Genomic DNA, 72,089 nt, shown 5'->3' with positions numbered 1-72,089 from the left:
GGAATCAACTCTCTCACTCGCCATCTTAATGAAGAATTCTATCATGTTATGGTCGCTCTTCCCCAAGGGACCCTGCACAACAAGATTGTTAACCAATCCTTTCTCATTACACAATACCCAGTCTAGGATGGCCTGTTCTCTAGTTGGTTCCTCAACGTATTGGTCCAAAAAACCATCATGTACGCATTCCAGCAATTCCTCCTCTACAGTATTATTGCTAATTTGGTTTGCCCAATCTATATGTAGATTAAATCACCCACATTTACAGTTGCACCCTTATTGCATGTATCTCTAATTTCCTGTTTAATGCTATCCTTTACATCATCACTGCTGTTTGGGGGTCTATATACAAACCCCTTGGTGTTTCTCAGCTCCACCCATACAGATTCCACATCAGGATTCTCTGAGCTAATATCCTTCCTCACTATTGTATTGCTTTCCTCTTTTACTAACAACGCTACTCCACCTCCTTTCCCTTTTTGCCTGTCCTTCCTAAATATTGAATACCCCTGGATGTTCAGTTCCCATCCTTGGTCACCTTGCAGCCATGTCTCCGTAATCACAACTATATCATCTTAGCATTATTTCGCTCTATGACCCTGTTTGTTTCTTGACCTTGATTTCTACGCCTTCCACTTTTGCCTTTTGTTTCCTGTCTTTCGTTTCTATCCTTGTTTCCTGCTCCTCAGTCTCCCCGCTCAAGTTCCCATCCCCCTGCCATTCTAGTTTAAATCCTCTCCAACAGCACTCGCAAACGCCCCTGCAAGGACATCGGTTCCGGTCCTGCCTGGGTGTAACCCGTCTCGCTTGTACAGGTCCCACCTTCCCCAGAGCCGGTCTCGATGTCCCAGGAATCTAAATCCCTCCCTCCTGCACCATTTCTCCAGCCACGCATTCATCTGGTCTATTCTCCTGTTCCTACACTCACTAACACGTGGCACAGGAAGTAATCCTGAGATTACTACCTTTGAGGTCCTGCTTTTTAATTTAGCTCCTAACTCCTTAAATTCATCTTGCACAACCTCATCCTTTTTTCTGCCTATGTCGTTGGTACCGACATGCACCACGACCACTGGCTGTTCACCCTCCCCCTTCAGAATGTCCTGCAGCCTCTCCGGGACATCCTTGACCCTAGCACCAGGGAGGCAACATACCATCCTGGAGTCTCGTTTGCGGCCACAGAAATGCCTGTCTATTCCCCTTCCAATTGAATCTCCTATCACTATGGCTCTCCCAGTCTTTTTCCTTCCCTGCTGTGCAGCAGAGCCATCCGTGGTGCCACGAACTTGGCTGTTGCTGCTTTCCCCTGGGAGGCCATCCCCCCAACAGTATCCAAAGCGGTATATCTGTTTGAGAGGGGGACTCCCACAGGAGACTCCTGCACTATTTGCCTGCACCTACTATTCTGCCGAGTGGTCACCCGTCCCTTTTCTGCCTGTGCAGCCATTACCTGTGCTGTGATCACCTCACTAAATGTGCTATCCACGATGATCTCAGCATCGCGGATGCTCCACAGTGAATCCACCCGCAGCTCCAGCTCCGTAATTCAGGTAGCCAGTAGCTGCAGATGGATACACTTCCTGCCCACATGGTCATCAGGGACACTGGAAGCGTCCCTGATTTCCCACATAGCACAGGAGGAGCATATCACGGGGCTGAGCTCTCCTGCCATGACTTACCTTTAGATTAATTAGTTGCGCCCTTTATATAATACTAATTACAGTAGGGGCCTTGTTCTACTCCAAAAAAATACCCATTACAATCTTAAGTCCTTAATAAATTACACTAATTTAAAAAAATCTTTAGTAGTACTCACCTTATCACTTGAGGTTTTTTTTTCAAAAGAAAAATTCCCTTTTTTAAAGCTATTTAAATGCACTAACAGCTGTTACTTACCCAACCAATCACCTTGCAGATTTCCCCTGATGTCACTAAGTTTTTTTTCCCCCCTTTCGAATCTCAGCACAAGCCGGAACAGAGAGAGAGAGCCTGCCACATCAAGTTCAAGATCGGCGCAGGCTTTGAGGGCCGAATGCCCTGTTCCTGTGCTGTACTGTTCTTTGTTCTTTGTAAGTAACAGAATAAATAACAGAAACAGCTCCTGGATCCAGTCTTCACTTTCTTCAGCTTGTCTGCAGTCCACCCCTGTGTGATCTGAGCTTGAATGGCTCTGTGTTCTTTAATCTGATTCCAACCAGTTTCTGGCTCCCCAGAAACCTGAAGTCTCAGTTTCAGAATCACAGAATTGTTAAAGCACCGAAGGATGCTATTCAGCCCATCCTGCCTGCACCGTCTGAGTGAGCAATTCACTTAGTGCCATTTCTCTGCCTTCTCCCCATAAACCTGTACATTCTTCCTTTTCAGATAACTATTTAATTTCCTTTGGAATGCCTCGATTGAACCTGCCTGCACTGCAGTCTCTGGCAGTGCATTCCAGATCCTAACCACTCGCTGCATGAAAAAGTTTTTCCTCAGGTCACCATTGATTCTTTTGCCTATTACCTTAAATCTGTGCCCTCTCCTTCTCGATCCTTTCATGAGTGGTAAAAGTTTCTCGCTATCTACTCTGTCCAAACCCCTCATGATTTTGAATATCTCTATCAAATCTCCTCTCAGCCTTCTCTTCTCCAAGGAATACAGAACCAACTTCTCCAATATATCTTCGTAAATGTAGTTCCTCATCCCTGGAATCATTCTCCTGAATCTTTTCTGCACTCTCTCCAATGCCTTCACAGCTTTCCTTAAATGTGATGCCCAGAACTGGAAATGATGCTCCAGCTGAGGCCGAACTAGTGTCTTTTACAATTTCACCATAACCTCCTTGCTCTCGTACTCTATGTACCTATTAATAAAGCCCAGGATACTGTATGCTTTATTAACCGCTCTCTCAACCTGACCTGCCATCTTCAATACACCCAGCTCCCTCTGCTTCAGCACTCTCTTTAGAGTTATATACTTTATTTTACGTTGTCTCTCCATGTTCTTCCCACCAAAATGTATCACCTCACATTTCTCATGTTGAACTTCATCTGCCACTTGTCTGCCCATTCCACCGACTTGTCTATGTCCTTTTGAAATTCTATACTATCCTCCTCACAGTAATGCTTCTAAGTTTCATATCATCCACAAATTTTGAAATTATTCCCAATACAACAAAGTTTAAGTTATTGAGTCTTTGAATATTTTTAAGGCAGAGGTAGATAGATTCTTGATAAGCAAGTGGGGGTGGAAGGTTATCGGGGGTAGGTGGAAATGTGGAGTAATCAGTTCAGCCATGAACTTATTGAATGGCGGAGCAGGCTCGAGGGGCCGAGTGGCCTACTCCTGCTCCTAATTTGTATTTTTATATGTTCGTATTAATATATATCAGGAAGAGCAATGGTCCCAACACTGATCCCTGGGGACCTCCATTACAAACCTTCCGCCAGCCCAAAAAACATCCATTAACCACTACTCTCTGTTTCCTGTCACTCAGCCAATTTCGTATCCACAGAATCTGTGGAGAGAGAAGCAGAGTTAACGTTTCAGGTCTGTGACCTTTCATCAGAACTGGCAACGGTCTGATGAAGGGTCACAGACCTGAAACGTTAACTCTGCTTCTCTCTCCACAGATGCTGCCTGACCTGTTGAGTATTTCCAGCATTTCTTGTTTTTATTTCAGATTTCCAGCATCTGCAGTATTTTGCTTTCAATTTCGTTTCCATGTTGCTACTTTTCCTTTTATTCCATAAGCTATAGATTTGCTCACAAGTCTGTTGTGGGGCACTGTATTAAACGCCTTTTGGAAGTCCATGTACACCACACCAACAGCATTGCCCTCATCACCCTCTCTGTTACCTTTTTTCTTCTTTATTCATTCATGGGATGTGGGTGTCGCTGTCTTGCCCAACATTTATTGCCCATCCCTAATTGCCCTTGAGAAGGTGGCGGTGAGCTGCGTTCTTGAACCCCTGCAGTCCATGTGAGGTAGGTATACCCACAGTGCTGTTAGGAAGGGAGTTCCAGGATTTTGACCCAGTGACAGTGAAGGAACGGCAATATAGTTCCAAGTCAGGATGGTGTGTGACTTGGAGGGAAACTTGCAGGTGGTGGTGTTCCCATGCATTTGCTGCCCTTGTCCTTCGAGGCGGGAGAGGTCGTGGGTTTGGAAGGTGCTGTCTAAGGATCCTTGGTGCATTGCTGCAGTGCATCTTGTAGATGGTACACACTGCTGCCACTGTGCGACAACGGTGGAGAAGGGAGTGAATGTTTGTGAATGGGGTGACAATCAAGTGGGCTGCTTTGTCCTGGATGGTGTTGAGCTTCTTGAGTGTTGTTGGAGCTGCACCCATCCAGGCAAGTGGAGAGTATTCCATCACATCCTGACTTGGGCTTTGCAGATGGTGGACAGGCTTTGGGGAGTCAGAAGGTGAGGTACATGCCTCAGGATTCCTAGCCTCTGACCTGCTCTTGTAGCCACGGTATTTATATGGCTACTCCAGTTCAGTTTCTGGTTAATGGTAGCCCCTAGGATGTTGATAGTGGAGGATTCAGCGATGGTAATGCCATTGAATGTCAAGGGGAGAAGGTTAGATTCTCTCTTGTTGGAAATGGTCATTGCCTGGCACTTGTGTGGCACGAATGTTACTTGTCACTTATCAGCCCAAGCCTGGATATTGTCCAGGTCTTGCTGCATTTATACACGGACTGCTTCAGTATCTGAGGAGTCGCGAATGGTGCTGAACATTGTGCAATCATCAGCGAACATCCCCAGTTCTGACCTAATGATTGAAGGAAGGTCAATGATGAAGCAGCTGAAGATGGTTGGGCCTAGGATGCTACCCTGAGGAACTCCTGCAGTGATGTCCTGGAGCTGAGATGATTGACCTCTAACAACCACAACCATCTTCCTTTGCATTAGGTATGACTCCAGCCAGCGGAGGGTTTTTCCCCTGATTCCCATTGACCTCAGTTTTGCTAGGGCTCCTTGATGCCATACTCGATCAAATGCTGCCTTGATGTCAAGGGCAGTCACTTTCACCTCACCTCTTGAGTTCAGCTCTTTTGTCCATGTTTGAACCAAGGCTGTAATGAGGTCAGGAGCTGAGTGGCCCTGGCGGAACCCAAACTGAGCGTCACTGAGCAGGTTATTGCTAAGCAAGTGCCACTTGATGGCACTGTTGATGACACCTTCCATCACTTTACTGATGATTGAGTTTCCTCTTTGTACTAAGCCATTAACCGTAGCCGGGGGATTAGTTGGAGGGTGGCTCTCCTGTAACCCGATATCCCAAACACCCAGCCTGAGCCTGAATTAAGAGGACTTAGTCCCACGTGACGGCCAGGATCAAGTGAGTGAAGGGAATAAAGGGGCCAAGGGGGAGTTGACTCCGCGCCACGGTTTACAACATATGGGGCAGCAATTGGCCGGGTTGAATTTGTCCTGCTTTTTGTGTACAGGACATACCCTGGGCAATTTTCCACATTGCAGGGTAGATGCCAGTGTTGTAACTGTACTGGAACAGCTTGGCTAGGGGCGCAGCAAGTTCTGGAGCACAGGTCTTCAGTACTATTGCCGGAATATTGTCAGGGCCCATAGCTTTTGCAGTATCCAGTGCCTTCAGTCATTTCTTGATATCACACGGTGTGAATCGAATTTGCTGAAGTCTGGCATTTGTGATGCTGGGAACCTCAGGAGGAGGCCGAGATGGATGATCAACTCGGCACTTCTGGCTGAAGATTGTTGCAAATGCTTCAGCCTTATCTTTCACACTGATGCGGTGGGCTCTCCCGTCATTGAGGATGGGGATATTTATGGAGCCACCTCCTCCAGTTAGTTGTTTAGTTGTCCACCAGCATTCATGGCTGGATGTGGTAGTACTGCAGAGCTTAGATCTGATCCGTTGGTTATGGGATTGCTTAATTCTGGCTATCGCATGCTGCTTACACAGTTTGGCATGCAGATAGTCCTCTGTTGTAGCTTCACCAGGTTGTCACCTCATTTTGAGGTATGCCTGTTGTTGCTCCTGGCATGCCCTCCTGCACTCTTCATTGAACCAGGGTTGGTCTTCTGGCTTGATGGTAATGGTAGAGTGGGGGATATGCCGGGCCATGAGGTTACAGATAGTGGTTGAGTACAATTCTGCTGCTGCTGATGGCCCACAGCGCCTCATGGATGCCCAGTTTTGCATTGCTAGATCTATTCGAAATCTATCCCATTTAGCACGGTGTTAGTGCCACACAACACGATGGAGGGTATCCTCAATGTGAAGGCGGGACCTCATCTCCACAAGGACTGTGCGGTGGTCACTCCTACCAATACTGTCATGGACAGATGCATCTGCAGCAGGCAGACTGGTGAGGACAAGGTCAAGTATGTTTTTCCCTCATGTTGCCTCCCTCACCACCTGCCGCAGACCCAGTCTAGCAGCTATATCCTTCAGGAATCAGCCAGCTCGGTCAGTAGTAGTGCTACCGAGCCACTCTTGGTGATGGACATTGAAGTCCCCCACCCAGGGTACATTCTGTGTCCGTGCCACTCTCAGTGCTTCCTCCAAGTGGTGTTCAATATGGAGGAGTACTGACTCATCAGCTGAGGGAGGGCGGTAGGTGGTAATCAGCAGGAGGTTTCTTTGTCCATGTTTGACCCGATGCCATGAGACTTATATAAAATTATGAGAGGCATAGATAGGGTAGATAGCCAGAGTGTGTTTCCCATGGTAGGGGTGACTAAAACTAGAGAGCATAGATTTAAGGTGAGAGGGAGGAGGTTTAAAGGGGATCAAAGGGGTAAATTTTTCACACAAAGAATAGTGGGTATCTGGAATGAGCTGCCTGAGGAGGTGGTGGAGGCAGGAACAGTAGCAACATTTAAGAGGCATCTGGACAGGTACTTGAGTGAGCAAGACATAGAGGGATATGGAATTAATGCAGGCAGGTGGGGTTAGTATAGATAGGCATTATGGTCGGCATGGACACGGTGGGCCGAAGGGCCTGTTTTTATGCTGTGCGACTCTATGACTCTATGACTCCATGGGGTCTGGAGTCGATGTTGAGGACTCCCAGGGCAACTCCCTCCCTACTGTATACCACTGTGCCACCACCTTTGCTGGGTCTGTCCTGCCGGTGGGACAGGACATACCCGGGGATGGTGATGGCAGTGTCTGGGACATTGTTTGTAAGGTATGATTCCGTGAGTATGACTATGTCAGGCTGTTGTTTGACTAGTCTGTGGGACAGCTCTCCCAACTTTGACACAAGCCCTCAGATGTTCGTAAGGAGGAATTTGCAGGGTCGACAGGGCTGGGTTTGCTGTTGTCATTTCCGGTGCCTAGGTCAATGCTGGCTGGTCCGTCCAGTTTCATTCCTTTTTATTGACTGCGTAGAGGTAAGATACAACGGAATGGCTTGCTAGGCCATTTCAGAGGGCATGTCAGTGTCTTGTAGCAGGTATTGGAGCAGAGAAGGCTGAGGGGGGACAAGATTGAGGTGTACAAGATTATGAGGGGCATTAATAGGTTAGAAAGGAAGAGACTATTTTCCTTAGTGGAGGGGTCAATAACCAGGGGGCATAGTTTTAAGATAAGAGGTCGGAGGTTTAGAGGGGATTTGAGGAAAAATCTTTTCACCTAGAGGGTGGTTGGAATCTGGAATGCACTGCCTGAAGGGTTGGTTGAGGCAGGAACCCTCACAACATTTAAGAAGTATTTAGATGAGCACTTGAAACGCCATAGCATACAAGGCTATGGGCCAAGTGCTGGAAAATGGGACGAGAATAGTTAGGTGCTTGATGGTCGGCACAGACACGATGGGCCGAAGGGCCTGTTTCTGTGCTGTATAACTCTATGACTCTATCTGTTCAGACAACAGCTCGAACATGCTGCCCCACTGGTAACGCAAAACCGTGGATTCCATCACACTATTCAAACGGAGGGAGCAGAGAGCAGTTAGTCTAATGTCCGTCACTGGGAAGATGTTGGAATCCAATAAGGAAGTAGCAGCAGAACATTTAGAGAATCATAATACAATCTAGTAGAGTTAACATGGTTTTATGAAAGGAAATCATGTTTGAGAAATTTATTAGAGTTCTTTGAAGATGTAACAAGCAGGGTGGATAAAGGGGAACCAGCTGTTGTAGTATATTTGGATTTCCAAAAGACATTTGATAAGGTGCCACGTAAAAGGTTACTGCACATGAAAAGAGCTCATGGTGTTGTGGGTAATATATTAGCATGGATAGAGGATTGGCTAACTAATGAAACAGAGAATCAGGATAAATGGGTCATTTTCAGGTTGGCAAACAGTAACTAGTGGGATACCACAGGGATCAGTGCTGGGACCTCAATATCTACAATCTATATTAATGACTTGGAGAAAGGGACAGACTGTATTATAACCACATTTGCTGACGATATGAAGATAGGTGGGAAAGCAAGTTGTGAAGACACAGAATCTGCAAAGGGATATGGATAGGTTAAGTGAATGGGCAAAAATTTGGCAGATGGGCTTTACTGAGAGCAAATATAAGATTATCCACTTTGGTAGGAAGTAGAGAAAAGCAAAATATTATTCAAGTGGAGAGAGACTGCAGAATGCTTTGTTACAGAGCGGTCTGGGTGTCCTCGTATGTGAATCACTAAATGTTTGTATGCAGGTATAGCAAGTAATTAGGAAGCCAAATGGAATGTTGGCCTTTATTGCAAGGAGGATGGAGTATAAAAGTAGGGATGTCTTGCTACAACTGTACAGGGCATTGGCGAAACCACACCTAGAATACTTGGTCTCCTTATTTAAGGAGGGATATACTTGGATTAGAGGCAGTTCAGAGAAAGTTCACTTGGTTTATAAAAGCAAAATACTGCGGATGCTGGAAATCTGAAATAAAAACAAGAAATGCTGGAACCACTCAGCAGGTCTGGCAGCATCTGTGGAAAGAGAAGCAGAGTTAACGTTTCGGGTCAGTGACCCTTCATCGGAACTTGGTTTATTCCTGGGATGAAAGGATTGTCTTCATGAGGAAAGGAGTTTAGAAGAACGAGAAGTGATCTCATTAAAAATTATAAGATTGGGAGGGGGTTTGACAGGGTAGATGCTGAGAGGATGTTTCCCTTTGTGGGGGAATCTAGAACTAGAGGACACAGTTTCAAAATAATGAGTCACCCATTTAAGGTGGAGATGAGGAGGAATTTCCTCTCTCAGAGGGTGGTTAGTGTTTGGAATTCTCTAGCCCAGAGAGCAGTGGAGGCTGGGTCATTGATTATATTCAAGGCTGAGTTAGATTTTTGATCTACAGGGAGTCACGGGCTTTGGGAAGCAGGCAGGAAAGTGGAGTTGAGGTGAAGATCAGATCAGCCATGATCTTATTGAATGGCAGGATAGACTCGAGTGGCCATATGGCCTACTCCTGTTCTTATGTTTTTAAACATGGATGAAAGAGCTGAATTCTTAGGGTGAGGCGAGAGCAACTGCCCTTGCCATCAGGAAAGCATTTGTTTGAGCATCAAGAAGCCCGAGCAAAACTGGAGTCAATGAGGAATCAGGGGAAAACTCTTCACTGGTTGGAGTCACACTGAGCACAAAGGAGGTCAATCATCTGAGCTCCAGGACATCACTGCAGGCGTTCCTCAAGGTAGTGTCCTAGGCCCAACCATCTTCAGCTGCTTCATCAATGACCTTCCTTCAATCGTAAGGTCAGAAGTGGGGATGTTCGCTGATGATTGTATGATATTCAGTATTATTTGCAATCTAATACTGAAGCAGTCCATGCCCATATATAGCAAACCTGGCCAACATCCAGACTTGGGCTGATAAATGGCAATTAATATTTATGCCACACAAGTGCCAGGCAATGACCATCTCCAACAAGAGAGAATCTAACCATCTCCCCTTGACATTCAACGGATTTACCATCACTGAATCCCCCAACATCAAAATTGACCAGATATTTAACTGGACAAGCCACATAAATACTCTGACTACAAGAGCAGGTCAGAGTCTGGAAATTCTGCGGTGAGTAACTCACCATCTGACTCCCCAAAGCCTGTCCACCATCTACAAGGCACAAGACAGAAGTGTGATGGAATACTCTCCACTTGCCTGGATGGGTGCAGCTCCAACAATCTGGAAGCTCGACACCATCCAGAACAAAGCAGCCTGCTTGATCAGCACCACATCCACCACCTTCAACATTCACTCCCTTCACCACAATGGCAGCAGTGTGTACCATCTACAAAAGACACTGCAGCAACTCACACAGACTCCTTCGACAACACCTTCCAAACTCGCGACCTCTACCACCTAGAAGGACAAGGGCAGCAGATGCATGGGAACCCCACTACCTGCAAGTTCCCCTCCAAGTCACACACCATCCTGACTTGGATCTATGGCTGGAATTTTATGTTGCAGTAGAGGCCCCGCCCATTAGTTGAAATATTGGTGGTGAGTCCGCCTCCACTGGGCCTGGAAACAATGCAGATATTTTATGTGGCCCAGGTCCTTAATTGTCCTCAGACAGGACTTGTGCCAGCCAATCAGAGGGCTGGCAGCTCCTCCTCCCAGCAGCACCACCGGGAGCGGCGGATTCTGCTGGGTCTGCACCCAGCCAGGACCATCAACAATGGAAGAGGCCCCGGAAAAGGTAAGTGGGGATCGGGCCTCGCTGGGCCCTGGTGAGGCGTGTGGGGGGGAGGGGTGGGGGGTGGTCGATCAAGACAGCAGGGGAAGCTATTCCATTGGGGGCAGCATGTGCTGCTGGGGGGGCCGTCCTTGGGGAACAGGGTGCCTGGTCAGGAGGGCTACCACTCGCCCGTTAAAGAGGCCGACAGGTATTACTCAGGTGCTGAAGTGGCTGGAGGAGGCCTTAAGTGGCAATTAATTGGCTACTGAAGGGGCTCAATTGGCCTGCGGTAGGCGAGCCATTTGCTACCTCCCCTGCCGCTGGTAAAATAGCAGCAGGGGCAAGCCGGCGACGGGAATGACAACACCCCCTCCTTCCGCGAACCCCGCTTCCGAGCCGTAACATTCTGGCCGATATCATTGTTCCTTCACTGTCGCTGGGTCAGAATCCTGGAACTCCCTCCCTAATAGCACTGTGGGTGTACCTACCCCACATGGACTGCAGTGGTTCAAGAAGGCAACTCACCACCACCTTCTCAAGGGCAATTAGGGATGGGCAATAAATGCTGGTCTTGCCAGCGAGGCCCACATCTGATGAATGAATGAAAAGAAAACTCCCTCATTATTTCTCCTCCGACAGTGCGGCGCTCAGAGTCCAAAAACAATTGTGATCCTGGTTTAACTGCCAGGATCCTGGCCCTGGGATTTTCCCACATTCCTTTAGGTAATCCCCATGTACAAACATTTTATGTGAAAGATCTCTGGCAGGGAGATCTCCTCACACTGCCTGTGCTCCTGTTTAGTCAACTTCACAGTGACACTGGCAGAGTGTTGGGAAAAGTCACTCCCTGGTTCAGCCAGGGCTCAGGAAGCCCCTAGAGTGGAAAATAATGGGAATGTTAGTGGGATAATGGAACTGCTTACACACTGAGAAGATCGAGATCCCCAATCTGTGCTCAACCACTGGGAATCATGTCAGGTGGGAGTGAGAAGGGAAACTCTGCCCATGTCCCCACTCCCACTCATTATCCCTGACACTCCTGGTCGCTCAACCTGAGGATGGGTCAGCTCCACCGACTGTGCTGGCTTTGCCTGTGCCTCTCTCGCTGACTCTGCCTGTGCCTCTCCTGCTGGCTCTGCCTGTGCCTCTCCCGCTGGCTCTGCCTGTGCCTCTCCCGCTTGCTCTGCCTGTGCCTCTCCCGCTGGCTCTACCTGTGCCTCTCCCGCTGGCTCTGCCTGTGCCTCTCCCACTGGCTCTACCTGTGCCTCTCCCGCTTGCTCTGCCTGTGCCTCTCCCGTTTGCTCTGCCTGTGCCTCTCCCACTGGCTCTACCTGTGCCTCTCGCGCTGGCTCTACCTGTGCCTCTCCCGCTTGCTCTACCTGTGCCTCTCCCGCTTGCTCTGCCTGTGCCTCTCCCGCTTTCTCTGCCTGTGCCTCTCCCGCTGGCTCTGCCTGTGCCTCACCCGCTGGCTCTGCCTGTGCCTCTCCCACTGGCTCTGCCTGTGCTTCTCCCACTGGCTCTGCCTGTGCCTCTCCCAATGACTCTGCCTGTGCCTCTCCCACTGGCTCTGCCTGTGTCTCTCCTGCTTAATAATATGAGACCCATTTTAAAGTGACTGAAAGCTTATTGTAACTGGTTCAGTCTGAACACAGCAGGAGTTGCTGATCCACTTGATTACAAGTTATGTTTTGAAACACTTTCTCCCTTGTTCCTGCTCCAGGTTTTCAGAAATCCTGACAGTTTCCCGAAACCAAAGAGCACCAGATTGCAGATTTGGATTTCCCATCTCCGGTTAGGACAGTTGGAAGGGTGTTGTCATGGCGACAAACGTGACCTCCCGAATGTCCACTCAGCGCCATGAGATTGACCAGATCCTCAAATCGTTCAAACTGAGTGAGCAGCAGCTGTTGATGGTCATGTTCTGGATGAGGAAGGAAATGGAGATGGGGCTGAGGAAAGACACAAACCAGGAAGCTACTGTTCCCATGCTGCCGACATTTGTCCGTTCTCTGCCTAATGGGAAAGGTGAGCTGGAGCAGACTTGAGGAACTGGTGAGGGTGACCAGGGGTGGTGGGCACGGGGACGGGGGGCGGGGTGGCCGGGGGTGAGGGTGACCAGGGGTGGTGGGCACGGGGACGGGGGGCGGGGTGGCCGGGGGTGAGGGTGACCAGGGGTGGTGGGGACGGGGGGGGCGGGGTGGCCGGGGGTGAGGGTGACCAGGGGTGGTGGGCACGGGGACGAGGGCGTTAGCAGTGGTGGGAGTAGTGAGACGGGGGTGTCTGTGGGCTGGATCATGACCATGGAGACTATTTAAGGGAGTGGGTGCGTGTCGGGGGAGAGTGGGTGCGTGTCGGGGGGAGAGTGGGTGCGTGTCGGGGGGAGAGTGGGGGCGTGTCGGGGGAGAGTGTGTGCGTGTCGGGGGAGAGTGTGTGCGTGTCGGGGGAGAGTGGGTGCGTGTCGGGGGAGAGTGGGTGAGTGTCGGGAGTGAGTGTGTGCGTGTCGGGGGAGAGTGGGTGCGTGTCGGGGGGAGAGTGTGTGCGTGTCGGGGGGAGAGTGTGTGCGTGTCGGGGGGAGAGTGTGTGCGTGTCGGGGGGAGAGTGGGTGCGTGTCGGGGGGAGAGTGGGTGCGTGTCGGGGGGAGAGTGGGTGCGTGTCGGGGGGAGAGTGGGTGCGTGTCGCGGGGAGAGTGGGTGCGTGTCGCGGGGAGAGTGGGTGCGTGTCGGGGGAAAGTGGGTGCGTGTCGGGCGGAGAGTGGGTGGGTGTCGGGCGGAGAGTGGGTGGGTGTCGGGAAGAGTGGGTGCGTGTCGGGGGAGAGTGTGTGCGTGTCGGGGGTGAGTGGGTGCGTGTCGCGGGGAGAGTGGGTGCGTGTCGGGGGTAGAGTGTGTGCGTGTCGGGGGGAGAGTGTGTGCGTGTCGGGGGGAGAGTGGGTGCGTGTCGGGGGGAGAGTGGGTGCGTGTCGGGGGGAGAGTGGGTGCGTGTCGCGGGGAGAGTGGGTGCGTGTCGCGGGGAGAGTGGGTGCGTGTCGCGGGGAGAGTGGGTGGGTGTCCGGCGGAGAGTGGGTGGGTGTCGGGCGGAGAGTGGGTGGGTGTCGGGGGGAGAGTGGGTGGGTGTCGGGGGTGAGTGGGTGCGTGTCGGGGGTGAGTGGGTGCGTGTCGCGGGGAGAGTGGGTGCGTGTCGCGGGGAGAGTGGGTGCGTGTTGGGGGTAGAGTGGGTGCGTGTCGGGGGAGAGTGTGTGCGTGTCGGGCGGAGAGTGGGTGGGTGTCGGGCGGAGAGTGGGTGGGTGTCGGGCGGAGAGTGGGTGGGTGTCGGGCGGAGAGTGGGTGGGTGACGGGGGGAGAGTGGGTGCGTGTCGGGGGGAGAGTGGGTGCGTGTCGGGGAGAGTGGGTGCGTGTCGGGGGGGAGAGTGGGTGCGTGTCGGGGGGGAGAGTGGGTGTGTGCCGGGGGAGCAGTAACTGGGGACAGTGCTGATTTAAATTTGTTCCTTTTCTCTCCAGAAAAGGGTCGCTTTCTGGCCTTAGACCTTGGTGGGACTAATTTCCGAGTGTTACTGGTGAGGTTTCACCCTCAGCTTGTGGAAAGAGTACAGGTGGTGGATCAGACGTACAGCATCCCACAGGAGGTGACACAGGGCCCCGGAGAGCAGGTATTAAAGAGAACAAAGTCCTGAGTTCCTACTGTGTACAGGGAGATTGTTACATAAATAAGATACTAATAGACTGGATACGATTGTGGATGGGCAGCTGAGATCTGTTGCTTGCAATTCCTGCACCATGTGGGAATTTCAGAACATTTCATGTGTCTTGTGGACCAGGTGTTTAGGAAGTGTCTCCAGCTCGTTACGATCCCCATGCAGATCAATAAACCAAAAGAACCAAATTTACCAAATGATCACGATAAAAAAACAAATGGACAAGATTTCACTTTTATAACTGTTACGACTGACCGCTCCTGTCAAAGCTCCCAATCAAAATATACGATTCTGATTGTGGTGGGACCAACGCACTGTTAATTCAATCCCGTTGCTCCACAGATCACCTAACATATCATTTGAATCTTTCCAAATTAAAGAAAGACCCAGCCAAATTGTACCATCTATTAACCCGCAAATGAGGCTAACCAAACCAGGTGTCTTCAAATCAATAAATTAACTCTTTAATTAAAAAAAGTAAATTCTTAAACACTATGAAGATATAAACAACATTTAAAACAAATTTATAGTCTAATTTTGCTCGAAGTCCTCACAGGATGTTGCTTTCCTTTTCCAGTGAATTTCAACAGTTAACGATTGGCAAACACTTTCAATGGAATCAAGCTGTTGTTAGAGTTTTTGAGGGATAAAAGATTGTCACAAACTAACTTCCCTTTCTTCATTTTAAATTACCAGAGATCTCTGTTTTGGCTTGACTTTTTTTTGGAATTTTGAGAGGTAATAATGAACAGACTAAAATCCTCTTCCTTCAGTTTAAATGGTTGAGAGCTCTTTTTCAGGTGTGCTAAGCACCACAGCTGTGTTCTCTGTCTCTGTGTCTGTTAGAATAAACTGTATTCAACTAAAAGCCAGTTCAAAACTGAATTGTTACAAATATATCGCATGAGACTCGCGCCCAGTGGCTGTTTTCATGGTATCGAGAATGCACCCTTTGAATCGCAGTCTCCAAATGGCTGTTTCTAAGGCAATGAATATGCACCTTCCTATAGTTCCTAAGGCTTGCCAGTTCTTAAAGCAAGCCTTAAAGGCAAATTGCATATTCCCGAAAAAAAACTACAGGACCATGACACCTCTGCCCTGAGCAGAATGAAACACTATTCCTGAAATGCATTTCATTGCAATGGGTAAAAAAAAATCAAATTGAAAAAATGCTAACTTTTTTTTCATGTATTTACAGATATACACATTTCTTTAAAAAAAAATGTTTAGACGACAGCAACAAGTTCCACCAAGACATTTCAGCTTTAAATTTTCAAAAGGTTGTCCCAATTAACCCATTTTAAATTTCCAAGCATAGTCTTTCAATTATTTCGTGTTTTCCTTCCAAGTGTCCCTATTGTCCATCACCTCAGCCAGGTGAGCTGCACTGCTTGGAGCACTGACCACTACTGGGTTCACTATTCTCTGAGAAGTTTCTCGAATGCTCCTTAACCTATGTGGCATCATTTGACACTGGAAAACCCTGTCTGGTGCAACAGAAGCTGATTTTTTTCTTACCCTGGGGTGTCAAAAGAATTTGACAGTATCCCTCCAACACATCTGTCTCTTTAAGACACATTGTGTTGTCCTCGCTGTCCATACAGTCCTTTAAATGAGAATTTGGGTAGGAGTCTGCTTTCTTTACCACAGTGACTTTTCTAGAGTCTATGTAAGTTTGAGCCGACCCACCAGGTTTAGTCATCAAGACCATCTGTGAATTCCAGCTGCCCTGACTAGGTTCAACTAAGCTGCCCTTCAGCATGCATTGTACCTCTGCTTCCACTTGGGCCTGTCTGTCTGGACCTAAGCAACAAGGATGTTGTTTTAAAGGAATGGTTCCCCCTAAACCCGCATCATGTGTGGCTAAGGTTGTACATCCTGGCTTATCTCTATTTCCTAGGCCTATTTCTGCCTCATTCTCACTATCCTTTCCCTTCTCCACAGTCCCAATTACCTGGCATACCTGTACTGGCTTATCCTCCTCCTGCAGTAATATGGTTTGAGCAAATTAATGTGACACAACCGGTTCTTCATCCAGTAATCAGGAGTGTGAGTCAAGTAATCTACCTTACCCACTCTTTTGATCACTCTATATGGGTCACTGAACCGTTCAGTGAACAAAAACAAAATACCAGGATGAGAAATGTATTTTTTTCTTAAACCTGCTTATAATTGAAATTAAAATCAAACAATAACATTTATCACATTCATTTTTCTTCAAGTACATATACATTTAAAATATTCTGGGCTTCTCACTATAGCTGCAGTAGTCACTTACACTATCAGAAGGCTTGCTCACCATCGACCCCTGGTGCAGCAGTTCTTGTTCAGAGAATTAATAGTCTGTATCAGAACCTTCTGCATTGTCCACACTGGTTCTCCCTGTAATAGTAACAACACTAATACTTCATCCCTTGGTTTTATGGTAGGTTGTGGTTTTCCCACCGTTTGACAGGTGTGGCATGTCCTACAAAATTGTCTCACATCCTTTGTAAGACCTGGCTAGTAGTAATTTTTAGTTTAGTTTAATGTTTGCTTATGTCTTCTGCATTCCCCTATGTCCTGCAAAAGGAATGTCGTATGCTAACCTTAATAATCCTTGTCGATATTTAGGTGGTACCACTATCTGTTCAACAACTGTTCAGTCTTCGTTGGCAGGTCTATGAGGCAGTCTCCCTTTCCTCCTCAAAACCCTATTTGCCATATAATAGCCTTCCGGAACTCCTTTCACCTCAGGTTCTGTCAGAGCAGTCTGTGCTATTAGGTAAATTTCTGGATCAGCTTGCTGTGCTGCAATGATAGACTATCTGTTAAACATCTCATTTGGGTTATCTAAATCCCCAAATAAGGTTTCAGATGCCTGATTATCTATTTGTGGTTCCCCTTTTACCTCCGACAATGAATCCTGATTAGCCATTGCTCAGGTAACTACACATGCAGGAAATATTCCCAGAGCTTGTTCCTGTAATTGCTCTGTTTCCTTAATTTCACATGGTTCCTTTGTAACTATAGGAGAAACTGATACTTTTGATCGAGCCAAATCATTTCTTAGGAGTAGATCAATTCCCTTTACTGATAAACTGTGGACAACACCTACAGTTACCACCCCAGTTATTAAGTCACTCTCTAGGTGTACTTTATACAAAGGTACGGGTGTACACTCCCCGCCAATTCCATTTACTAAAACTTTAGCGTTCAAGAAGCTCTCTGGTGGAAATCTCATATCTTTCCCCAGCAAGAGTATTTGGGTTGCTCCTGTGTCCCTGAGTATAATGATAGGTTTTTCTGCCTCACGTACAGGATACAGAGTTACTCTCCCCTTTGACAGAAATTCATTATAACTCTCAGGTATTTTATTCTTAACCTCGACACACCATTTAGTTTTTGTATCTGGTTTTACATCTGTCGTTAAAGCTATAGCCTGGTCTGCTGTACTCTCAGTCAGAGTCTTTTCCTCTGCACTAACTTTGTGTACCCCAACAAGTCCTATGGGTTTACCTCACAATTTCCAGCACTCTGAATGAAGATGATCCGTTTTGTTGCAATGATAACACTGGCTTGTGACCCTCACTTCTACCCTCAGCACCTTCCTTTCTAACCTGAGGAGGGGATCCTGGGGCATTCCCAGCTGTTCCTTCTTGTTCCCAGCTACCTTTCACTCTCCCACTTTCTATCCTTCTCGGGTTTATGTGGGTGACAGACAAAATAGGTTGGCTTATTCACAAACTCAAAATCATCAGCAATCTCTGCTGCTTGCCTAGCTTTCAAAACTTTCAGGTTATCTATATGAGTTCTCACGACTGAAGGAATGGAGTTTTTAAACTCTTCCAGAGAATCAATTCTCGAAGGTTCTCATATGTAGTTTCTATCTTTAATGCCCGTATCCAACGGTCAAAATTCATTTACTTCACCCTCTCAAATTCTAAATATGTCAGCCCATCCAATCTCTGTAAGTTCCTAAACTTCTGACGGTAAGCTTCAGGGACTAACTCATACCGAGCGAGAAGAGCCTTTTTTTACCATTTCATCATCTACAGAAGCCTCTTCAGAAAGCATGGCATAACCTTCATGAGCTCTGCCTACCAACCTGCCGTGCATGAGCAATGTCCAGCTTTCTTTCAGCCATTTCATCTGTTTGGCTATTTTTTCAAAAGATATGAAAAATGCCTCTACATCCCTTTCCTCAAACTAAGGAAGAGCCTGTATAAATTTAAACAACTTCTCGCTGGGTCCTGATCTAAATTCAGATTCTTCCTGACGCAAATTTTCCCTGGATTTAAAACTACCCCTTTGTCTTAGTTCCATTGCTTTTAGCCTAAATTCCCTCTCTTCTCTTTCACTTTCTCTCCGAAACACGCTCTCTTTTTCCCTTTCCTTCAATTCAAATTTTCTTATTGCTATTGCTTTTTCTTTTTCCCTTTCCTCTTTTTCCAATTCAAGTTTTCTTAATTCTTTTTCTGCCTCAAGTTTTCTCATTTCTAATTGCTGAAGTTCCAGTTTTTTAATTTCGAACTGAATCCTAGCCAATTCCACTGCATCAGTCTCGGACCTACTACCTTTATGTCTTTTGTATTCGCTTTCTTGTTCCTCGTATTGTGCTTCATCTGTATTACCATCATCATAATCTTCTTCTACCAATTCCAGATGTTCGGCTATTATGTCAATTATCTCTGCTTTTTTGACACCTGATTTCAATTCCAACCCCAATTTCAGTGCCAATTCTTTTAATTTGTTCTTAGTTAAAGTTATTAAGTCACTCAGGGAAACATTCTGCTTTCCCAAAAACTCTGCTACAACCACTAATGCCATAACAATGGTATAGATTGTACCTTATTATACAAGAGACCTGGTTCTTTTAATTTCTTAGTAATTGGTGACGGATTTAGATCCTAACAATCAAGTTTCCAATTGATAAGATCTTAGACTGAAGAGCAATTAATCTGATGCCAAACGCAAGACACCAATTTAAATATGTTATTTCCAGAGAAGAGTAATTTACTCTAATTCCAAATGCGAACCCTCCAAATTTGTCTGATTCTGATCCCAGACGCAAGCCACTGAATTAAATATGATTCAATTGCGAGCGAGTCCCCCAATTAAGATATGATTCAAATCCAGAAACCCAATTAATATGTGATTCAAATCTTGAGTGAGCCCCCAATTAATATGTTATTCAAGTCCCGGTCGAGCCCCCAATAAATATATTACAACCGACCGCTCCTGTCAAAGCCCCCAATCAAAATATACGATACTGATTGTGGTGGGACCAACGCACTGTTAATTCAAGCCCGTCGCTCCACAGATTGCCTAACATATCATTTAAATCTTTCCAAATTAAAGAAAGACTCAGCCAAATTGTACAATCTATGAACCCCCGAATGAAGCGAACCAAACCTGGTGTCTTTAAATCATCTAATTCAAGAGTTAATTAGAAGAACTAAATTCTTAAACACGATGAAGATATAAACTACATTCAAAATAGAAAAAGTTAGAGTCCTTGCAAATTTACAGTCTAATGTTGCTTGAAGTCCTCACAGTATTCTGCTTGAAGTCCTCACAGAATGTTGTTTTCCTTCTCCAGCGAATTTCAACAATTAACGACTTGCAAACACTTTCAATGGAATCAAGCTATCTTTAGTGTTTTTGAGGGATAAAAGATTGTTACAGTCTAACTTCCCTTTCTTCAATTTAAATTACCAGAGATCTCTGTTTTGGCTTGACTTTTTTTTTAGAATTTTGAGAGATAATAATCAACAGACTAAAATCCTCTTCCTTCAGGTTAAGTGGTTGAGAGCTCTTTTTCAGGTATGCTAAACACCACAGCTATGTCCTCTGTCTCTGCGTCTGTTAGAACAAACTATCTTCAACGAAAAGCCAGTTCAAAACTGAATTGTTACAAATATATCGCATGAGACTCACTCCCAGTGGCTATCTCTATGGTAAGGAGAATGCACCCTTTGAATCGCAGTCTCCAAATGGCTGTTTCTAAGGCAATGAATATGCACCTTCCTATAGTTCCTGAGGCTTGCCAGTTCTTAAAGCAATACTGATCCCTTGCAAGCCTTAAAGGCAAACCGCGTATTCCCGAAAAAAAACTACAGGACCATGACAATAACCTTTACTCCAACAATGAAACCAAAATCAACATAAATTAAACATGAATTAACAGACAAATCACAGTCAATATATATTTTCCAAATTGCACATTAACTGTCAGATACAACAAAGAAAGATCTCACAGATTTACTGGGCAGTCCACTCAGCATTTACAGTTCTGATTACAGCCACAAACTTCTTCAAATCTCAAATTCCTCAGGTAGATCTCCAGATCCCGTCTTCCAAGATGCAACTACTGAATCTCATCTGACAACAGTTCCCCTTCAATTCTGAACTCCACAAGTACAGTTTCTATCAAAAATGGCACATTCTCAGGAATCTTCTAAGCTCTGCTCATGACAGCCTTAATGGCATGGATCCACCAGTATCCCAAAGTAACTGAAAACAGCTTCAGCTACTCGTATTTGCCTATGGCCAGCTCCCAGATTCAGCTTCCACACCCTGCAGCCTGCCTGCACACACTGCCTGTAGCCTGCTTGAACTCTGCAATCATGTGATCTGGGGATGACTCTGTCTCTTATCTGGTTCCAACCAATTCTGTCTCCCTGCAATCCTGACTTTTTTGTTTCAGTTTTAGTTAGCAACGCTCTCTCTCAAAAAAAACGTTTTGAAATTTTGCCCCTGACAGAACATTCAACAAGTCATCTATTCAGCCAACAGCTCTCACAAGCTCCTCCACCAGTATCAGAAACCGGCAGCTGGAATCACTGCATAACATCAAGGAGCAGGAGGGTTTCCTGGATTGTTTGTCACCCCAGAGAGAGTTTAGGATAGTGGATGGGAGGCAGGAGTCTTCGGGGTGTGTGCCACTCTCAAACTGGTACTCAGCATTGGAGACTGCTGAGAGTGACGACACCTTGAAGGAGTGTAGTCCAGACCATGGCACCAATGGGCAAGGGACTGCACAGGAGGGAACAGCAAAGAGTAGAACTGTAATCATTATAGGAGATTCCATAGTTAGGGGACAGACAGGCATTTCTGTAACCATTATTGTGAGTCCCACATGGTGTGTTCCCTCCCTGGTGCCAGGGTAAAGGATATCACAGAGAGGGTGCAGAATATTCTGCAGGGGAAAGCGAGTGAGCCAGAAGTTGTTGTGCATGTCAGTATCAAGGGCAGGTATTGAGGTTCTATGGGCAGAATTTCAGGAGCTAGGGAGGAAGTTAAAGAGTAGGACCTCGAGGGTAGTAATCTCCAGTGCCACATGCTATCGAGAGTAGAAACAGGAAGATAGGGAGGATCAATGGTGACTGCATGGTGCAGGAGGGAGGGTTTCAGATTCTCTGACCATTGAGACCAATTCTGGGGCATCAGCCACCAACTCAAAAGTGATGGCTGTATCTCAACAGGACTGGGAGCAATATCCTCGTGGGGAGGTTCACTAGTGTGGTTAGGGAGGGTGTAAACTGAATTGATGGGGGGATGGGCACCAGCATATAGAAGTAGAAAAGGTGCATAAAGTGAGAGTGTTGGATAGTACTACAGAAAGGAGTAGTACCATATTAGGAGTGGACTAAGGTGGCCAGTGAGGAATAAAAAGACAGAATGCATGTATGAAAATGCACAGAGTATGGTGAATACTATTTGTGAGCTACAAGCATGAATAGAAGTCTGAGAATATGATGTCGGGGCAAAAATAGAAATGTGGCTTAAAAATGGATACAAAGTGTTCAGAAAAGATAAGGAAGTTAAAAAGGGAGGTGATATGGTAGTGCGGATTAGGGAAGACATTGTTGTGTTGGAAAAAGGAGATGTCCTTGAGGGGCAAAGACAGAATCCACTTGTTTAGAGTTGAGAAGAAAAAAGGGTATGATCGCACTACTGGGGCAATTCTATAGGCCTCCAAATAGTGAGGGAGAGAGAGAGAGAGAGAGACAGAGGAGCAAATCTGCAGGGAAATGACAGAGATGTGTAAGAACTATAGAGTGGTGATATTGGGGGACTTTAATTAACCAGATATTGATTGGGATGATGTGAGAGTAAAGGTTAAGGAAGGGGAGGAATTTCTGAAATGTGTTCAGGAGAACTTCCTGGACCAGTATGTTCTCAGTCCAATCAGGAAGGAGACAATGCTGGATCTAGTGCTGGGAATGAGGTGGGCCAAGTGGACCAAGTGTCTGTGGAGAAACACTTAAGGGGAGGCAATGGCAGAGTGGTATTGTCACTGGACTAGTAATCCAGAGGCCCAGGCTAATACTCTGGGGACATGAGTTCAAAACCCCCACCACAGCAGATAGTGAAATTTGAATTCAATTAATACATCTGGAATTAAAAGCTAGTCTAATGGTGACCATGAAAACATTGTTTAGTTTTGTAAAAAAAAAACATCTGGTTCACTAATGTCCTCCAGGGATGGAAATCTGCCCCCCTTACCTGGTCTGGCCTACATGTGACTCCAGACCTACAGAAATGTGGTTGACTCTTAAATACCCTCTGAAATGGCCCAGCAAGACACTCAGATGTATCAAACCACTACACAGTCAGTAAGGAATGAAACCGGACAGACCACCCGGCATCGACCTAGGCACTGGAAAAGACAACAGCAAACCCAGCCCTGTCGACCCTGCAAAGTCCTTCTTACTAACATCTGGGGGCTTGTGCCAAAATTAGGAGAGCTGCCCCAAAGACTAGGCAAGCAACAGCCTGACATAGTCATACTCACGGAATCATACCATCCCAGACACCACCATTACCATCCCTGGGTTTGTCCTGTCCCATCGGCAGGACAGACCTAGCAGAGGTGGTGGCAAAGTCAGGAGGGAGTTGCCCTGGGAGTCCTCAACATGGATTCCAGACCCATGAAGTCTATGGCATGAGGTCAAACATGGGCAAGGAAACCTCCTGCTGATTAACACCTAGCAGACCCCTTGGGGGTTGAATCAATGCTTCTCCATGTTGAACACCACTTGGAGGAAGCACTGAGGGTGGCAAGGGGAAAGAATGTACTCTGGATGGGTGACTTAAATGTCCATCACCAAGAGTGTCTCGGTAGTACCGAGTCGTAAAGGACACAGCTGCTAGACTGGGTCTGCAGCAGGTGGTGAGGGAACCAACAAGAGGGAAAAACATACTTGACCTTGTCCTCACCAATCTACCTGTCACAGTTGCATCTGTCCATGATAGTATTGGCAGGAGTGATCACCGCACAGATCTTGTGGAGACAAAGTCCCGCCTTCACATTGAGGATACCGTCCATCGTGTTGTGTGGCATTCCACCGTGATAAATGGAATAGATTTTGAACAGATCTGGCAATTCAAAACTGGGCATCCATGAGGCGCTGTGGGCCATCAGCAGCAGCAGAATTGTACTCAACCACAATCTGTAACCTCATGGCCTGGCATATCCCCCACTCTACCATTACCATCAAGGCGGGAGATCCACCCCAGTTTAATGAAGAGTGCAGGAGGGCATGCCAGGAGCAACACCAGGCAGATCTCAAAATGAGGTGTCAACCTAGTGAAGCTACAATCCAGGACTACTTGCGTGCCAAACTGCGTAAGCAGCATGCGATAGACAGAGCGAAGCGATCCCATAACCAATGGATCAGATCTAAGCTCTGCAGTCCTGCCCCATCCAGCCGTGAATTGTGGTGGACAATTAAACAACTAAATGGAGGAATAAAAACAAGAAATGCTGGAACCACTCAGCAGGTCTGGCAGCATCTGTGGAAAGAGAAGCAGAGTTAACGTTTCGGGTCAGTGACCCTTCTTCGGAACAGTCACTGACCCGAAACGTTAACTCTGCGGAGTTCTGAAGAAGGGTCACTGACCCGAAACGTTAACTCTGCTTCTCTTTCCACAGATGCTGCCAGACCTGCTGAGTGGTTCCAGCATTTCTTGTTTTTATTTCAGGTTTCCAGCATCCGCAGTATTTTACTTTTATTAACTAAATGGAGGAGGTGGCTCCACAAATATCCCCATCCTCAATGATGGGGGAGCCCAGCACATCAGTGCGAAAAATAAGGCTGAAACATTTGCAACAATCTTCACCCAGAAGTGCAGAGTTGATCCATCTCGGCCTCCTCCTGAAGTCCCCAGCATCACAGATGCCAGACTTCAGCCGATTCAATTCACTTCACGTGATATCAAGAAACGACTGAAGGCACTGGATACTGCAAAAGCTATGGGCTCTGACAATATTCCGGCAATAGTACTGAAGACCTGTGCTCCAGAACTTGCCACATCTCTCGCCAAGCTGTTCCAGTACAGCTACAACACTGGCATCTACCCTGCAATGTGGAAAATTGCCCAGGTATGTCCTGTACACAAAAAGCAGGACAAGTCCAACCCGGCCAATTACCGCCCCATCAGCCTACTCTCAATCATCAGTAAAGTGATGGAAGGTGTCATCAACAGTGCTATCAAGCAGCACTTACTCAGCAATAACCTGCTCAGTGACGCTCAGTTTGGGTTCTGCCAGGGCCACTCAGCTCCTGACCTCATTACAGCCTTGGTCCAAGCATGGACAAAAGAGCTGAACTCCAGACGTGAGGTGAGAGTGACTGCTCTTGACATCAAAGCAGCATTTAACCGAGTCTGGCATCAAGGAACCCTAGCAAAATTGGAGCCAATGGGAATCAGGGGTAAAACTCTCCGCTGGTTGGAGTCATACCCAGCACAAAGGAAGATGGTTGTGGTTGTTGGAGGTCAATCATCTGAGCTCCAGGACATCACTGCGGGAGTTTCTCAGGGTCGTGTCCTGGGTCCAACCATCTCCAGCTGCTTCATCAATGACCTTTCTTCGATCATAAGGTCAGAGGTGGGGATGTTCGCTGATGATTGCACAATGTTCAGCATCATTTGCACCTCTTCAGATACTGAAGCAGTCTGTGTCCATTTGCAGCAATACCTGGGCAACATCCAGGCCTGGGCTGATAAATGGCAAGTGTCATTTGCCCCACACAAGTGCCAGGCAATGATCATCTCCAATAAGACAGAATCTAACCATCTCCCTTGGTGTTCAATGACATTACCATCACTGAATCCCCCACTGTCAGCATCCTGAGGGTTACCATTGACCAGAAACTGAACTGGACCAGCCACATAAATACAATGGCTACAAAAGCAGGTCAGAGACTAGGATTTCTGTGGTGAGTAACACATTGTTAGACTCCCCAAAGTCTGTCCATCATCTACAAGGCACAAGTCATGTAATTTAGTTTAGTTTAGAGATACAGCACTGAAACAGGCCCTTCGGCCCACCGAGTCTGTGCCGACCATCAACCACCCATTTATACTAATCCTACACTAATCCCATATTCCTATCACATCCCCACCTGTCCCTATATATTTCCCTACCACCTACCTATACTAGGGGCAATTTATGATGGCCAATTAACCTATCAACCTGCAAGTCTTTGGCATGTGGGAGGAAACCGGAGCACCCGGAGGAAACCCACGCAGACACAGGGAGAACTTGCAAACTCCGCACAGGCAGTACCCAGAATCGAACCCGGGTCCCTGGAGCTGTGAGGCTGCGGTGCTAACCACTGCGCCACTGTGCCGCCCGTAATGGAGGAGTGGACCAGGGTGTCGTGGAGGGAACGATCCCTTCGGAATGCAGGAGGTAGGGTGTGAAGAAGTGAGTCCTGTAAGGACTCCATTCCATTCTCCCAGTTTCTCCATCTCCGACGCATCTGCTCTGATGATGCTACCTTCCATGACAGTGCTTCTGCTATGACCTCCTTTTTCCTCAACCGAAGATTTCCCCCCACTGAGGTTGACAGGGCCCTCAACCGTGTCCGGCCCATTCCCCGCACCTCTACCCTCACCCCTTCCCCTCCCTCCCAGAACCGTGACAGGGTTCCCCTTGTCCTCACTTTTCACCCCACCAGCCTCCATATCCAAAGGATCATCCTCCGCCATTTACACCACCTCCAGCGTGATGCCACTACCAGTCGCATCTTCCCCTCCCTTCCCCTGTCAGCATTCCGAAGGGACCGTTCCCTCCGCGACACCCTGGTCCACTCCTCCATTACCCCCACCACCTCGTCCCCGTCCCATGGCACCTTCCCCTGCAATCGCAGGAGGTGTAATACCTGCCCATTTACCTCCTCTCTCCTCACTATCCCAGGCCCCAAACACTCCTTTCAGGTGAAGCAGCGATTTACTTGTACTTCTTTCAATGTAGTATACTGTATTCGCTGCTCACAGTGTGGTCTCCTCTACATTGGGGAGACCAAGCGCAGACTGGGTGACCGCTTTACGAAACATCTCCGCTCAGTCCGCAAGCAGGACCCTGAGCTTCCGGTTGCTTGCCATTTCAACACTCCCCCCTGCTCTCATGCTCACATCTCTGTCTTGGGATTGCTGCAGTGTTCCAGTGAACATCAACGCAAGCTCGAGGAACAGCATCTCATCTACCGATTCGGCACACTACAGCCTGCCGGACTGAACATTGAGTTCAATAATTTCAGAGCATGACAGCCCCCCATTTTACTTTCATTTTTAGTTATTTTTTCTTCCCTTTTTTTTACATTCTTTTTTACATTTTTTACAATCTTTTTTTTGCATTTATTTCATTTCATCTTAGTTTGTTCAGTTTGCTTACCCACTGTTTTTTTCAGGTTTGCACTTTCTGCTGTTCAATATTCAGTGTATTAATACCTAATCTGTACTAATGCTTTGTCTTTCAACACACCATTAACATATTGTTTGCCTTTGCTCAGTGACCTTTTGGTCAGCTATGTGGCCTGGTCCAATCTAGACCTCCTTTGTTATCTCTTGCCCCATCCCCACCTCACTTGCTTATAACCTGTGACTTTTCTAATATTTGTCAGTTCCGATGAAGGGTCACTGACCCGAAACATTAACTCTGCTTCTCTTTCCACAGATGCTGCCAGACCTGCTGAGTGGTTCCAGCATTTCTTGTTTTTATTTCAGATTTCCAGCATCCACAGTATTTTGCTTTTATTATCACTTAACCTATCAATATCCCTTTGTAGCCCCCTTTTGTCCTCTTCACAAGTTACTTTCCTACCTATCTTTGTGTCATCAGCAAATTTAGCAACCATACCTTTTGTCCCTTCATCTAAGTCATTTATATAAATTGTAAAAGTTGAGGCCCCAGCACAGATCCCTGTGGCACACCACTCGTTACATCTTGCCAACCAGAAAATGACCCATTTATGCCTACTCTCTGTTTCCTGTTAGCTAACCAATCTTCTATCCATGCCAATATGTTACCTCCTACATCATGAGCTTTTATTTTCTACAATAACCTTTGATGTGACACCTTATCAAATGCCTTCTGGAAATCTAAGTACAGTGAATCCACTGGTTCCCCTTTATCCACAGCACATGTAACTGCCTTAAAGAACTCCAATAAATTGGTTAAACATGATTTCCCTTTCACAAAACCATGTTGACTCTGCCTGATTACTTTGAATCTTTCCAAATGCCCTGCTATAACGTCTTTAATAATAGCTTCTAACATTTTCCCTTTGACAGACGTTAAGCTAACTGGCCTGTAGTTTCCTGCTTTCTATCTGAAAGGTGTTACATTTGCTATTTTCCAATCGAATGAGACCTTCCCCAAATCTCGGGAATTTTGGAAAATTAAAACTAACGCATGAACTATCTCACTAGCTACTTCTTTGAACAGCCTGGGATGAAATCCATCAGGACCCGGGGACTTGTCAGCCCACAGCTCCAACAATTTGTTGAAGAACCACTTCCCTGGTGATTGTAATTTTCTTGAATTCCTGCCTCTTTTCCATTTCCTGATCACAGCTAATACTGGGGTGTTACTTGTATCCTCAATGGTGAAGACCGATGCAAAATACCTGTTCAATTCATCTGCCATCTCCTTATTATCCATTATTAATTCCCCAGACTCACTTTCTGTAGGGCCAATGCTCACTTTGTTAACTCTTTTCTTTTTTAAATACCTATAGAAACTCTTACTGTCTGTCTTTATATGGAATACTCTCCACTTGCCTTGATGGGTGCAGCTCCAACAACACGCAAGAAGCTCAACACCATCCAGGACAAAACAGCCCGCTTGATTGGCACCCCATCCACCACTTTCATCATTTACTCCCTTCACCACCGACGCCCAGTGTCAGCAGTGTGTACCATCTACAAGATGCACTGCAGCAACTCACAAGGCTCCTTCGATAGCACCTTCCAAACCCGCGACCTCTGCCACCTCGGAGGACAAGGGCAGATGCATGGGAACACCATCATCTGCAAGTTCCCCTCCAAGTCACACACCGTCCTGACTAGGAACTATATCGCCGTTCCTTCACTGTCACTGGGTCAATATCCTGGAATCTCCTCCCTAACAGCACTGTGGGTGTATCTACACCCCGTGGATTGCAGTTGAAGAAGGCAGCTCACCACCACCTTCACAAGGGCAATTCGGGATGGGCAATAAATGCTGGCCTGGCCAGTGACGCCACATCCCGTGAATGAATAAAAAAACCTTGGCTAAGTGTGATCATTGTGTCATAAGGTTTAGATTAGTAAGGGAGAAGAACAAGGGACAATCTAAAGTAGAATTTCTAAATTGGAAATTGAATGAAGTGAGAGGGATCTGATCAGGGTTAAATGGAACAGGAGATTGACAGGATTGTTATGGAACAATCTTTAAAGAGGAATGCTTCAGGTACAAGCTAAGTACATTCCAACAAGGGTGAAAGGTAAGGAACCAAAGGCAGGGCTGCTTAGATGATGAGAGAGAGACAGAATATAATGAAAGAAAAAACGAGGATGAAAGATGCATGTCAGGTGAATTCTTCAAGTGAGAATCAGGTCAAATACTATTGAGAGGGGAAGTGAAGAGGAAAATAAGACTGGCAAAGAAAGAATATGAGAATAGAATGGGAGTTAACATTAAAGGGAATCCAAAAATTTTGTACTGGCATGTAAAGAGTAAGCGGGTAGTGAGAGGTGAGGTGGGGCCGACTGGGGACAAAGAGGGTGATATATTCTGAGAGATGCAGGGCAAGGCTGGAATACTTAGTGAGTACTTTGTATCAGTGTTTACGAAGCAAGAAGATGTCAACAAAATATTGGTAGAAGCAGAGATGGTGAAGGTAATGGATGGAGAGGCAGGATGTACTGGAAAGGCTGGCTATGCTTAGAGTGGATAAGTCACTGGGTCCACATGGCTTGCATTCCAGGTTCATAAAGGAAGTGAAAGTGGGGGTGGAGCGAGTGGAAGGACTTGCCATGGCGGAGATGTCAAAGGATTAAAGAGTGCGATTGTGATACCCTTATTTAAGAAAGTGTGCAAGTGTGTTTAAAAATAAGGGGTCACCATTTAAGAAAGAGATTAGGAGAATTTTTTTTTTCCGAGGGTCGTGAGTCTTTGGAATTCTCTTCCTCAAAAGGAAGTCCCGCCTTCACATTGAGATACCGTCCATCGTGCTGTGTGGCACTTCTCTTCTTTGGCTTCCGTGTCTCGAAAGACAATGGGTAAGCGCCTGGAGGTGGTCAGTGGTTTGTGGAGCAGCACCTGGTGTGGCTATAAAGGCCAAAATTAGAGTGACAGACTCTTCCACAGGTGCTGCAGAAAAAATTGTTTGTCGGGGCTGTTACACAGTTGGCTCTCCCCTTGTGCTTCTGTCTTTTTTCCTGCCAGCTGCTACGTCTCTTCGACGCGCCACATTTTAGACCCGCCTTTATGGCTGCCCGCCAGCTCTGGCGATCGCTGGCAACTGACTCCCACGACTTGTGATCAATGTCACAGGATTTCATGTCGCGTTTGCAGACATCTTTAAAGCGGAGATATGGACGGCCGGTGGGTCTGATACCAGTGATGAGCTCGCTGGACAATGTGTCCTTGGGGATCCTGCCATCTTCCATGCGGCTCACATGGCCAAGCCATCTCAAACGCCGCTGACTCAGTAGTGTGTATAAGCTGGGGATGTTGGCCGCCTCGAGGACTTCTGTGTTGGAGATACGGTCCTGCTACCTGATGCCAAGTATTCTCTGCAGGCAGCGAAGATGGAATGAATTGAGACGTCGCTCTTGGCTGACATACGTTGTCCAGGCCTCACTGCCGTAGAGCAAGGTACTGAGGACACAGGCTTGATACACTCGGACTTTTGTGTTCCGTGTCAGTGCGCCATTTTCCCACACTCTCTTGGCCAGTCTGGACATAGCAGTGGAAGCCTTTCCCATGCACTTGTTGATTTCTGCATCTAGAGACAGGTTACTGGTGATAGTTGAGCCTAAATAAGTGAACTCTTGAACCACTTCCAGAGCGTGGTCGCCGATATTGATGGATGGAGCATTTCTGACGTCCTGTCCCATGATGTTCGTTTACTTGAGGCTGATGGTTAGGCCAAATTAGTTGCAGGCAGCCGCAAACTGGTCGATGAGACTCTGCAGACACTCTTCAGTGTGAGATGTTAATGCAGCATCGTCAGCAAATAGGAGTTCCCTGATGAGGACTTTCCGTACTTTGGTCTTCGCTCTTAGACGGGCAAGGTTGAAAAACCTGTCCCCTGATCTTGTGTGGAGGAAAATTCCTTCTTCTGAAGACTTGAACGCATGTGAGAGCAGCAGGGAGAAGAAAATCCCAAACAGTGTAGGTGCGAGAACACAGCCCTTTTTCACACCACTCAGGATAGGAAAGGGGTCTGATGAGGCACCGCTATGCTGAATTGTGCCTTTCATATTGTCATGGAATAAGGTGATGATACTTAGTAGCTTTGGTGGACATCCGATCTTTTCTAGTAGTCTGAAGAGACCATGTTTGCTGATGAGGTCAAAGGCTTTGGTGAGATCAATGAAAGCAATGTAGAGGGGCATCTGTTGTTCGTGGCCTTTCTCCTGTAGCTGGCGAAGGGAGAACAGCATGTCAATGGTGGCTCTCTCTGCTCGAAAGCCACACTGTGCCTCAGGGTAGACACGCTCAGCCAGCTTCTAGAGCCTGTTTAAAGCGACTCGAGCGAAGACTTTCCCCACTATGCTGAGCAGGGAGATTCCACGGTAGTTGTTGCAGTCACCGTGGTCACCTTTGTTTTTATAGAGGGTGATGATATTGGCATCGTGCATGTCCTGGGGTACTGCTCCCTCGTCCCAGCCCAGGCAAAGCAGTTCGTACAGTGCTGAGAGTATAGCAGGCTTGGCACTCTTGATTATTTCAGGGGTAATGCTGTCCTTCCCAGGGGCTTTTCCACTGGCTAGAGAATCAATGGCATCACTGAGTTTCGATTTTGTTGGCTGTACGTCCAGCTCATCCATGACTGGCAGAGACTGGGCTGCATTGAGGGCAGTCTCAATGACAACATTCTCTCTGGAGTACAGTTCTAGGTAGTGCTCAACCCAGCGGTCCATCTGTTTGCGTTGGTCAGTGATTATGTCCCCCGATTTAGATTTGAGGGGGGCGATCTTCTTGATGGTTGGCCCAAAAGCTCTCTTCATGCCATCATACATTCCTCTGATGTTTCCGGTGTCTGAGGCCAGCTGAATATGACTGCATAGGTGTTGCCAGTAGTCATTTGCACAGCGCCTGGCTGTTCTTTGTGCAGCGCGTCTGGCTACTTTAAGTGCTACGGATGTTAAATCGTTGGGAGCTTTCTTGTAGTTCAACAGTGCAATGTGCATAGCAGGTATGACAAGTTCCAGCGCTTCAAAGTGAGATTGAAACCAGTCTGCATTCTGCTTCACACGTTTGCCAGAGGTGGTCATTGCTGAGTCATAGATGGTGTCTCTGATGTGGGCCCACTTGGTCTCAGCATCCCCTGTGGGAGTGTTCTGAAGGGCTTTTTCAAGTGAATTTAGAAATTTTTGTAACAGCTGTGGGTGAGAAATTCTGCTCGTGTTGATGCGCGGGCGGCCCTTCTGCTTGGAATGATGCAACTTCTTTGGTCTGAGTCTAACCTTGCTGCACACCAGGGAGTGGTCGGTGTCGCAGTCCGCACTGTGGAAGCTGCGTGTGATTTGAAAACTGTTTAAGGAGGCTCGCCTTGTGAAAATGAGGTCCAGCTGGTGCCAACGACGTGATCTTGGGTGCCTCCATGAAACCTGGTGACAGGTTTTAGTGTGAAAGAACAAGTTGGTGATGCAGAGGTTACGATAGGTACACAACTCAAGCAGTCTCTGTCCATTCTCATTCATCCTTTCAATGCCATAGCGCCCAAGGCAGGAGGGCCATGAGTCATGGTCGGACCCAACCCTGGCATTAAAGTCCCCCAGCAGGAACAGATGTTCGGTATTGGGGATGCTGCTAATGATATTATGTAGTTCCTGGTAGAACTGGTCTTTATCTTCAGGTGGGGAGCGGAGTGTTGGAGCATAGATGCTGAGTAGGTGTACTGGACCAGAGGCAGTGAGCAGTCGGATGGACAGTATGCGTTCTGAGCCATTTGAAGGTGGCCCAATCATGCTGAGCAAAGAGTTTCTGATGGCGAAGCCCACTCCATGCTGTCTTTGTTCTTCAGGATCCCTACCCTGCCAGAAGAAGGTGTAGTCTTGCTCTGCTAGAGATCCGCTCGCAGGGAGGTGTGTCTCCTGAAGTGCTGCAATGTCCACATTGAGTCTACTGAGCTCGTTGTTAATGATGGCGGTCTTCCGAGAATCGTTGATTTGTGTAAGGTCTTCCGACAGGCCAGGACACATAGTTCTGACGTTCCAGCTTGCAAAACGAAGGGCTGGTACCTTCTTTCCTTTTTTTGTCGTGCTGTTTGGTGCGGTGTTACAGTCCACTTGTCGGGCAATGACCCTGAGCTGCAAGGACCCATTGAAGCAGGTGGACTGTGGCGGGACAGAACCTTATTGACCGGGGGCTGCCCGATTTGAGGTGGGCGGTAGCTGTCCAGTGAGATGCGATGACCTCTCCCACCGACAAAGGCAACCCGTGGCGCCCAATCTCTAGGCCAATTGAGCTGGACTTATAACCCGTAACTGCTGCCTTCCGTGTTGTTTCGGTCCCTGTGAGGCGACTATGGAGTGACCTCTCCATGGTGCATTCCTGGGCGAATGTATGGAGGTTGAGAGTTGCCCAAGCGTCAAAACCCCCCTCTCAGCCTTTCTGGTGGGGTCCCAAGGAGTGCAGAGCACGATGTTTGGCACCGGTATGGCTGCAGGAACTTCCGGAAACATGCCAAAGGCGACACATGACCGCCGTCGGGGTTCCGCTCCGGATTTTCTGTTAAGGTTTACTCCCTTAGCCTTCGACTCTCCCGAGATGCCCACAAGGCAGTGGGGTTGTTAGGGCCCCTGCTCAGGGATAGGTGGATGCCGGTGGAAGGAGGGGGTACGAGGGGGAGCTGGGAAGGGGGCTGTAGGGGGGTATGGGGGGGTGCATGGGGGGGAAAGAGGGTGCAGGGGGAAGATGGTGAGAGGGGGGAGCTGGGAAGGGGTTGTGAGGGTGGAGGGAGGGAGGGGGTGGGGGAAGAGGGTGCCGGGGGGTGAACTGGGAGGGGGCATCTAGGAAGGGGAAGCAGGGGGGGGGGGGGAAGGGGGCACTATCACCGTGCTAAATGGGATAGATTTCGAACAGATCGGGCGGCACAGTGGCGCAGTGGTTAGCACCGCAGCCTCACAGCTCCAGTGACCTGAGTTCAATTCTGGGTACTGCCTGTGTGGAGTTTGCAAGTACTCCCTGTGTCTGCGTGGGTTTCCTCCGGGTGCTCCGGTTTCCTCTCACATGCCAAAGACTTGCAGGTTGATAGGTAAATTGGCCATTATAAAATGTCACTAGTATAGGTAGGTGGTAGGGGAATATAGGAACAGGTGAGGATGTGGTAGGAATATAGGATTAGTATAAATGGGTGCTTAATGGTTGGCACAGACTCGGTGGACCGAAGGGCCTGTTTTAGTGCTGTATCTCTAAATCTAAATCTAGCAATGCAAAACTGGGCATCCATGAGGCACTGTGGGCCATCTGCAGCAGCAGAATTGTACTCAACCACAATCTGTAACCTCATGGCCCGGCATATCCCCCACTCTACCATCACCATCAAGCCAGGAGACCAACCCTGGTTCAATGAAGAGTGCAGGAGGGCATGCCAGGAGTAGCACCAGGCATACCTCAAAATGAGGTGTCAACTGCATAAGCTACAACCCAGGACTACAGCGGATAGGATCAAAGAAAACCCTAAGGCTTTCTATAGATATATCAGGAATAAAAGAATGATAAGAGTTAGATTAGGGCCAATCAAGGATAGTAGTGGGAAGTTGTGTGCGGAATCAGAGGAGATAGGCGAAGCGTTAAATGAATATTTTGCGTCAGTATTTACAGTAGAGAAAGAAAATGTTGTCGAGGAGATTACTGAGATACAGCCTACCAGGCTAGATGGGATTGAGATTCACAAGGAGGAGGTGTTAGCAATTTTGGAAAGAGTGAAAATAGATAAGTCCCCTGGGCCCGATGGGATTTATCCTAGGATTCTCTGGGAAGCCAGGGAGGAGATTGCAGAGCCTTTGTCCTTGATCTTTATGTCGTCATTGTCGACAGGAATAGTGCCGGAAGACGGGAGGATAGCAAATGTTGTCCCCTTGTTCAAGAAGGGGAGTAGAGACAGCCCTGGTAATTATAGACCTGTGAGCCTTACTTCGGTTGTGGGTAAAATGTTGGAAAAGGTTATAAGAGACAGGATTTATAATCATCTTGAAAAGAATAAGTTCATTTGCGATAGTCAGCACGGTTTTGTGAAAGGTAGGTCGTGCCTCACAAACCTTATTGAGTTTTTCGAGAAGGTGACCAAACAGGTGGATGAGGGTAAAGCCGTGGATGTGGTGTATATGGATTTCAGTAAGGCGTTTGATAAGGTTCCCCACGGTAGGCTATTGCAGAAAATACGGAAGTATGGGGTTGAAGGTGATTTAGAGCTTTGGATCAGAAATTGGCTAGCTGAAAGAAGACAGAGGGTGGTGGTTGATGGCAAATGTTCATCCTGGAGTTTAGTTACTAGTGGTGTACCGCAAGGTTCTGTTTTGGGGCCACTGCTGTTTGTCATTTTTATAAATGACCTGGATGAGGGTGCAGAAGGGTAGGTTAGTAAATTTGCGAATGACACGAAGGTCGGTGGAGTTGTGGATAGTGTCGAAGGGTGTTGTAGGGTACAGAGGGACATAGATAGGCTGCAGAGCTGGGCTGAGAGATGGCAAATGGAGTTTAATGCGGAGAAGTGTGAGGTGATTCACTTTGGAAGGAGTAACAGCAATGCAGAGTACTGGGCTAATGGGAAGATTCTTGGTAGTGTAGATGAGCAGAGAGATCTTGGTGTCCAGGTACATAAATCCCTGAAAGTTGCTACCCAGGTTAATAGGGCTGTTAAGAAAGCATATGGTGTGTTAGCTTTTATTAGTAGGGGGATCGAGTTTCGGAGCCACGAGGTCATGATGCAGCTGTACAAAACTCTGGTGAGGCCGCACCTTGAGTATTGCGTGCAGTCCTGGTCACCGCATTATAGGAAGGATGTGGAAGCTTTGGAAAGGGTGCAGAGGAGATTTACTAGGATGTTGCCTGGTATGGAGGGAAGGTCTTACGAGGAAAGGCTGAGGGACTTGGGGTTGTTTTCGTTAGAGAGAAGGAGGAGGAGAGGTGACTTAATAGAGACATACAAGATAATCAGAGGGTTAGATAGGGTGGATAGTGAGAGTCTTTTTCCTCGGATGATGATGGCAAACACGAGGGGACATAGCTTTAAGTTGAGGGGTGATAGATATAGGACAGATGTCAGAGGTAGTTTCTTTACGCAGAGAGTAGTAGGGGCGTGGAACGCCCTGCCTGCAACAGTAGTAGACTCGCCAACTTTAAGGGCATTTAAGTGGTCATTGGATAGACATATGGATGAAAATGGAATAGTGTAGGTCAGATGGTCGGCGCAACATCGAGGGCCGAAGGGCCTGTACTGCGCTGTAATGTTCTAATTCTAATAATTCTAATTCTACTTGCATGCCAAACTGCGTAAGCAGCATGCGATAGACAGAGCTAAGTGATCCCATAACTAATGGATCAGATCTAAGCTCTGCAGTCCTGCCACATCCAGCCGTGAATGGTGGTGGACAATTAAACAACTAACTGGAGGAGGTGGCTGCACAAATATCCCCATCCTCAATGATGGGGGAGCCCAGCACATCAGTGCGAAAGATAAGGCTGAAGCATTTACAACAATCTTCAGCCAGAAGTGCCGAGTTGATGATCCATCTCTGCCTCCTCCTGAAGTCCCCAGCATCACAAATGCCAGACTTCAGTCAATTCGATTCACTCCGCGTGATATCAAGAAACGACTGAAGGCACTGGATACTGCAAAAGCTATGGGTCCTGACAATATTCCGGCAATAGTACGGAAGACCTGTGTTCCAGAACTTGCCGCGTCCCTAGCCAAGCTGTTCCAGTACAGCTACAACACTGGCATCTACCCTGCAATGTGGAAAATTGCCCAGGTATGTTCTGTACACAAAAAGCAGGTCAAGTCCAACCCGGCCAATTACCGCCCCATCAATCTGCTCTCAATGATCAGCAAAATGATGGAAGGTGTCATCAACAGTGCCATCAAGCAGCACTTGCTTTGCAATAACTTGCTCAGTGATACCCAGTTTGAGTTCCGCCAGGGCCACTCAGCTCCTGACCTCATTACAGCCTTGGTTCAAACATGGACAAAAGAGCTGAACTCAAGAGGTGAGGTGAGAGTGACTGCCCTTGACATCAAGGCAGCATTTGACCGAGTATGGCATCAAGGAGCCCTAGCAAAACTGAGGTCAATGGGAATCAGGGAGAAAACTCTCAGCTGCTTGGAGTCATATCTAACACAATGGAAGATGGCTGTGGTTGTTGGAGGTCAATCATCTGAGCTCCAGGACATCACTGCAGGAGTTCCTCAGGGTAGTGTCCCAGACCCAACCATCTTCAGCTGCTTCATCAATGACCTTCCTTCAATTATAAGGTCAGAAGTGGGGATGTGCGCTGATGATTGCACAATGTTCAGCACCATTTGCGACTCCTCAAATATTGAAGCAGTCAGTGTAGAAATGCAGCAAGACCTGGACAATATCCAGGCTTGGGCAGATAAGTGTCAAAAAACATTTGCGCCACACAAGTGCCAGGCAATGACCATCTCCAACAAAAGAGAATTTAACCATCTCCCCTTGACATTCAATGGCATTACCATCGCTGAATCCCCCACTATCAACATCCTAGGGGCTACCATTGACCAGAAACTGAACTGGAGTAGCCATATAAATACCATGGCTACAAGAGCAGGTCAGAGGCTAGGAATCCTGTGGCGAGTTGGCGAGTTTGAACTGGAGTGCTGGCTTGGGTTGCAATAGAATGCGAGAGTGGAAGTTTGGTAACTGAGGATAATTAAGGGTTAATTTTATCTTAAGTCTAATCTGTCTTTTAGTTAGTAGATTAACTTAACAGTTGCTGTTTGGGTTGGAGAAGGTGAGTTTTAGACCAGCTTTAAACAGGGCTCACTCAGGCTCTGCTTGCAGCTGCACCTTGTTAATTAGAGAATTGGCTTAAATCAGGGGCTAGAGTCAGTCAGTATGAAAGTGGGCCATCTTGCAGTGCTGACTTGGGTTGCATTGGAGTGCTATAGTAGAAGTTTGGTAACTGAGGAAGTTCGGTGAGGAGGGAGCGAGGAGCTCCTTTCATTTCCTACCTTTCCTCAGAGTGAGGGGAACCGAGAGCTTCCAAAGAGCACAGCTGACTGATGAGTAAGTCCTGGTAGGTATTTTTCAAAGTGGATTGAATTGTAAGTCATTGTTTTAGCAAGACTTAATTTATTTTTTTAAATTATAATATTCTATAGTTTTAAATTTAAAGGGTTTAGTCATGGCAAGAGAGCTTGAAGCCATGGGTTGCTCCTCTTACTGCATGTGGGAATCCGGGAACATTTCCAGTCCCCGGGACCAGCAAGTGTGCAGGAAGTGTGTCCAGCTGCAGCTCCTGGAAGCTCGGGTTTCAGAGCTGGAACGGGGCTGGAAACACTGTGGAACATCCGCGAGTCTGTGAACATTGTGGATAGCACGTATAGAGAGGTGGTCACACCGCAGCTGAAGGGACTTGAGGAAGGAAGGGAATGGGTGACCACCAGGCAGTCCAAGAGAAACAGGCAGGTAGCTCAGGAGTCCCCTGGGGTCCCGCTTGCAAATCAGTATCCATTTTGGAGGCTGATGAGGCTGGTTCCTCCAGGGAGTGCGGACGGAGCCAAGCTTCTGGCACCACAAGCAGCCTGTCGGCAAAGGAAGGGGGAAAGAGAGGAAGGGCAATAGTAATAGGGGATTCTATAGTCAGGGGAACAGATAGGCGCTATTGTGGCCGTCAACGTGACTCCAGGATGGTGTGTTGCCTCCCTGGTGCCAGGATGTCACTGAACTGCTGCAGGGCATCCTGAAGGGGGAGGGTGATAAGGCAGAGGTCATGGTACATGTTGGTACCAATGACAGAGGTAGAAAGAGGGATGAGGTCTCGCATCAAGAATTCAGGGAGTTAGGCAGTCGACTAAAAAGCAGGACCTCTCGGGTTGTAATCTGTGGATTACTCCCAGTGCCATGTGCTAGCGAGTATAGAAATAGGAGAATAGTACAGATGAATGCGTAGCTTAAGAGTAGGTGCAGGAGGGAGGGTTTTAGATTCCTGGACCACCGGGACTGTTTCTGGGGAAGGTGGGACCTGTACAAGCGGGACGGTCTACATCTGAACCAGAGGGGGACTAACATCCTTGCTGGCGGGTTTGCTAGTGCTGTTGGGAGGAGATTAAACTAATTTGGCAGGTGGAGGGGATGCAGACTCCTAGCAGAATAGGGACACAGCTAAACACAGGAAAGCAAGTCAGAGGGAATACAGCGGAAGTAAGTTTCAAGGGAGTAAGACCAGGATGGAAGGCCTCTACTTTAATGCCAGGAGTATTGCAGGTAAAACGGATGAGTTAAGGGCAATGATTGACACGTGGAATTGTGATATAGTAGCAATCACGGAGACATGGTTGAGGGAGGGACAGGATTGGCAGCTCAATGTCCCAGGATATAGAATCTTCAGGCGAGACAGAGGAGGGGGTAAAACAGGAGGGGGCATTGCAATATTAGTTACTGCAGTAAGGAGAGATGATTTCTTGAAGGGGGCATCAAATGAAGCTTTATGGGTGGAGTTTAGGAATAAAAAAGGGACAGCCACATTGCTAGGTGTTTATTATAGACCCCCAGATAGTCAGCGGGAAATTGAGGAGCAAATATGTGCGCAATTTGCAGAGGTGTGTAAAAATAACAGGGTAATTATATGAGGTGATTTCAACTTTCCCAACATTAATTGGGATATTCATCGTGTTCAGGGAGTGGAGTTCTTAAAATGTATACAGGAGAACTTTTTATCTCAATGTGTAGAGAATCCAACAAGGGAGGGTGCAGTGCTGGACCTAATTCTGGGGAATGAAGCCGGACAGGTGGTTGATGTGTTGGTGGGGGAGCATTTTGGTGATAGCGACCACAACATGGTACAATTTAAGCTTGTTATGGAGAAAGAAATAGACAAGTTGCAAAAAAGGGTTTTGGATTGGGGGAGAGCGAATTTGAGTAAAATAAGGCAGGATCTGGCCAAGGTAGACTGGAAAGAGTTACTTGTCGGGAAATCTACAGAAGAGCAGTGGGGGGCATTCAAAAAGGAAATGGGAAGGGTAATAGTTAGGAGCAACAAGCCCAGAGAACCATGGATGACCAGAAACATTCAGGGTACGATGAGAAGGAAAAGGGAGGCTTTCAGCAAATACAAGGAGAGCAAAGCAATGGAAGCATTAGTGGAGTACAGAAAGTGTAGGATGGAGCTTAAGAAAGCAATTAGGAGAGCAAAGAGGGGATATGAGAAAGCTCTGGCTGGTAAAAGTAGGGAAAATCCCAAGCTATTCTATAAGTATATCAATGGGAAGAGGATAACCAGGGAAAGAGTAGGACCCATTAGGAACCAAGGGGGAAATCTGTGGGTGGAGCCAGAGGACATTGGTAGGGTGTTGAATGAATACTTCACATCTGTCTTCACCCAAGAGAATGAGGATGTAGATATGGAACTTGGAGAGAGAGACTGTGAGGTTCTTGAGCAAATTGTCATAGGGAGTGACAAGGTATTGGAGGTTTTGGCAGGCTTAAAAGTGGACAAATCTCCAGGTCCGGACGATTTGTGTCCCAGGATGCTGTGGGAGGTGAGGGTGGAGATTGCAGGGGCTCTGATCCTAATTTTTCATTCCTCTCTGGCCACCGGGGAGGTGCCAGAGGACTGGAGAACAGCTAATGTGGTCCCACTGTTTAAGAAAGGTTGTAGAGATAAGCCAGGGAACTACAGACCAGTGAGTCTCACGTCAGTGATAGGGAAACTATTGGAGAAAATTCTGAAGGAGAGAATCTATCTCCACTTGGAGAGGCAAAATTTGATTAGGATTAGTCAGCATGGCTTTGTCAGAGGGAGGTCATGCCTAACAAATTTTTTGAGCATGTGACCAGGTGTGTAGATGAGGGTAGTGCAGTTGATGTAGTTTACATGGATTTCAGCAAAGCCTTTGTCAAGGTCCCACATGGGAGACTTATCAAGAAAGCAAATGCACATGGGATACAAGGTAACTTGATAAGGTGGATTCAAAATTGGCTTAGCTGTAGGAGACAGAGAGTGATGACAGATGGCTGTTTTAATGACTGGAAGCCAGTGTCCAGTGGCGTACACAGGAATCTGTGCTGGGCCCCTATTGTTTGTCATTTATATAAACAACATAGATGACTATGTGGGGGGTAGGATCAGTAAGTTCACGGATGAGACAAAGATTGGCAGAGTGGTTAACAGTGAGGTGGAGTGTCTAAGGTTACAGGAAGATATAGACGGGATGGTCAAATGGGCAGAAAAGTGGCAGATGGAATTTAACGCTGAAAAGTGTGAGGTGATGCACTTTGGAAGGAGTAATGTGACACGGAAGTATTCAATGAATGGCCTGACACTGGGAAGTTCCGAGGAACAAAGGGACCTTGGCGTGTTTGTCCATAGATCTCTGAAGGCAGAAGGGCAGGTTAATAGGGTGGTGAAAAAGGCATATGGGACACTTGCCTTTATCATTCGAGGCATAGATTACAAAAGCAGGGAGGTCATGTTGGAGTTGTACAGAACTTTGGTAAGGCCACAGCTGGAGTACTGTGTGCAATTCTGGTCACCACATTATAGGAAGGCTGTGATTGCATTGGAGGGGGTGCAGAGGAGATTCATCAGGATGTTGCCTGGGATGGAGCATTTAAGCTATGAAGAGAGGTTGGATAGGCTTGGGTTGCAGCAGAGAAGACTGAGGGGTGACATGATCGAGGTGTACAGGATTATGAGGGGCATGGACATGGTGGATAGGGAGCAGCTGTAGCCCTTAGTTGAAGGGTCAGTTACGAGGGGTCACAAGTTTAAGGTGAGGGGCGGGAGGTTTAAGGGGGACTTGAGGAAGAACTTTTTACGCAGAGGGTGGTGACGGTCTGGAATGCCCTGCCTAGGAGGGTGGTAGATGCAGGTTGCCTCACATCCTTTAAAATGTACCTGGATGAGCACTTGGCACGTCATAACATTCAAGTCTATGGGCCAAGTGCTAGCAAATGGGATTAGGTAGACAGGTCAGGTGTTTTAATGCTTCTGTGCAGACTCAAAAGGCCGTAGGGCCTCTTCTGCACTGCATTATTCTGTGGTTCTGTGAGTAACTCACCTCCTAACTCCCCAAAGCCTGTCCACCATCTACAAGGCACAAGTCAGGTGTGTGATAGAATACTCTCCACTTGCCTGGATGGGTGCAGCTCCAACAACACTCAAGATGCTCAACACCATCCAGGACAAAGCAGCCCGCTTGAATGGCACACCATCTACAAACATTCACTCCCTCTACCACCGACGCACAGTAGCAGCAGTGTGTACCATCTACAAGATGCACTGCAGCAACGCACCAAGGCTCCTTAGACAGCACCTTCCAAATCCGCGACCTCTACCACCTTGAAGGACAAGAGTAACAGATGCATGGGAACACCACCACCTGCAAGTTTCCCTCCAAGTCACACACCATCCTGACTTGGAACTATATCGCCGTTCCTTCACTGTCGCTGGGTCAAAATCCTGGAACTCCCTTCCTAACAGCACTGTGGGTGTACCTACCTCACATGGACTGCAGCGGTTCAAGAAGGCAGCTCACCACCACCTTCTCAAGGGCAATTAGGGATGGGCAATAAATGCTGGCATAGCCAGCGACACCCACATCCCATGAATGAATGAAAAAAAAGATACAAACCTAGCCTGTCGAACCTTTCCTCATAAGACAACCTGCCCATTCCAGTTATTAGTCTGGTAAACATTCTCTGTACTGCCTCCAACGCATTTACATTCGTTGTTGAATAAGGAGACCATTTCTGTACACAGTACTCCAGATGTGCTCTCACCAATGCCCTGTATACCTAAAGCATAACCTCCCGACTTTTGTATTCAATTCCCCTCGCATTAAATGATAACATTCTATTAGCTTTCCTAATTATGTGCTGTATCTGCATACTAACCTTTTGCGATTCATTCACTCGGACACCCAAATCCCTCTGCATGTCAGAGCTCTGCAATCTCTCACCATTTAGATAATATGCCTCTTTTTACTTCCTGCCAAAATGGACAATTTCACATTTTCCCACATTATACTCCATTTGCCAGATCTTTGCCCATTCACTTAACCTATTGATATCACATTGGCTATTTTCCAATCTTATGGAACACTCCCCGAAACTGGGGTAATTTTGTAAAATTAAAACCAACGCATCAACTATCTCACTACCACTTCTTTTCACATCACGTTAACGATCTCTCTGAGGTCATAACAGAGTTTAGGCAGCTATAAAAGAGATTAATAAGTAGGATCTCTCAGATTATTCCTGATCCACTTGCTAGAAATTGGAGGATAGAGCAGCTGACTGTGTGGCTAGAGAGATAGTGCAAGAAAGGTGTCTAGAGGTCTTTTGCTATCTTCACCTGGTCTTATTGTAACAGGGTTTAATTTTCAGACACACTGTGTTTTGAGCTCCCCCTTGGTGAATCCTTGTTCACAGCTTTCCAATTATAAGGCAAAGAAATGAGCACAAACAGGCTTCCTTAGATTTAAAGAAAGAAAGTGAAATTTATTCAACCTTAAACTTAAACTCTAACTTGGTTAGCACCTGCGGATATATAACATGCCCATGCTAGCACGCACATGTGATACACACATGCAAATAGGGACAATAAAGAGGGGAGGAAAATATTGTAGAGAGGTTTGAGGGAATATCAGAAGAGTTTCTTATTTACTGTGCTTCAAGCTCACTTGATTGTAGGTAGTCTCGCTGTTCGTTGGGGCGCAGTATTCTTCTTAAACCTTCTTCATGTCGGAGACGTTTCTCTCTTTGAGGTTCACGTGTTTTCACAAGATTCAGTTCCATGGGAAAGAGAGGGAGGCAGGCAGGACTGGAGAGGAGGTTTCGTTCCAACCGGGAGCGCACGGCTTTCTCAGTTCAAATTCTTTTTTTCCAATTTAAAACTCCCCGTGTTGGCCAGCATGTGGTCACGTGACCAAAGCGTTTCTGATGGCGAAGCCCACTCCATGCTGTCTTGGTTCTTCAGGATCCCTGCCCTGCCAGTAGAAGGTGTAATCTTGCTCTCTTAGAGATCCGCTCGCAGGGAGGCGTGTCTCCTGAAGTGCTGCAATGTCCACATTGAGTCTACTGAGCTCGATGTTAATGATGGCGGTCTTCCAAGAATCGTTAATTTGTGCAAAGTCTTCTGACAGGCCAGGACACATAGTTCTGATGTTCCAGCTTACAAAATGAAGGGCTGGTACCTTCTTTCCTTTTTTTGTCGTGCTGTTTGGTGCGGTGTTACAGTCCACTTGTCGGGCAATGACCCTGAGCTCCAAGCACCCATTGAAGCAGGTGGACTGTGGCGGGACAGAACCTTTCTGACTGGGGGTTGCCCAGTTTGAGGTGGGCGATAGCTGTCCAATGAGATGCGATGACCTCTCCCACCGACAAAGGCAACCCATGGGGCCCAATCTCTACACCAATTGAGCTGGACTTAAAACCCGTAACTGCTGCCTTCCGTGTTGTTTTGGTCGCTGTGAGGCGACTATGGAGTGACCTCTCCATGGCGCATGCCTGGCTGGATGTATGGAGGCTGTGAGTTGCCCAAGCATCAAAACCCCCCTCTCGGCCTTTCCAGTGGGATCCAAAGGAGTGCAGAGCACAACGTTTGGCACCGGTATGGCTGCAGGAACTGCCGGAAACATGCCAGAGGAAACACATGACCGCCTTAGGGGTCCAGCTCCGGATTTTCTGTTAGGGTTTACTCCCTTAGCCTTGGTCTCTCCCGAGACGCCCACAAGGCAGTGAGGTTGTTAGCTCCTATCCCTGAGCAGTGGCCCTAACAAGTAAACTGTGTGATTTCATGGAGGGAGAGGGAAGGGAGGAGGGGGTGCAAGGAGAGAGGGAGGGGGTGCAAGGAGAGAGGGAGGGGGAATGGGAAGAGGGGGATGTGAGGGGGGAGGGGAGGGAAGGGGGGAAGGGTAGGGATCCTGAAGAACCAAGACAGCATGGAGTGGGCTTCGCCATCAGAAACTCTTTGCTCAGCATGATAGAGCCACCTTCAAATGGCTCGGAACACATACTGTCCATCCGACTGCTCACCGCCTCTGGTCCAGTACACCTACTCAGCATCTATGCTCCAACACTCTGCTCCCCACCTGAAGTTAAAGACCAGTTCTCCGAGGAACTCCATAATATCATTAGCAGCATCCCCAACACCGAACACCTATTCCTGCTGGGGGACTTTAACGCCGGGGTTGGGGCCGACCATGACTCATGGCCCTCCTGCCTTGGGCGCTATGGCGTTGGAAGGATGAATGAGAACGGGCAGAGACTGCTTGAGTTGTGTACCTATCATAACCTCTGCATCACCAACTCGTTCTTTTATACTAAACCCTGTCACCAGGTTTCATGGAGACACCCAAGATCACGTCGTTTGCACCAGCTGGACCTCATCGTCACAAGGCGAGCCTCTATAAACAGTGTTCAAATCACACGCAGCTTCCACAGTGCGGACTGCGACACCGACCACCCCCTGGTGTGCAGCAAGGTTAGACTCAAACCAAAGAAGTTACATCACTCCAAGCAAAAGGGCCGCCCGCGCATCAACATGAGCAGAATTTCTTATCCATAGCTGTTCCATAAGTTTCCAAATTCATTTGAAAAAGCCCTTCAAAACAATCCGACAGGGGATGCAGAGACAAAGTGGGCCCACATCAGAGACACCATCTATGACTCAGCAATGACCACCTCTGGCAAACGTGTGAAGCGGAATGCAGACTGGTTTCAATCTCACTTTGAAGCGCTGGAACCTGTCATACCTGCTATGCACATTGCACTGTTGAACTACAAGAAAGCTCCCAGCGAGTTAACATCCGTAGCACTTAAAGTAGCCAGACGCGCTGCACAAAGAACAGCCAGGCGCTGTGCAAATGACTACTGGCAACACCTATGCAGTCGTATTCAGCTGGCCTCCGACAACGGAAACATCAGAGGAATGTATGATGGCATTAAGAGAGCTTTTGGGCCAACCATCAAGAAGATCGCCCCCCTCAAATCTAAATCGGGGGATACAATCACTGACCAACGCAAGCAAATGGACCGCTGGGTGGAACACTACCAAGAACTGTACTCCAGGGAGAATGTTGTCACTGAGACCGCCCTCAATGCAGCCCAGCCTCTACCAGTCATGGATGAGCTGGACGTACAGCCAACAAAATTGGAACTCAGTGATGCCATTGATTCTCTAGCCAGTGGAAAAGCCCCTGGGAAGGACAGCATTACCCCTGAAATAATCAAGAGTGCCAAGCCTGCTATACTCTCAGCACTGTACGAACTGCTTTGCCTGTGCTGGGATGAGGAAGCAGTACCACAGGACATGCGCGATGCCAGTATCATCACCCTCTATAAGAACAAGGGTGACCGCGGTGACTGCAACAACTACCGTTAACACCTGTTCTGTACTAATGCTTTGTCTTTCAACACACCATTAACATATTGTTTGCCTTTGCTCCACGACCTTTTGGTCAGCTATGTGGCCTTGTCCAATCTGCACCTTCTCCTTTGTTATCTCTTGCCCCACCCCCACCTCACTTGCTTATAACCTGTGACATTTTTAATATTTGTCAGTTCCGAAGAAGGGTCACTGACCCGAAACATTAACTCTGCTTCTCTTTCCACAGATGCTGCCAGACCTGCTGAGTGGTTCCAGTGTTTCTTGTTTTTATTTCAGATTTCCAGCATCCACAGTATTTTGCTTTTATATTACAGTGGAATCTCCCTGCTCAGCATAGTGGGGAAAGTCTTCGCTTGAGTCGCTTTAAACAGGCTCCAGAAGCTGGCTGAGTGTGTCTACCCTGAGGCACAGTGTGGCTTTCGAGCAGAGAGATCCACCATTGACATGCTGTTCTCCCTTCACCAGCTACAGGAGAAATGCTGCGAACAACAGATGCCCCTCTGTGTTGCTTTCAATGATCTCATCAAAGCCTTTGACCTCGTCAGCAGAAGTGGTCTCTTCAGACTACTAGCAAAGATCGGATGTCCACCAAAGCTACTAAGTATCATCACCTCATTCCATGACAATATGAAAGGCACAATTCAACATGGTGGCTCCTCATCAGACCCCTTTCCTATCCTGAGTGGTGTGAAACAGGGCTGTGTTCTCGCACCTACACTGTTTGGGATCTTCTTCTCCCTGCTGCTCTAACATGCGTTCAAGTCTTCAAAAGAAGGAATTTTCCTCCACACAAGATCAGGGGGCAGGTTGTTCAACCTTGCCCGTCTAAGAGCGAAGTCCAAAGTACGGAAAGTCCTCATCAGGGAACTCCTCTTTGCTGACGATGCTGCATTAACATCTCACACTGAAGAGTGTCTGCAGAGACTCATCGACAGGTTTGCGGCTGCCTGCAATGAATTTGGCCTAACCATCAGCCTCAAGAAAACGAACATCATGGGACAGGACGTCAGAAATGCTCCATCTATCAGTATCGGCAACCATGCTCTGGAAGTGGTTCAAGAGTTCACCTACCTAGGTTCAACTGGAGTGGCACAGTGGTTAGCACCGCAGCCTCACAGCTCCAGTGACCGCGGTACGATTCTGGGTACTGCCTGTGTGGAGTTTGCAAGTTCTCCCTGTGACCACGTGGGTTTTCGCCGGGTGCTCCGGTTTCCTCCCACAGCCAAAGACTTGCAGGTTGATAGGTAAATTGGCCATTGTAAATTGCCGCTAGTGTAGGTAGGTGGTAGGAGAATTGAGTGAAGGTGGGGATGGGGTAGGAATATGGGATTAATGTAGGATTAGTATAATGGGTGGTTGATGGTCAGCACAGACTCGGTGGGCCGAAGGGCCTGTTTCAGTGCTGTATGTCTGAAAAAAATAAAAGAAAATTACTGCTGATGCTGGAAATCTGTAAAACAGGAAGTGCTGGATACACTCATGCCAGACCTGCTGAGTATTTTCAGCACTTTCTTTTTTTATTTCAAGGAACAAGGCAGATGAGCTGAGAGCACAGATTGACACTTGAAAGTATGATATCATACCTATTATTGGAATATAGCTAAAAGGGCAGGAATGGCAGTTCAATATTCCTGGTTTCAGGGTTTCCGACGGGATCGAGAGGGTGTAACAAAAGGAGGAGAGGTTGTAACATTGGTTCACCAGAAATAATTGCAGCTGAAAGGAGGGATGATATACTAGAAGGCTTATCAAATGAGGCCATATGGGTTGAACTAGGGAAGAAAAAAAGGGCAATCACAGTGCAGGAAGTGTACTATAGATCCCCAGTCAGAGGAAGAGAGAAGAGAAAATATGTAGGCAGATTGCTGAAAAGTGCAGAAACAATAGGACAGTAAAATTGCAGATTTTAACAATGCCAATAGTAGGGCCATAGAGTCATATGACACAGATGGAGGACAATCAGTCCATCGAGTCCATGCCAGCTCTCTTTGGAGCAATCCAATCAGTCCCATTCCCCAGCTCTGTTCCTACAAGTTCATTTCCCTCAATTACCCATCCAATTTCCTTTGGAAATCATTCATCATCTCCACTTGCAACAACCTCATCGGCAGTGAGTTCCAGGTCATTACCACTCATTGGCTGCTTTCTGTGCAGTTAGTGACTCTATGATCATCCAGTCAGGGGAAACAGCCTGTCAGCATCTACCCTGTCAATCCCTCTCAGAATCTCACATGTTTCAATAGATAACCTCTTATTCTTCTAAACTCCAGAAAATATAGGACAATTCTACTCAATCTCTCCTCATAGGATAGCCATCTCATCCCAGGAATCAATCTAGTGAACTGCCTCGAGGGCAAGTATATCCTTAAAACTGCAAAGAATACTCCAGGTGTGGTCACACCCAAGCCCTGGAACAATTGTAAGAAGATTTCTTTACCCTTGTACTCCAAACCCCTTGCAAGAAAGGCCAACAAACCATTTGCTTTCCTAATTGCTTGCCGTACCTTACTTTCTGTGTTTCTTGAACAAGCACACCAAGGTCCCTCTGAATATCAACATTTCATAGTTTCTCACCAGTTAAAAAACATCCCATTCTTCTGTTCCATGCATTTCCCCACTTTATTCTCCTTCTGCCACTTTGCTGTCCACTCTATTAACCTATCTACAACCCTTTACAGATTCTTTCTGTTCTCCAGCTTCTATTATCATAGAGTCATAGTCATAGACTCATAATAGTACAGAAGGAGGCCATTCAGCCCATTAAGTCCATTCTGGCTCTCCGTAGAGCAATCCAGTCAGTCCCAATTCCTGCCTTTATCTCTGTAGCTCTGTAACTTTATTTCCCTCAAGTGCCCATCCAATTTACTGATGAAATCATTCATCATCTCCACATCCATTATCACCTGTTGTGTAAAAAACATTCTTCCTCACAGCAACCCTGCACCTATTGGTCAAAACGTTTAATCTATATTCTCTAGTGCTTGTTCCATCAGCTAATGGGAACAGTTCTTCCTTGTTTACCTTATTTAAACCTGTCATAATCTTGTATACCTTTATTAAATCTCCCCTCAATCTCCTGTGTTCTAAGGAGAACAATCCCAGCTTCTCCAACCTAACCTTGTAACTAAAATCCCCCATCCCTGGAACCATTCTGGTAAATCTCCTCTGCACCCTCTCAAGGACCCTCACATCCTTCCTAAAGTGTGGTGACCAGAACTGGACTGAATACTCCAGTTGGGGCCCAAATAGAGCTTTACAAAGGTTCAGCAGAACTTCCCTGCTTTTGTAATCAATGTTTCTATTTATGAAGCCCAAGATGCAAAATGCTTTGATAATTACTCTCTCAATATCCGACCACCTTCAAATAGCTAGGCACATGCACCCCCAGGTTCCTCTGTTCCTCTACACTCTTTAGAACTGTGCCATTAAGTATATATTGCCTCTCCCTATTCCTTCTGCCAAAATGCATCACCTCACAATTCTCAGTATTAAATTCCATCTGTCACCTGTCTGCCCATTCTGCTAGCCTATCTATATCCTGTTGTAGTTGATTGACATCATCATTGTCTGCCACATCTCCAAGTTTGGTATAATCGGCAAATTTGAACTTTTACTCTGTATTCCAATATCCAAGTCATTTTTCATCACAAAACAAAAACAGTGGTTCTAGCACTGACCGTCAGGGAACACCACTATCAGTCTACCATCATCCAGTCTGAAAAACAATTATTTGCCATGACTCGCTGTTTTCTGTACTTAAGCCAACTTTTTATGCAAGCTGACACTGACTCTCCTATTCCATGAGCCTCACTTTTGTTGACCATCCTTTTAGGTGGCATTTTGTAAAATGCTTTCTTAAAATCCATATTGACAACTTCCACCACATTCCCTTCATAAACCTTCTCAGTTACTCCATCAAAAAACACAATTAGATTAGTCAAGTACGTTCTGCCTTTTACAAATCTCTCTTTTACAAGGCACTCCCTAATTAACCCAACCCTTTCCGGAAGACTGGAGGATAGCTAATGTTGTGCCTTTATTCAAGAAGGGCAGCAGGGATAAGCCAGGGAACTATAGGCCGGCGAGCCTTACATCAGTGGTGGGAAAGTTATTGGACGGGATTCTGAGAGACAGGATTTATATGCATCTGGAAAGGCATGGTCTGATTAGGGATAGTCAGCATGGCTTTGTGCGTTGGAAATCATGACTCACAAATTTGATTGAGTTTTTCGAGGAGGTGACCAAGAGGATTGACAAAGGCAGGGCGATGGACATTGTCTACATGGACTTTAGCAAGGCCTTTGACAAGGTACCGCATGGTAGGCTGGTCCACAAGATTTGAACACATGGGATCCAGGGTGAGCGAGCAAATTGGATACAGAATTGGCTTGGTGATTGGAGGCAGAGGGTGGTAGTGGAGGGTTGTTTTTCAGATTGGAGGCCGGTGACCAGTGGTGTGCCGCAGGGATCAGCGCTGGGCCCTCTATTGTTTGTCATATATATTAATGACTTGGATGTGAATGTAAGGGGCATGATTAGTAAGTTTGCAGATGACACCAAAATTGGTGGTATAGTGGACAGTGAAGAAGGTTGTCTAAGGTTACAACAGGATATAGATCAACTGGGAAAGTGGGCAAGGGAGCGGCAAATGGAATTTAACGCAGACAAGTGTGAAGTGATGCATTTTGGGAAGTTAAACCAGGGATGGAGATATGCAGTGAATGGCAGGGTCCTGGGGAGTGTTGTTGAGCAGAGAGACCTTGGCGTGCAAGTACATAGTTCCCTGAAAGTGGCAACACAGGTAGACAGGGTGGTGAAGGAGGCGTATGGCATGCTTGCCTTCTTCGGCCGAGGCATTGAGTACAAGAGTTGGGACGTCATGTTACAGTTGTACATAACGTTGGTTAGGCCGCATTTGGAGAACTGTGTGCAGTTCTGGTTGCCGCACGACAGGAAAGATGTGATTAAGCTTGAGAGGGTGCAGAAAAGATTCACAAGGATGTTGCCTGGTTTGGAGGGCTTGAGTTATAAAGAGAGATTGGATAGGCTGGGTCTGTTTTCCCTGGAGCAAAGGAGGCTGAGAGGGGACATGATAGAGGTATATAAAATTATGAGAGGCATAGATAGGGTAGATAGCCAGAGTCTGTTTCCCATGGTAGGGGTGACTAAAACTAGAGGGCATAGATTTAAGGTGAGAGGGAGGAGGTTTAAAGGGGATCAAAGGGGTAAATTTTTCACACAAAGAATAGTGGGTATCTGGAATGAGCTGCCTGAGGAGGTGGTGGAGGCAGGAACAGTAGAGACATTTAAGAGGCATCTGGACAGGTACTTGAATGAGCAAGGCATAGAGGAATATGGAATTAATGCAGGCAGGTGGGATTAGTATAGATAAGCATTGTGGTCGGCATGGACACAGTGGGCCGAAGGACCTGTTTACATGCTGCACGACTCTATGACTTTATGACTCTCCAAGTGCCTGTTGATTTATTTCCCTGATTATTATTTCTAAAACCTTACGCACACTGATGTTAAAGTGACCAGCCTGTAGTTGCTAGCACTGTCCTTATACCCTTTCTTGAATAGGGATGTCACATTTCCCACTCTCCAATCCTCTACCTTCTTCCCTTCTTTCTTGTGAAGATTGGAAGATTATGACAAGTCCTTCCACTATCTCAAATCCCACTTCCTTTAGCAAACTGGAATACAGCCACCCGGACCAGGAGATTTATCCCCTCTAAGCATAGCCAGCCTTTCCGGGATGTTCTGCCTCTCAGTTTTCACCCCATCCATTACCTCTATCATCTCCACTTCGATTGATACTTTGTCAGCATCCTCTTCTTTAGTAAACACTGATTCAAAGTAGTCAAATATTCGAGCCTTGCCCTGCGTCTCTCAGCATATATCACCCTCGTTCTCCCTACTCGCCCCCAACCCGCCTCTTACTACCTGCTTACTATTTACATGCTGGCAGATTTTTGGATTCCCTTTTATGTTAACTGCCATTATTGGAATGTACCTAGCCTGTACCTGAAATATCTCCTCCTTAAAGATTACCCATTGTTCCATGTTACAGTTCATCCTCACTCTTGGGTTCCATTTAACCCTGGATAGATTCCCCCCGCCCCCCTTCCAATTTAGAAGTTCCACTTCAGATTGTTCCTTAATCTTCTCCATTACTAATCTAAACCTTACGATATGTTGATCACTCTTACTCAAGTGCTCCCCACAGACACTTGGTCCACCTCATTCCCCAGCACCTGACCAGCAATGTCTCCTTCCTAGTTGGATCAAGAACATACTGGTCAAGGAAATTCTCCTGAACAATTCTCCTGAATTTCCTCCTCTCCTTAATCTTTACTCTAACGTTATTCCAATCTATATTTGGGTAATTAAAGTCCCCCCCCCCACCCCCCCACAATATCACCACTCTATAGTTCTTGCACATCTCTGTGATTTTCCTGCAGATTTTCTTCTCCAGCTCTCTCTCTGAATTTGGAGGCCTATAGAATATCCCCAGTTGTGCGATCATCACCTTTTTGCTTCTCAACTCTAAACAAATGGATTCTGTCTTTGCCTTTCCAGGACATGCTCCCTTTTCAACTCTACAATATCTTCCCTAATCAGTACTGCCACCTCACCTCCCTTCGTTTCTTTCCCTATCTTTTCTGAACACTTTATATTCTTCAATATTAAGTACCCAATCTTCATTTTTCAGCCACTTTTCCATTATTGCAGCTACATCAGATTCCCACATGGCTATCTGTGCTTGTAGCTCACCAACCTTATTTACCACACTTTGTGCATTTACATACATGTATTGTAAACCTGTCCTTGTATTCCTCATAGCCCTTCTTAATCTGCTTCTCTCTAATGTGGTACTCCTTCCTTCTTTTGTACTATCCAACACTCTCACATTATGCACCTTATTCCTCTTTTTTCCTTCTATATGCTGGTGCCCATCCTGTCAATTCAGTTAAAACCCTCCTCAACCACATGAGTAAATGTCTACATGAGGACATTGGTCCGAGTCCTGTTGACATGCATCACATCCCTTTGAATAGGTGGTTCCTGCCCCAGAACTGGTCCCAATGCCCCAAGAATCTGAAGCCCACCCTCCTGCACCATGCTTCAAACTACAAGTCTAGAACTGGCTAGGCTCATAGTCTGAGGATAATTGGCCAGTCATTTAGGACTGGCATGAGTAGAAATGTCTTCACTTGTAAGATTGTGAAGCTTTGGAATTGTCTATTCCAGAGAGTTGTCAATTCTCATTTATTGAGGATAGTCAAGACTGAGATTGATAGATTTTGAAGACTAAGGGAATTAAGGGAGATGGGGGTAGTGTGGGAATGTGGAGTTGAGATAGATAATGAGTTATGACCTTATTGACTGTCCTACTCCAGTTCCTATTTGTTATGTTCTTTATGTCCTTTCTTACATGTATGTGTTCTGGACACGTCGACATCAGAAGGGCTCCATCAAATGTTAGTGAGGATGGGGTTGAAATGACATTGAGTTTACAGCTCAGGAACAGGCGATTTGGACTGACAGGTCTATAGCAGTGTTTATGCTCCAGGCAAAAACCTCCTCCCACCTTATCTCATCTCACACCATTAACATATCCTATTCCTTTCTCCCTCATGTGTTTATCTAGCTTCCCCTGAAATGTATCAATAATATTCACCTCAACCACTCCGTGGTCCGTTACCCCGCAAACAGGGTGGTCAGCCAAGGTTCAAAACTATTTAACACAATTTCCCTGCTTTTTAACACGATTCCTCTTGAAATGACCCCCAGTGCTTGGATTATTTTTTATGCCCTTTTAGTAATTTGTGTATCTGTACCCCTAGATCCCTTTGCTCCTCTATACCATTCAGACTTTGATTATCCAAGCAGTATGTGGCCATCTTCTTCCTATCAAAGTGCACCACCTCACACTTGTCTATGGGAGGACTAAGGGCAGGGTAGGGTACAGTGGCCTGGTGACAGGATGTGATGGCAGAGGCTCACAATGTGAAGGTGAGCTAGGGGGAGGGGGAGGGCTGCATTTGTCTCTCTGGTTGCTGTTTTGAACCAGGGTTATTTGCAATCTGATTGTCACTCGGTGCAGAGATCTCCCAGCTGAGGTGATTCACTTTGTCTGATACTTCCCCCAGTGCTGGTTCTAGAACAGGCTCTAACATCTGCTCTTTTGCAGCTCTTTGATCACATTGTGGACTGTATTGCGAGATTCCTATCAAATCTGAAAATCACGGAACGCCTTCCTCTGGGATTCACCTTCTCTTTCCCCTGCAATCAGACTGCCCTGGATCAGGTGAGAGCTTGGCCATCCCATGTGTCTGTCTCATTTCTCTCTCGATCCACCCTCAGCACAATACAGCAAGCAGCAGTTTATATTCTGTGTTTTACATTGAGCAGCATTAACTGACTGGGGTGTTAAACATCCCATTGGAGATCAGAGTTTCATTAATCAGGGCTCTTCTGCTCTCCAGGGGATCCTGTTGAAATGGACCAAGGGATTTAATGCTTCAGGCTGTGTAGGAGAGGATATAGTACAGCTCCTGCGGGAGGCCATTCAACGCAGAAAGGTAATGACTTTCAGCCCAGGTGCTGCTGTGTGACAGACCCAGACTGACCGACCTGTTTCCGGGGAGACTGACCGACCTGTTTCCGGGGTAACTGACTGACGTCTTTCCACGGTAACTGACCGACTTGTTTCCACGGTAACTGACCGACCTGTTTCCAAGGTAAATGTCCGACCTGTTTCCGGGGTGACTGACTGACCTGTTTCCGGGGAAACTGGCCGCCCTGTTTCTGGGGTAACTGACGGACCTGTTTCCGGGGTGACTGACCGACCCGTTTCCGGGGTCATTGACCAACGTGCTTCCAAGGTGACTGATGGACCTGTTTCCAAGGTAACTGAACGACCTGCTTCCAAGGTGACTGACGACCCGTTTCCAGGGTGACTGACCGACCCATTTCCAGGGTAACTGACTGACCCGTTTCCAAGGTGACTGACCGACCTGTTTCCGGGGTGACTGACCGACCTGTTTCGAGAGTAAATCACTGATGTGTTTCCCGGGTAACGGGTGTGCCTTGCAGGAGTTTGACCTGGAAGTAGTTGCCATTGTAAATGATACTGTTGGAACACTGATGTCATGTGCGTATGAAGACCCGAAGTGTGAAGTTGGTCTCATTGTTGGTGAGTGTTCATTGGAATATGTCCCAGAGTGTGGGGAGGGATGTTTAATAGTGATTGGTCAAGGGTCATGTACGCTGGGCCATGGGAGAGGTGGGGCCATGGGCATTGGAAGAGGCAGGGCTGTGGGTGCTGGGTGGTATTGGATGGGACTCTTCACTGTGTGCTTGTCCTGGTTTATCTGCAGGAACTGGCACCAATGCATGTTACATGGAGCAGATGAAGAACATTGAGAAATTGGAAGGTGATGATGGAGAAATGTGTATCGATATGGAATGGGAAGCATTCGGAGAGGGTGAGAGGAATCAGTTCGCTGAGTTTGTGACTGAATTTGACAAATTAGTGGATCAACATTCTCTGCACCCAGGAAAACAGATGTAAGGATTGAATCTTAATTAAGTTTTAATTAATTAATTAATTAATTGTTGCAACTCCTCCTCATCACCATCTCCTGTACCTTCGTGGTTTAATTTTATAACATATCACCTGTCTCTACGGAGAGATTAATTAATTAACTAACTTCACACTTCGGGTCTTCATACGCACATGACATCATTGTTCCAACAGTATCATTTACAATGGCAACTACTTCCAGGTCAAACTCCTGCAAAGCACACCCGTTACCCGGGAAACACATCAGTGAATTACTCTCGAAACACGTCAGTCAGTGACCCCGGAAACACGTCAGTCAGTTACCCTGGAAACAGGTCGGTCACTTACCCCGGAAACAGGTCACTCAATTAATTAATTAATTACTTAATTAATTAAGTTTAGGGGGGATATGCGTGGAAAGTTCTTTACGCAGAGGGTGGTGGGTGCCTGGAACGCGTTGCCAGCGGAGGTGGTAGACTCGGGCACGATAGCGTCTTTTAAGATGTATCTAGACAGATACATGAATGGGCAGGAAGTAAGGAGATACAGACACTTAGAAAATAGGCGACATGTTTAGATAGAGGATCTGGATCGGCGCAGGCTTGGAGGGCCGAAGGGCCTGTTCCTGTGCTGTAATTTTCTTTGTTCTTTGTTCTAATCTACAATCACATCCATTGGAAAGGGGGCTTGTAATAGTCCTCTGTACACTATACACTCGAATTGACTCAACACACCCGTTCAATCTCCTCCCACTGTCCATGTAACTCTCTGCCCGATCTGGTGCTCACACTCTTGCTCACATCATAGAGTACATTCAATATTGGCTTTAACAGACATGCTCCAAAATGCTGCTCGTTCAATCATTGCCCCCAAACCCTCATTACGCCCATGCCTCTCTACGTCGACATTTCTTGCAAATCCCACGTCTACTCTGTGCACAATCCCTGTCCCCACTCCCTGCTCCTCCCTGGGCTTCCCACTGCTGCTCCCAATGACACTACCTCTGTTTCCTGCTGTACCTGTTTCAGAGTGGCTGTCTCACCTGTTTCACCCTGTCCTGTGCTCTCTCTGTAGCTATGAGAAGATGATCAGTGGGATGTACCTGGGTGAGATTGTTCGAAATATCCTGCTACACCTCAGTGAGAAAGGACTGATCTTCCCGGGAATCACAGCCCGTCGGCTGAGGGATCGAGATGTCATCAAAACCAAGTTCCTGTCGCAGATTGAAAGGTAGGAAAGTAATCACACGGGACCCCACTTCTCAGACTCACACTGAACCCCACATCTCAGACTCACACTGAAACTCACATCTCAGACTCACACTGAACCCCACATCTCAGACTCACACTGAACCCCACATCGCAGACTCACACTGAAACTCACATCTCGGACTCACACTGAAACTCACATCTCAGACTCACACTGAAACTCACATCTCAGACTCACACTGAACCCCACATCTCAGACTCACACTGAACCCCACATCTCAGAATCACACTGAACCGCACATCGCAGACTCACACTGAACCCCACATCTCAGACTCACACTGAACCCCACATCGCAGACTCACACTGAACCCGACATCTCAGACTCACACTGAACCCCACATCGCAGACTCACACTGAAACTCACATCTCGGACTCACACTGAAACTCACATCTCAGACTCACACTGAAACTCACATCTCAGACTCACACTGAACCCCACATCTCAGACTCACACTGGACCCCACATCTCAGACTCACACTGGACCCCACATCTCAGACTCACACTGAACCCCACATCTCAGACTCACACTGAACCCCACATCGCAGACTCACACTGAACCCCACATCTCAGACTCACACTGAACCGCACATCGCAGACTCACACTGGACCCCACATCTCAGACTCACACTGAACCCCACATCTCAGACTCACACTGAACCCCACATCTCAGACTCACACTGAACCGCACATCGCAGACTCACACTGAACCCCACATCTCAGACTCACACTGGACCCCACATCTCAGACTCACACTGAACCCCACATCTCAGACTCACACTGAACCCCACATCGCAGACTCACACTGAACCCCACATCTCAGACTCACACTGAACCGCACATCGCAGACTCACACTGGACCCCACATCTCAGACTCACACTGAACCCCACATCTCAGACTCACACTGAACCCCACATCTCAGACTCACACTGAAACTCACATCTCAGACTCACACTGAACCCCACTTCTCAGACTCACACTGGACCCCACATCTCAGACTCACACTGGACCCCACATCGCAGACTCACACTGAACCCCACATCTCAGACTCACACTGAACCGCACATCTCAGACTCACAATGGACCTCACATCTCAGACTCACACTGGACCCCACGTCTCAGACTCACACTGGACCCCACATCTCAGACTCACACTGAATCCCATATCTCAATATCACATTGTATCTCTGTGATTTTAATATCCCTCTTTGTCCTCTCCCTCTCTCAGTGATTATGGGGATCTGCAACATGTTCAATCCATCCTGGAGGAGCTGGGCCTGCCGTGTGGGAGTGAGGACTGTGTTGTGGTGAGGGAGGTATGTCTGATAGTGTCCCAGAGAGCTGCTCAGCTGTGTGGGGCTGGACTCTCCGCCGTGCTGGAGAAAATGAGAGAAAATCGCCAACTGGAACAGCTGAAGATTACCGTCGGGGTGGATGGGACTTTATACAAGTTACACCCTCAGTAAGTGTCACCGTGTTACATTTCCACTAACCCAACACACATATATTGTCCACACACAATATTCCCATTGGTCAGACTCTGTTTTAAGGTGACGTGGGTCTCTCGAGCTAGGTTTTCCGCTCTGACACTGGTTTAAGGGGACCCGGAGTGTCTTGGGTTGGTTTTCCCATTCACACTCTGGTTTAAAAGGTCGCAGAGTATCTTGGACTGTTTTTCCTGATTAGACTCTGGTTTAAAGGAGTCTCTCTGGCTGGTTTTCCTAGCCTAACCCTGGTTTAAGGGAATATCTTGATCTTGTTTCCTTGCTCTGTCACTGGTGTAAGGGGTTGTAACTGTCTTGGGTTTGTTTTACGGTTCTAACACTGGTTTAAGGAGATGTAGAATATTCCAGGACTGGTTTTCCCACTCTGACTTTGGTTTCTGCTGATAGTTTTTCCCGGATTCTCCAGGACACAGTGAAGGTTTTGGCTCCAAAGTGTGAAGTGGATTTCCTGCTGTCTGAAGATGGCTCTGGGAGAGGAGCAGCTCTCAGTGCTGCCGTGAACCTTCGCTGCCATAACAACCAGGAACACACAGACACACATTCCAGATACTCAGGACAGAATATCAGCATCAAAGGCACCAAGATCTCAGGAATAAACTGACTTCTCTTTGTCAAATCTCTGTGAATCACACTGGACCATCAATGTGATTGTTTCTCTCTGTGGAGAGTTCACCAGACTGAGATACTCAGTAAGTCCCCTCACAGCAAGGCTATTTAAAGGGTTAAATTATGAAGCCAGGTTGCCTTGGATTCCCTTGAATATAGAAGATGATTCATGGATGATCTAACGGAGGTGTTTAAAATGACTGAAGTATTTGACAGGGTCAGTATAGAGAAACTATTTCACTAGTGAGGTGTTCCAGAACAAAATTTAAATTACAGCCAGGTTGTTCAGGGTGATGTCAGGAAGCATTTCTTCACACAAAGTGGAGTGGAAATCTGGAATTCTCTGTCTCCCCAAAAATCTGTTGAGCGTGGGGTTCAACTGAAAATTTCAAAACTGCAATTAATATGATTTTTGAAAAAAAAACAAAAAATGCAGGAAATACTCAGCAGGTCAGGCAGGAGAGAGAGAAACAGAGTTAATGTTTCAGGTCACTGACCCTTCATCAGAACGGAGTTTCCCCAGTGCTGTACTAATTCCTTTAATCAATATTACCATCCCCAACTTTTTTTCCCTTCCCTGATTATCCTGTAACACAACCTTATTTACCAGACTCCATGTGTTTACATACATTCACTCCAACCCCAAATTAGACTGCTTCGTATTGCCCCACGCCCCCTGTCTGATCCCTCCTATTTCTGAACTGTTCTTTACTCTTGTGCTATTTGTCTCTCCCAATCCTCTGCATCTTATTTCTCCTCTCTAATGTTTCATCCTGGTTCCACATCATTTCTCCCCCACCCCCACCCTGCTCCTGCCAAATTAGTCCCTAAAACACTACTTAACCTTCCCGTGAGGATATTGGTCCCAGCTCTGTTGTGGTGAATCTGGTCCACCATGAACTGGTCCCAATGCCCCAGGAATCTGAAACCCTCCCCCTTGAACCACTTCTCCAGCCTTGCAGTAGCTTGTTCTACTATTCCTATATTAACTAGCACATGGCACTGGGACTAATTCAGAGATTACTACATTTGAGTCCAGCTTTTCTCACTAGCTTCCTAACTGACTGCAGGAGCTCAACCCTTTTCCTACCAATGTCATTAATACCCATATGGACCACAACTTCTGATTGTTCCCTCAAAATGTTCTGCACCCACTCAGTGATGCCCTTCACCCTGGCACCAGGGAGATAACACACAATGCAGGACTCACGTCAGTGGTTGCAGAAACACCTGTCTTTCCCCTATTGAATCTCCAAGAACCACTGGATTTCTACACTTTGCTGTGCCCCCACCTCCAGTGCAGTCATTGGCCCCACAGTGCCATGAATGTGCTGTAGACTACACTCCCCTCAAGTGCCATCACCCTCACTGATAGTCAGTGCTGAAAAGCAGATTGAGAATGCCACATGCCCAGAGGATTCCTGCACTATTTTCCTCTTCATCCCCTCCCAGATGGCCACCCACTTACTATCCTCTCTGTAGCTGTGGGGTGACCACCTCCTGGAACATGTGCTCCAGGAAATTCTCAGTCTTCAGTGACTCCAGCTGTTCCTCAAGTTCAGAAACCCTGAGCTTGAGTTCAAACAGTGGCTGGTGCTTCCAACATATGTGTTTATCTAGGACACGTGCAGCATTCCCACATTCCACAGGAATTGCAGGCAATGGGTCTCAGCTTCCCATCATGTTGTTTATAAAATGTTTTGATCCAATTCTTCCTGTTCTCAGCACCTGTTAGGATATTTTTGGGTTTCGCAGTGGGTTCTGACTTTATAAAAAGCCCACCGGAAAACCCCAAAGCTTCCAATGTTCGGTAACTGCTGTTCCCACTCTCAGCAACGGTCAGAGAGGTGTTGGAGCAGAGAGGGAGGGGGACTGAGAGAGAGAGAGGGGAATAGAGAGAGAGAGAGAGCAGAGAGAGAGGGACAGAGAGAGAGAGGGGAATTCAGAGAGAGGGCAGAGAGAGAGAGAGAATGAGGGCAGAGAGAGAGGGAGAGAGAGAGAGAGAGGGGAATACAGAGAGAGGGCAAAGAGAGAGACAGAGAGGGCAAAGAGAAAGAGAGAGGGCAAAGAGAAAGAGAGAGGGCAATGAGACAGAGAGGAGGGCAATGAGACAGAGAGGAGGGCAATGAGACAGAGAGGAGGGCAATGAGACAGAGAGGAGGGCAATGAGACAGAGAGGAGGGCGGAAGACAGAGAGGAGGGCGGAAGACAGAGAGGACGGCGGAAGACAGAGAGAGGGGGGCGGGAGAGAGAGAGGGGGGGCGGGAGAGAGAGAGGGGGGGGCGGGAGAGAGAGAGGAGGGCGGGAGAGAGAGAGGGGGCGGGAGAGAGAGAGGGGGCGGGAGAGAGAGAGGGGGCGGGAGATGACAACGAGAAGGGGGAGACGACACGAGGGTAACACAGGGGTAAGACAGACTGAGGATAAGACAGAGTGGGGATAAGACAGAGTGGGGGTAAGACAGAGGGGTGTAACACAGAGTGGGGTAACACAGAGGTGTGAGAACACAGGGGGAAGCACAGGGTGGGACACAGAGGGGGGGAACACGGGGGTGGTGAAAGACAGATAGTGAGAGGAGGGTGAGAGAGTGATCAAGATAACTCCTGACAGATGGACATCGATCTGGAATACTCCATATTGCTAGAAGTGTGCAGGCAGAGATTGACTATTTGTGCAAGCAAAAAAAATGGCAGGTATCTCACTAAATCATAGTAACGAAAGTAAGTCAATAAATTAGTCTTCTTATTGAGAGGTTCTTCATAAAAATGCACATTTGTTGCTATTTTGATTAATAGTATAATAACCTAGGAGCTAGGTTATTGTGTTTAGTAACTCATTTTAAATGGCAAAAGTCAATTAGGGAATGTTTAAATGTCTATGCTCTGGCTGGCATTACTTTCACTTGGGACACAAGCTCAGTGACATGTTGAAAGATGCTGGACTTTTACTTCTATATAAATGTTGCAATTCCGCTGCTATCCATTTGGACTCGCGTTTTTCCAGAACTTGTATTGAGGGAAAACAGGCAAGAAAATCCAAGGAATATCCAGAAGTCAGCACAGTAAATTCCTCATGAATGCAAGAGTACAACGTAATAGGGCTGAATAATATTGGCAAAACAGGATGCTGCTAACCCATATACAATAGTTAGTAAAAACAATGGATAGCTTTAATAAAGCTTAATCTATGATGTAATGTTTACAATTCCTTAACAAAATTCATGCTGCATTTTCAGATTTAAAAACTATTGGGGAAGACACAGCAAAGATTTATTATGTTTCACTGGCTGTGCTGGAATCAGTTATTAACTGTTTTTTGTTTGCTGCAAATTGGATTAAAGGTCAAGTTTTACATGGATGTCAAAGTTCAATAACTGCAATGTGCATCATTTACTATCCAGTTTGAGGACAATAATCTGAGTGGCCAATGTTATTTGAAAGTTGTCTGTGTCATATAATTACATTATGTTATAAGTGCACCTTTGCTAACAGGTAAGAGATTTAGCTTGGACATAAACTGGTTAATCTGGATTACAATTTTACACATAGTGACTAAACATTTTGCAACTGAATAATACATGCAGTGACAACCGCTCAACCTTTTGCAGAAAAGCTTTTTGTTAATAATTATCTTGTCAAAGCTGAACCGTAATTGACAGTGATAGACTGAGATACAGACATAAGTGAATTTAACAGAATTGCTTTATTGGAGGAACTGAAGGGCGCTCTTTATTTGTAATTGTGATTATCTAATTGTGTCACTAACTTTGGTGAATAAATTATATTTTGTCCATGAGAGATGCTGTTGTTTCTGTATTTTAGAATCCAGGAGCTAGTTTAACAGGTTGTCAAGATGAATAAACGGGCTACTGACCTTAATTTCTCTGTCTCTTCCTGTCCCACTCCTCTTTCCTGTTTTACATGACTCTTCTGAAGTACTGTTGCTCCATCCTATAAAATTCTCCTGATTTGGAGATCACTGCCCTTTTGTTGGCTGCCCTGTATTCAGACACATATTACAAGCAGGTGGAGAAGTTACACAAACATTGACATGGGTTAAATTGTCTTGTGACAGTAGCAGTGCTGATTTTCAATTGCCTCACCTCAATAAAGACAATAACAATCCTCTCCTTGAGTTTTATGGTTTATTGAATGGATTTTCACTCCTGACAGAGTGAATCCACAGAGGTTATCCAATAAGGTTCATCTACCACCCGTGACATGGTGCAGCTCGCTGTATTCTGTCAACAAAAGTAATTCGCATTGCATACTATTTTGCTTGCTAGCTAGCTAATACAGTGGTGCTGCTGTCCATTGATGTTTGTATGTTTTATTTCTAGGGAGGAATGTGTTTTTAATCAGAATGTGTTTTGATGGTATTAGATTGGCTATACACTTCATAAACAGAATTAATTGCCCCCATGTCCATGGCTGAGTCAATAATTTTGTCAAATGTCCATGGTGCAACATAAGACCATAAGAAATAGGAGCAGGAGCAGGCCATTCAGCCCCTCAAGCCTGCCCTGTCATTCAATAAGATCATGGCTGATCTGCCCCAGACCTCAACTCTTCTTTTGTGCCAACTCCTCATAGCCCTCAACTCTCCATAGCCCTCAAAAATCTATCCACCTCCTCTTTTAATACTTTCAGTGATCCAGCCTCCACAACTCTCTGGGGTAGAGAATTCCAGACATTCACTACCCTCTGAGAGAAGAAATTCCTTCACATCTCAGTTTTAAATGAGTGTCCCCTTATTCTGTAATTATGTCACCTAGTTCGAGATTCCCCCACTAGTGGAAATATCTTCTCAATGTCTACCCTGTCAAACCGCCTAGAATTTTGTATGTTTCAACAAAATCACCCCTCATTCTTCTAAACTCTAATGAATAAAGGCCTGACCTGTTTAGCTGTTCTTGATAAGTCAACCCCTTCATCCCAGGAATCAGCCTAGTGAATCTCTTTTGAACTGGCACCATTGCCAGTATGTCTTTTCTTAAATACGGGGACCAAATCTGTACACAGTACTCCAGGTGTGGCCTCACCAACACCCTATACAATTGTAACAAGACTTCCCTATTTTTAAGCTCCAACCCCCTCACAATAAAGGCCAAAATTCCATTTGCCTTCCTGATTACTTGCTGCAACTGCATGTGAACCTCTTGTGTTTCATGCACAGGAACACCCAGATCTCTCTGTGCTGCACTTTTTGAAGTCTCTCTCCATTTAAATAATAGTCTGCCTTTTGATTCTTCCTACCAAAGTGCATGACCTCACACTTTCCTACATTAAACTCCATCTGCCAAGTTTTTGCCCACTCACTCAACCTATCTATATCCCCTTGCAGATTCCTTATGTCCTCATCACGACATGCCCTCCCACCTATTTTTGTATCGTCAGCAAATTTGGATATATTACACTCTGCCCCCTCCTCCAAGTCATTAATATAGACAGTAAATAATTGAGGCAGTAGGACTGACCCTTGTGGCACTCCACTAGTTACAGCTGAAAAAGATCCGTTATCCTGACTCTCTGTCTTCTGTGTGTTAACCAATCCTCAATCCATGCTAATACATTACCCCCAATACCGTGAGCTTCTATCTTGTGCAATAATCTTTTATGTGGCACCTTATCGAATGCCTTCTGGAAATCCAAATACACGACATCTACCGGTTCCCCTTTATCAACTCTGCTTGTTATAAGAACTCTCGCAAATTTGTCAAACATGATTTCCCTTTCACAAAACCATGTTGACTCTGTTTGATTGTGTTAAGCTTTTCTAAATGTCCTGCTATTTCTTCCTTAATAATGGACTCTAGCATTTTCCCAACGACTGATGTTAGGCTGACTGGCCTATATAGAACATAGAACAGTACAGCACAGTACAGGCACTTCGGCCCACGATGTTGTGCTGAACCTTCAACCTACTCTAAGATCAGACTACCTACCTACCCTTCATTCTACTATCATCCATGTACCTATCCAAGAGTCGCTCAAATGTCCCTAATGTATCTGCTTCTACTACCACCGCTGGCAGTGCATTCCACGCACCCACCACTCTCTGTGTAAAGAACCTACCTCTGACATCTCCCCGAAACCTTCCTCCAATCACCTTAAAATTATGCCCCCTGGTGATAGCCCTTTACGCCCTGGGAAAAAGTCTCTGGCTATCCACTCTATCTATGCCTCTCATCATCTTGTACCCCTCTATCAAGTCACCTCTCATTCTTCTTCGCTCCAATGAGAAAAGCCCTAGCTCCCTCAATCTTTCTTCGTAAGACATGCCCTCCAGTCCAGGCAGCATCCTGGTAAATCTCCTCTGCACCCTCTCTAAAGCTTCCACATCCTTCCTATAATGAGACGACCAGAACTGAACACAATATTCCAAGTGTGGTCGAACCAGGGCCTTATAGAGCTGCAGCATAACCTCGCGGCTCTTGAACTCAATCCCCCTGTTAATGAAAGCCAACACACCATACTCCTTCTTTACAACCTTATCAACCTGGGTGGCAACTTTGAGCGTTCTATGGACATGGACCCCAAGATCCCTCTGTTCCTCCACACTACCAAGATTCCTGTCTTTAAGCCTGTATTCCACATTCAAATTCAACCTTCCAAAATGAATCACTTCACACTTTTCCTACTTTTTGTCTCCCTTCCTTCTTGAACAGCGGTGTCACATTAGCGGTTTTCCAATACGCTGGGACCGTCCCAGAATCCAGAGAGTTCTGGAATATTTCGACCAATGCCTCCACTATCTCTGCAGCAACTTCCTTTAACCCTTTGGATGTAGGCCATCAGGTCCTGGTGACTTGTCTGCCTTTAGTCCCATTAGTTGGTCAAATACTTTGCCCCTTGTGATAGAGACTGTGACAAGATCTATCCTCCCATTAGCTCCTTGCTTATCTGATATCTGTGGGATGTTTATAGTGTCCTCCACCATGAAGACTGATGCAAAATATTGGTTTAAATTATCTGCCATTTCCCTGTTCCCCGTTATCAATTCTCCAGTCACATCCTCCAAGGGTCCCACACTCATTTTAGCTACTATCTCTCTTTTTATATACCCATAGAAGCTCTTGCTGTTTGTTTTTATATTTCTTGCCAATTTACTTTCGTAATCAATTTTCTCCCTCTTTATTAACTTTTTAGTTATCTGCTGCTGGTTCCTAAAAAATTCCCAATCCTCTGGCCTACCACTAGTTTTCGCTGTTTTGTATGCCTTTGTTTTTGATTGGATACTCTCCTTGACTGCCTTTGTTAACCACGGGTGGTTCATCCTTCTCATCGAGTCTTTCTTTCTGACCGGGATAAATTTTTGCTGAGCATTATGATATATCTGCTTAAATGTCTGTCACTGCTCATCCACTGACCTTCCCCTTAGTCTGTTTTCCCAGCCTGCTTTAGACAACTCTTTCTTCATACTTCTGTAATTGCCCTTGTTTAAATTGAAGACACTGGTTTGAGAACCGAGATGCTCGCCCTCAAACTGAAATTGAAATTCTACCAGTTATGATCGCTACCTCCTAGAGAATCCTGAACTACGATATCTCTTATTAATTCTACCTCATTACACAATACTAGATCTAAAATAGTCTGCAATGTATTGCTCTCAGTAACAATCCCTGATGCAATCTACAAATTTGTCTTCCATGTTACCTCTGCCAATCTGATTTGTCCAGTCTATATACAGATTAAAATCACCCATGACAATTGTATCGCCCTTCTTACAAGCCTCCATTATTTCCTGATTTATACTTTGTCCTACAGTGAGGCAACTCTTCGGGGGCCTATAGGTGACTCCCTCCCGTGACTTCTTCATCTTGCTATTCCTTATTTCCACCCAAACTGATTATACATCACAATCTATTACACCTCTATCACTACTCACCACCACACTGATACCTTCCTTTAATAACAAAGCTACCCCACTTCCTTTTCCTTTTTGCCTATTTTTCTAGAATGTCAAATACCCTTGAATATTGAGTTCCCAGTCTTGGTCACCCAGCAACCATGTTTCTGTAATAGCTATCAAGTCATATTCATTTATTTCTATTTGTGCCGTCAACTCATCTATCTTGTTACAAATACTGTGTGCATTCAGATAAAGAACCTGAAGCTTTGACTTTTTACCATTATTCCTCATTCTGGTTCTAATTTCTGCTACACTCTTCTGCTTATATTTTCTGCCCCTTCCTCTCACACTTTGATTACCGTTTGCCTCTTCACTACCCTGCACCTCTGCTCTCTCGTTTCTTTTTGATTTTTTAAACTTCCCTTCAATTGAACCCTCCCCCCCACGAATTAGTTTATAGTCCTATCTGCAACCCTAGTTATACGCTTCGCCAGGACACTGGTCCCAGCATGGTTCAAATGAAGCCCATCCCAACGGAACAGCTCTCTCTTTCCCCAGTACTGGTGCCAGTGCCTCATGAATCGGAACCCATTTCTCCCACACCAGTCTATGAGCCATGCATATACCTCTCTAATCTTATTTACCCGATGCCAATTTGCATGTGGCTCAGGTAGTAATCCAGAGATTATTACCTTTGTGATTCTGCTTTTAAATTTGGCCCCGAGTTGCTCATAGTCCCTCAGCAGAACCTCTTTCTGAGTCCTACCTATGTCATTGATACCTATGTGGACCACGACAACTGGATCCTTTCCCTCCCACTCCAAGTTCCTCTCCAGCTCCGAAGAGATGTCCTTAACCTTGGCACCAGGTCGGCATCACAGCCTTTGGGACTCTGTATCTTTGCTACAGAGAACAGTATCTATTCCCCTAACTATGCTACCCCCTATTACTACTACATTTCTATTTTCTCCCCCCATTTAAATGGCACTCTGAACCACGGTGCTGTGGTCAGTTCACTCATTCTCCCTGCAGTCTGTGCCCTCGTCCACACCGGGAGCAAGAACCCCGTACCTATTGGATAAGGGCATTGACTGAGGCTCCTCCAAAACTAAATTCTGGATCCCCATACCTGTCTCACTCGCAGTCACACCCTCCTGTCCCTGACCACAGTCCAGATTGGATGTAATTAATCTAAGGGGTGTGACTGTCTCCTGAAACACAGTGTCCAGGTAACTCTTCCCCTCCCTCCGACAGTGCAGCGCTCCCTCAGTACTGACCCTCCGAAAGTGCAGCACTCCCTCAGTACTGACCCTCTGACAGTGCAGCGCTCCCTCAGTACTGACCCTCCGACAGTGCAGCGCTCCCTCAGTACTGACCCTCCGACAGTGCGGCACTCCCTCAGCACTGACCCTCTGACAGTGCAGCACTCCCTCATTACTGACCCTCTGACAGTGCAGCACTCCCTCAATACTGCCCCTCTGACAGTGCAGCACTCCCTCAGTACTGACCCTCTGACAGTGCAGCACTCCCTCAGTACTGCCCCTCTGACAGTGCAGCGTTCCCTCAGTACTGACCCTCCGACAGTGCAGCACTCCCTCAGTACTGACCCTCCGACAATGCAGCGCTCCCTCAGTACTGACCCTGAGACAGTGCAGCACTCCCTCAGTACTGACCCTCTGACAGTGCAGCACTCCCTCAGTACTGACGTTCCAACATTGCAGATCTCCCTGTGTACTGACCCTCTGACAGTTCAGCGCTCCCTTAGTACTGACCATCCAACAGTGCAGCGCTCCCTCAGTACTGTCCCTCGGACAGTGCAGCACTCCCTTTGTACTGACCCTCCGACAGTGCAGCACTCCCTCAGTACTGACCCCCTTACTGTGCAGCAGTCCCTGAGTACTTCCCTCTGACAGTGCAGCAGTCCCTCAGTACTGACCCTCCAACAGTGCAGCACTCCCTCAGTACTGACCCTCTGACAGTGCAGCAGTTCCTCTGTCTAGAGTCATACCTTGCACAGAGGAGATGGTTTTGATACATAGGAATACGTAGGATATACAACACAGATTCAGGCCATTCAGCCCTGCAGTCCATGCTTGCATTGATTCTCCACACAAGGCTCCCATCTTTCCTCGTCTCAATCTATCATCGTAACCCTCTATTCCCTATTCTTCTGGATATCCAGCACCCACTGACACGGTCAGTTTGTCTCACCTTGCCTCAGCACATGAGATCCAAGACAAAGGGGCAAGTTGGATTTAAAATTGGCTCCGAGACAGGAAGCAAAGAGTCATGGTCGATGGGCGTATTTGTGACTCGAAGGCTGTTTCCAGTCTGGTCCCACAGACCTCTGTACTTGGCCCTTTGCCTTTCTTGGTTTATATTAATGATTGAAAATTATGGAGTGTCTCCTGACAATGCACAGCATGAGGAGAGTGATCTCTGACACCAGTGCATCTGAACATTTGCCAGCTTGCCAGTATGAGTCCGCTCATGCTCGAAAAAGAAGGACTTGGTGGATGATGAGTCTAGGGAAGGGAGTGTAGATAGTCTGGGTCATGTCATTATCAAAAAGGAGGAGGTGTTGGGTGTCTTGCAAAGCATTAAGGTCGATAAGTCCCCAGGGCCTGATGGGATCTACCGCAGAATACTGAGGGAGGCAAGGGAAGAAATTGCTGGCGCCTTGACAGAAATCTTTGCATCCTCATTGGCTACGGGTGAGGTCCCAGAGGACTGGAGAATAGCTAATGTTGTTCCTTTGTTTAAGAAGGGTAGCAAGGATAATCCAGGCAATTATAGGCCGGTGAGCCTTATGTCACTGGTAGGGAAATTATTAGAGAGGGTTCTTCGGGACAGGATTTACTCCCATTTGGAAACAAATGAACTTATTAGCGAGAGACAGCATAAAGGGGAGGTTGCGTCTCACTAACTTGATTGAGTTTTTTGAGGAAGTGACGAAGATGATTGATGAAGGAAGGGCAGTAGATGTTGTCTACATGGACTTCAGTAAAGCCTTTGACAAGGTCCCTCATGGAAGACTGGTACAAAAGGTGAAGTCACAGGGGATCAGAGGTGAGCTGGCAAAATGGATACAGAACTGGCTCGGTCATAGAAGACAGAGGGTAGCAGTGGAAGGGTGTTTTTCTGAATGGAGGGCTGTGACTAGTGGTGTTCTGCAGGGATCAGTGCTGGGACCTTTGCTGTTTGTAGTATATATAAATGATTTGGAGGAAAATGCAGCTGGTCTGATTAGTAAGTTTGCAGACGACACAAAGGTTGGTGGAGTTGCGGATAGTGATGAGGATTGTCAAAGGATACAGCAGGATATAGATCGGTTGGAGACTTGGGCGGAGAAATGGCAGATGGAGTTTAATCTGGACAAATGTGAGGTAATGCATTTTGGAAGGTCTAATGCAGGTGGGAAGTATACTGTAAATGGCCGAACCCTTAGGAGTATTGACAGGCAGAGAGATCTGGGCGTACAGGTCCACAGATCACTGAAAGTGGCAACGCAGGTGGATAAGGTAGTCAAGAAGGCATACGGCATGCTTGCCTTCATCGGTCGGGGCATAGAGTATAAAAATTGGCAAGTCATGTTGCAGCTGTACAGAACGTTAGTTAGGCCACACTTAGAATATTGCGTGCAATTCTGGTCGCCACACTACCAGAAGGACATGGAGGCTTTGGAGAGGGTACAGAAGAGGTCTACCAGGATGTTGCCTGGTCTGGAGGGCATTAGCAATGAGGAGAGGTTGGATAAACTCGGATTGTTTTCACTGGAACGACGGAGGTGGAGGGGCGACATGATAGAGGTTTACAAAGTTATGAGTGGCATGGACAGAGTGGATAGTCAGAAGCTTTTTCCCAGGGTGGAAGAGTCAGTTACTAGGGGACATAGGTTTAAGGTGCGAGGGGCAAAGTTTAGAGGGAATGTGCGAGGCAAGTTCTTTACACAGAGTGTGGTGAGTGCCTGGAATTTGCTGCCGGGGGAGGTGGTGGAAGCAGGTACGATAGCGACGTTTAAGAGACATCTTGACAAATACATGAATAGGAAGGGAATAGAGGGATATGGGCCCCGGAGGTGCTGCAGGTTTTAGTTTAGACAGGCATCAAGATCAGCGCAGGCTTGGAGGGCCGAATGGCCTGTTCCTGTGCTGTACTGTTCTTTGTTCTTCATCCTCAATGGCAGTAATCGCCGCCTCCATTTCCGCCAACAGTTCATCGCTTCAGCCGATCACTCCCCGTCTCGCCACTTCACATCCCACCCCTCGGTCGATCACTCCCCGTCTCGCCACTTCACATCCCACCCCTCGGTCGATCACTCCCCGTCTCGCCACTTCACATCCCACCCCTCGGCCGATCACTCCCCGTCTCGCCACTTCACATCCCACCCCTCGGCCGATCACTCCCCGTCTCGCCACTTCACATCCCACCCCTCGGTCGATCGCTCCCCGTCTCGCCACTTCACATCCCACCCCTCGGTCGATCGCTCCCCGTCTCGCCACTTCACGCCCCACCCCTCGGCCGATCACTCCCCGTCTCGCCACTTCACGCCCCACCCCTCGGCCGATCACTCCCCGTCTCGCCACTTCACGCCCCACCCCTCGGCCGATCACTCCCCGTCTCGCCACTTCACATCCCACCCCTCGGCCGATCACTCCCCGTCTCGCCACTTCACATCCCACCCCTCGGTCGATCACTCCCCGTCTCGTCACTTCACGCTCCACCCCTCGGTCGATCACTCCCCGTCTCGCCACTTTACGCCCCACCCCTCGGTCGATCACTCCCCGTCTCGCCACTTCACATCCCACCCCTCGGTCGATCACTCCCCGTCTCGCCACTTTACGCCCCACCCCTCGGTCGATCACTCCCCGTCTCGCCACTTCACAACCCACCCCTCGGCCGATCACTCCCCGTCTCGCCACTTCACATCCCACCCCTCGGCCG

The 72,089-nt window shown here is 47.0% G+C and overlaps 1 protein-coding gene across 1 annotated transcript; it reads left to right on the top strand.

Annotated features, from left to right (window-relative positions):
* The first annotated feature begins 12,411 nt into the window (after positions 1–12,411).
* Positions 12,412–59,292, top strand: LOC137360258 (hexokinase-1-like). The gene is made up of 9 exons (XM_068025760.1): positions 12,412–12,619; positions 14,089–14,237; positions 54,545–54,661; positions 54,840–54,935; positions 55,450–55,549; positions 55,734–55,923; positions 56,993–57,148; positions 58,415–58,648; positions 59,079–59,292. The coding sequence occupies exons 1-9, from the start codon at positions 12,412–12,414 to the stop codon at positions 59,290–59,292; spliced, it is 1,464 nt and encodes a 487-aa protein (XP_067881861.1).
* The last annotated feature ends 12,797 nt before the right edge of the window (positions 59,293–72,089 follow it).

Source organism: Heterodontus francisci, unplaced genomic scaffold (assembly GCF_036365525.1).
Source record: "Heterodontus francisci isolate sHetFra1 unplaced genomic scaffold, sHetFra1.hap1 HAP1_SCAFFOLD_592, whole genome shotgun sequence".
NCBI classification, from domain to species: domain Eukaryota; kingdom Metazoa; phylum Chordata; class Chondrichthyes; order Heterodontiformes; family Heterodontidae; genus Heterodontus; species Heterodontus francisci.
The sequence above is the reverse complement of the archived record's forward strand: the minus strand, read 5'-3'. Positions and strand labels throughout refer to the sequence as shown.

Bases quoted from the DNA above. Each gene is read 5' to 3' on its own strand.
- LOC137360258 (XM_068025760.1), top strand. From the start codon at position 12,412: ATGGCGACAAACGTGACCTCCCGAATGTCCACTCAGCGCCATGAGATT. The intron at 55,924-56,992 runs GTAAGGATTGAA...CTCTCTCTGTAG, and splicing joins CTGCACCCAGGAAAACAGAT to CTATGAGAAGATGATCAGTG. The intron at 58,649-59,078 runs GTAAGTGTCACC...TTCTGCTGATAG, and splicing joins TTATACAAGTTACACCCTCA to TTTTTCCCGGATTCTCCAGG.